Source organism: Choloepus didactylus, chromosome 14 (genome assembly GCF_015220235.1).
Source record: "Choloepus didactylus isolate mChoDid1 chromosome 14, mChoDid1.pri, whole genome shotgun sequence".
Classification (NCBI taxonomy): Eukaryota; Metazoa; Chordata; class Mammalia; order Pilosa; family Megalonychidae; genus Choloepus; species Choloepus didactylus.
Genome location: NC_051320.1, coordinates 4372706 through 4444794, shown reverse-complemented (window position 1 = coordinate 4444794; position 72089 = coordinate 4372706). Strand labels below are relative to the sequence as shown.

At 43.0% G+C, this 72089-nt stretch overlaps 1 non-coding gene across 1 annotated transcript; it reads right to left on the bottom strand.

Moving 5' to 3' along the window:
* Positions 1-43905: 43905 nt before the first annotated feature.
* On the bottom strand, positions 43906-44038 carry LOC119509722. The gene has a single exon (XR_005211779.1). It is a non-coding gene; the product is annotated as a small nucleolar RNA SNORA41 (small nucleolar RNA).
* Between the last annotated feature and the right edge of the window lie 28051 nt (positions 44039-72089).

The window sequence follows — 72089 nt, the reverse complement described above, 5'->3', positions numbered from 1 at the left end:
CCTATGTATTCTCCCATGTACACTCATGCCCTGCTGAGTATATTGAAATGAAATTGTCAACAAGGCAAGTCAGAAACTCACCAAGTGCTCCACTTCCATCTGAATGAGAATTCCAGGAGGTAAGCATTTAATTTAGTTCTCCCTCTCTTCTGCTCTAAACAGAGAGAATGATGCTTTTAAAATTCAAATCTTTAGGTGTCTCCCCTGCTAATATCATCATAATCATCATCATCATCACCACCACTGCCACCAAATGAAATAGAAATAAAATATTCAATGGTTTTCCATTCCTCTAATAATAAAAGCCAAAATTTTTAACAGGCCCTGAATGCAGCCCCTACCCATCTCTATGTCATTATAATGACCTGTTCTTCCCCTCCCGTCTATGTTTCAGCCACACTAGAGTAGGTTCCACCTGGTGGATATAGCACTGTCCTAAGGGACGCTGCAAGTCAGCCAGGTAATAACACTACTGTTCCAGTTTGGCAAGTCCTTCAAGGAACATAATACAATGTGCCTCCCTATAGGAGGGGCCTCAAAATAGTTAGGAAGGATTTCAGAATCCTAGTACCAGACAGGAGTTCAAGATAGGTGTCTAGAACCAGAAGAAAATAATACTTCTAGTTAGGAGAACCAAAACAGATGCCCAGTTATTAAGACAGCCCTCAACGTGAGAAATGGAGGGGACCGGTGCCAGGGCTTGCCCAGTCCATGAATGAATGGACCACCGTGGCAGACCAGTGGGCTTACAGGTGATAATGTCCTTCAGCCGTGGTCAGGATCAGCTGCAGAACAACTGGGGCTGGGTGTGGAAAGGGTGATGACCGTGGTTAATTAGGACACATCACAGGCATGTTAAAGAGTCCACAGCTTCCTCATTAGTGAGGGGACAGAATTTCCTTTTGAGACCCTATCTTGTTACTATTTAATCCTCTTCCTTTTTAGAGGAGATGGGCCCTAGAATTACACCTCCCTCCTCTCAATGTGATAGATGTGGATATGTCAGCCCCTATCCCCCTTCTAGAAGGATGTGTGGCCAGCCGCTATCCATTAGTTCCTGCAGGGCTGGTCTCAGAAGCAGAGAGCCATCTCACCTGAAATTCCACAACCTACAGCTGTCTGCATCAGGGGCTGAGCAAGCAGGGGTTGTAAAGGCCCAGCCATTGCAGCCAATGCAGGCCACTCTGACAGGAAACAGTCACCCAAAGCCTTTGTCTAACACTTATTCCTCCCTCTTCCTTTCACAGGTCCCTAAAAACATCTTGCACCACAAACACCATCTCAGCACCTGCTTCCAGAGAACTCAAACTGCAACACTCAATTTATGAATCACTCAAGTGGAGCCCAGGTGAAAAACACACCCAGATTTCCTCCCTTTCACAACCATTTTCTGCAAAGATGATCATCTCTTCATTTCATGTCACTTCTGAGTCTGTCAACACTGAGTCCGGAGAAATATTCTCCTCATTGTTCCTCTGCCTTCTAAGAAATGAAATTGTCAACAAGGCAAGTCAGAAACTCACCAAGTGCTCCACTTCCATCTGAATGAGAATTCCAGGAGCTAAGCATTTAAATTAATTCTCCCTCACTTCCATATCCCACTATTGAATGTACCCATTTAAACATTTTAATTAGAACAGCATCACTGTTCTCTTCTAAGATTTGGAGGGATCTGCAACATATGCCAATAACAATACCTCTTCTTTTCTTCTTGTTTTTTATATTTATGATCACTTTCGAATCTACTTCCAATCTCAAGCTAATGGCTTTCTATAGAATTGCAGATCCTCTTAACTTTAAAAGATTACTTTTCTAAATCCTCTGCAAAATCTTCTTTGACAATATATGTCCTTTCACTGTCCTATCTCAAATGATTACCTTTCCACTAGGTGTCACTGACACCAATGAGATCATATTCCTCTCCTTGGTTTTAAATTTGGGGTTTTTCAGTTATTATGCTTTATGCATTGGTATGTAGACAGCTGAAGCTACAAGTACTGTTTCCAAACCTTTTCTGCCTAAATTTCACAGGAGAAATGTTTAGCAGCTCATTCACTATTCTTCCTCTTGTGATGCCACAGATGTCCTCTGTAGAGTCTAATCTTGTAGCATCATCTGCTCATTTTCTCCCCTCCTCTTGATCAGGGATGCAAGACCTCCTACCAGGTCCTTATCGGTATCAGGTTGTCCATGGCCAGGAGCATACCACTTGGGTAGCAAAAGCCATCATCCAGAAAAACAAATCCTGTTCTTTGACACAGTCCATATTTATTTCCCAGGGTCATTCCCTCACAAAGCCACATCTTCCAAATGGGAGAAATGAGAAAACACCTCTGGTGTTCCCATTTTCTTATACAGAGTATCAAAATCTTTAAGTAAACATTCCAGGTCTTTGAATCAGACTACATATTTCTACTATATCATTAATTCAATCAACATATTGAAGGCCAACTGCATGTAAGGCATCAATCAGGTTAGGACAATTGACAGTAAGAACGATCATCTACCATCCTTACTTCTGGGACAATTGAATCAGAATCCCTGTGAATAGGGTCCAAGAATCCATAGTTAGTATCTAATTCTGATTATAATCAGGTTAGAGAATCACTTCTCCAGGTCAGTGGTTCTCAAAATTTATTTGGGTAGGATGCCCCTGAGAAGTTGGTGAAAGATATGGACACTAGCTCCAGAAACATGATGGTTCCACTCACGTACCAGATGTAACATAAGGTCTGGGGAGCCCTTGAGTCCACTGGATGCCAATTAGGAGGACATTCACAGTCCACTGGATGCCACCATAGGAGAAGACTTCTACTCACTGTGTCCAGAGATGCCACTGGACACCAGCTGAGATAAGGACTTCCACCTTCATCCAATCCATCCACACCACCCTGAAGAAGAAAGTGCACCACCATTGAGTCCGTTGGACACCACCCAGGTGAAGGATCTCCACACCTGAATCTCCTGGTTATGTCTCTGAATAAAGGTAGGAAGTGGCTTATTGGATCAGAGCACTCTAGCTTGCCATAGTGATACCTTCACAGAGTCTGCCCCCCTTTTAATTGAGATAAAATAAAAGAAATAAACAGATGAAGAATACAGTCCCTGAAACTCTTGCAGACTTTCTATCAAAGACTTTTCCATTACTTAGTCATTACATCTTTTTAAAATAGTTTTATTGAAATATATTCACTTACCATACAATCCATCCAAAATGTACAATCAATGGCTTTTCGTATGTTTACAGAGTTGCACATTCATCACCACAATCAATTTAGAACAATTTCCTGACTCCAAAAAGAAAAATCCCCTACCCCTTAGCAGTCATCTCTCAATCCCTCTATCCTTCCCTAGTCCTACATAACTATTAATCTATTTCTGTCTCTATATATTTACTTATATTTACATTTTCTATAAGTGGAATCATAAAATATGTAATACTTTGTGACTGGTTTCTTTCACTTAACATAATGGTTGTTTCTTAATGATTTTTTTTTAAATTAGGGAAGTTACAGGTTTATAGAGAAATAGTGTAAAAAATGTTGTTCCCATATACCACCCTATTGTTGACACTTTGCATTAGTGTGGTACCTTTGTCACAATTGATGAAAGAGTATTAAAATAGTCCATAGTTTACATTAAATATATTTTCCTATATATCACCCTATTATTAACACCTTGTATCAGCATTGTGTATTTGTTATAATTCATGAAAAAAATATTCTTATACTTGTACTATTAACCATGGTCCATTGTCCAAAACAGGGTTCACTGTGTTATACTGTCCCAGGTTTTATCTTCTTTAATTCTAGTAATGTACCCAACCTAAAATTTTTCCTTTCATTCACACACATAATTCAGTGCTGTTAATTACACTCACAATAATGTGCTACCATCACCACCATCTCTTTCCAAACTTTTATAATCAATCTAAATAGAAAGTCTGTACAAATTAAGCATCAGCTCCCCATTCAGTGTATTTTGGTTACTGTTTGCATGGAATATCTTTTTCCATCCTTTCACTTTCAACCTGTTTGTGTCTTTGGGTCTAACGTGAGCCTCTTGTAAAAAAAAAAGAAGAACCATATAATTGGATCATGCTTTTTTTTTTTAATAATAAAAATGCTTTATTAAAGAAAATCTGAGAAATAAATCAATTTTTCTCTTGCTTTCACTTCTTATAATTCTTTTCCAACCGACTGAAAATTTGAGGTCCTTTAACGAATCTTGACTTTTTCTACAAGGGCCAAGGCCAATTTTGGAAAGTCAGTCTGATTTAAAGAGTTCTGAGGAAGTCAGCCTTTATAGACTACAAAAATTGTTTCAAAACACAAATACAGACACACACAAACATACACATATGTACCCTAAGACAAGGCAGCAGCATGCTTTTGTTAGAGCTCTGAATTCTGGAACAAGACTGCTTGACTCTCCTAATACTTTTACTTATCAGCTGTGCAACACTGGAGGATGGACTTAAATTCTGTGTGCTTCTGATTCTTTTCTTTTTTTTTCTTTTTTTATTTTTTTTAATTTTGAAATAAATTCAAAGTTTTAGGAACAGTTGCAAAAACAATACTAACCCCATACAAAGAATTCCATCATACCCTGACCCCCTCCCCCGATAGCTCAATCCACCAACTTTAACAAGCTGTCACATCGCTATTTCTTTCCCTCCCTCCCTCCCTCCCTATCTATCACCCATCATCTATTGCTCTGTCTTCTGAACATATGAGAGCTAGCTGCACACATCCTTGAACATACACTATAATTCACGTATACACTTCCCATGAGCAAGAACATTCTTTTATGCAATCCCATTTAGCGCAGCTAAGAAGTACAACAGGTTCAACAATGATACAAAGCTTACATTCTATATTTCCTTTACCTTATGTCTCAACTGTGTCCCTTTGAGCCACCTGTCCTCTATCCTCTAATTCCATCCAAGTTCATCCTTCGCATTCAATCATCTATTTAGACTTTTTTTTTTTTTTTTTTTTTAGTTGTGGGAACATATACACAGCCTAAATCTTCCCATTCCACCCCCTCCCTAGTCTTCCATTAGTGGGATTAATCACCTTTAGAATGTTGTAATGCTCTTTCCTACCATCCATTACTAGAAATTTCCCTTCACCTCAAACAGAAACTCCACCCTCATTTCTTAACTCCCCATTGCACCTTCCCCCATTTCTCTTAACCTGAACTCTACAATTCATCTCTATGGTTACATTCTCTGATAGTTTCTTTGTGTTTGCTGTGGGGGTTAAAATTAACCTCTTATATCCATAACAATCTTGTTTCTCTTTGATACCACCTCCACTTCAATATGACACATAAACTATGTTCCTATACTCCTCCATTCCCCTACCTTTATATAGTTGTATAAAATTACATATTTTACATTGAGCTCAAAACCACTGATTTGTCATTAGAGTTTGTGTAATTTATATCATGTAGGAAGTAAATAGTGGAGTTACAGTTCAAAAATTATTGACTTCTATTTGTATTCCACTGTGGTTGGAGAATGTGCTTTGAGTATATTCAATTTTTTTTTTTTTTTAATTTCTTGAGGCTTGTTTTATGTCCCAGCTTATGGTCCCTTCTGGGGAAAGATCTGTGATCACTAGAGAAAAATGAGTGTCCTGGTGCTTTGGGATGTAAGGTACTATATATTTCTGTTAAAATTCTCTATATCTCTTTTTTCTTTCTGTTGTTTCTCTGTTGGTAGGGTTCCCTTTAGAATCTGAAGTAGGGCAGGTCTTTTATTGTCAAAGTCTCTCAGGATTTGTTTGTGAAAAATTTAAGCTCTCCCTCGAATTTGAAGGAGAGTTTTGCTGGATAAAGTATTCTTGGTTGGAAATTTTTCTCTCTCAGAATTTTAAATATGACATGCCACTGCCTCCTCGCCTCCATAGTGGCCACTGAGTAGTCACAGCTTAGTCTTATGTTGTTTCCTTGGTATGTGGTGAATTGCTTTTCTCTTGATGCTTTCAGAACTTGCTCCTTCTCTTCAGTATTTGATAGTCTGATCAGAATATGTCTTGGAGTGGGTTTATTTGGATTTATTCTACTTGGAGTTTGCTGGGTATTTATGCTTTGTGTATTTATATTGTGTAGAAGGTTTGGGAAGTTTTCCCCAACAATTTCTTTGAATACTCTTTCTAGACATTTACCCTTCTCTTCCCCTTCTGGGACAGCAATGAGTCTTAAGTGTGGACATTTTATTTTATCTATCATTTCCCTGAGATTCATTTCAATTTTTTTTATCTTTTTCTCCATTCTTTCTTTTGTTCTTTCATTTTCTGTTCTGTGGACTTCTAGGACACTGAGATGTTGTTCAGCTTCCTCTAGTCTTGTATTGTGAATATCCAGAGTCTTTTTAATTTGGCCAACAGTTTCTTTTATTTCCATAAGATCTTCTATTTTTTTTATTTACTCTTGCAATGTCTTCTTTATGCTCTTCTAGGGTCTTCTTTATGTAGCTTATATCCTGGGCCATGGTCTTCTTGATGTCTGTTAAATCCTTTGCCATTGTTTCGTTCCTCGATTGTGTTTCTTTGATTAATTCTGCAAGGAATTTCATTTCTTCTTATAACTTGATTTGTGTGTTTGGAGTTGGATTCTCCATATCGTCTGGTTTTATCATATGCATTGAGATTTTCTGTTGTTTTTGGCCTCTTGGCATTTGCTCTGCTTGACAGGGTTCTTTTAATTTGTAAGAAAAAAAAAAACCTATCCAATTTTTCAGAAACACTGTTTGGTGACATACACTTTCTCTAACTAACCAGCAGATGGCGTCTGAGTCACCTACACCTCTCAAGTCAGTTCTCCACCTTGTCCCCGCGTTATATGGGGAAACGATTCTTGCGGGGTCCAGCTGGAGAACTCAGCCTGGGTGTGTTGCTGGAGCCGTCCACCCTGAATGTGGGGCGCTTGTACGGGTGGCCAGGGAGGAAGGGCAGCCTCAATATTCAAATCCCCCCGGTTCCCGGAGATTCAAGGCCACCGCAAGAGTCCAAGCCTTCATTTCATTTCAGCCCCAGCCGCTCTCTCTCGATGACCCACAAACCACCAGACTTGACGTAGTGTTTCTGGGATCTCCGAGCAGGTCCCCCCACCCAGCCGTGATCCTCCAGGACCTCTGCCAAGGGAATGCTGTGCTACGTCATCAGTGTGCGCCGTCCCTCAAGGGAAGCCCCGGGCCGCCGGGCCGAGTCAGCTCACTTTCAGCCTTAGGCAAAAATGGCTGAACGGGGCATCTCCACACCCTCCTCCTCGCACAGTTCCTTCTTCCCAGCTCCAGGACAACTGGCAGGGCTCTGGGGCTGTGGGCATGGCCCCAGGCAGGAGTTTATCCAGCCCTCCCAGGAGCGAGCTGCTAGCCACGGGGATTCTTTCAGCTTCTGGCTCTCCGCTCCATTCCCCCGGCCCCAGGGATATCTGCAGCGGGCTATCTTCCAGGCCAGACGCCGAGAGGCCGGCCCAGCCCCCTCTTGCTGTGTTTTACTGTGTGTTTCCCACGATCGCACCTCCAGCCGATCGCACCTGCAGCCGCTCCTGGCTTTTCACCTTTTCTCTTTTTTTTTTTTTTTCTTTTATTAAAAGAGCCCGTTGGTCTCCAGACACCAAACCCTGGTTTCCCCGGATCGCCGCGCAGCTGCGGGACTTTCAGCCAGCTTACTTACTCATTTCAGAATGCAGACTCTTAGTTTCACCAAGTATACAGCCCCTGGGAACTAACAGATCTCATCCAGCTGGCACATCGCTGTAACCGGTATTCTGGGTCACTCTCTGGTCCTTATCTAGTGTTTTCCACGGAGGTGTTCCTTAGCCCTGTCTCACCTAGCCACCATCTTCTAGGTTCTCCTGGATCATGCTTTTTTATCCATTCTGTTAACCTGTGTCTTTTGATGGGGTAGTTTAATCCATTAACATTCAGTGTTATTACTGTAAATGCAATACTTACCTCAGCCATTTTGTCCTTTGTTTTTTATATGTCATATCCTTTTTTTGTCTCTCTTCTCCTTTAGTGCAAACTTCTTTTCTGTATCATTGACCTTTTTGATGTATCTGACTGAAAACTTTCTCATTTCTGTTTCTGTACATTTCTTAAACATTTTTTTTTGTGATTACCATGTGATATGTATTACACAACCTATATCTGTAACCTACTAATTTGAAAAGATGCCAGCTTAGCTTCAGTAGCCTACATGATCTCTGCCCCCATATCCCTCTGTTTCCCCACTTTACATTGTTTTTATCCCACTTTACCATTTCATATTTTGCACATCCATTATCAGGAAATATGCCTTTTTCTTGTTCAGTTGTATTCTAATTCTCATATGAATTAAAGAGTAGAGTTGTATATTGAGCATACAGTCCTATTGGGTTTTTAATTTACCCTTTTAGTTACCCCTAGTGCTGACCTTCATTTCTTCACACCACTCCAAGCCTCTCTCTCCTGTCTTTTCCTTTCAATCTGCAGAACTCCTTTAGTAAAAGAGCTGTAGAGCAGACCATTTGTTGATGTACTCTCTCTTTCTGTTTATCTGTGAATATTTTAAGCTCTCCTTCAGTTTTGAAGGGCAGGTTTCCTGGATAAAGAATTTTTGGGTGGCAGTTTGTCTCCATCATTGCCCTAAATATATCATACCACTGCCTTCTTGCCTCCATGGTTTCTGATGAGAAATCAGTACTTAGATTTATTGAAGATCCATTGTTATGTCATGAATTGCTTTTCTCTTGTTGCTTTCAGAATTCTTTCTTTGTCTTGTCATTAGACATCTTGATTAGCAAGTGTCTTGGAGTAGGTCTCCTAGGATTTATTCTGTTTGGAGTACATTGTGCTTCTTGGACATGTATATTTGCATTATTCATAAGAATTGGGAAATTCTTAGCTCTTATTTCCTCAAACACTTTTTGTCCCTTTTCCATTTTCTTCCCCTCATAATGTGTGTGCTTGTGCACTTCATGCTATCACTCAAATTCCTGAGACTCTTTTCAATTTTTTCTATTCTTTTCTCTCTTTGTTCTTTTGACTGTATGATTTTGATTGTCCTGTCTTCTAGTTGCTGATTCTTTCTTCTGCCTGTTTAGATCTGCTGTTGTATGCCTCTAGTGTATTTTTTCTCTCTATTATTGTGCCTTTCATCCCCATAATTTATGTTTTGTTTCTTTTTATACTTTCAAATTTTTCTTTATGTTCACATATTGTCTTCTTAATATCCTTTATATCATTATGCATATTTTCCTTCATCTTCTTGAGTTGATTTAGGAGATTTATTTGAACAACCTTTGATTAGTTATTCCATCTCCTGAGTCTCCTCTGAAGTTTTAATTTGTTCCCTTAACCGAGCCATATCTTACTGTTTCACAGTATGGCTTGTTATTTTTCATTGATGTTTAGGCAATTATTATCTTGATGAGTTAACTCTGAAGGGGTTTCACTAGGGGTTTATTGTTGATCAGCTTTATGTTACTTTGATGGTTGGTCTGACTTACTCTAGACCTTTAGAATAGCCCTTGTTTAACTGTTCAGATTTTCTCAGCTCATCTTCGTCTGATTCTTACCCAGAATATGTGATGCAGTTTTTAAGATTGCACTTTTTGTTCAGTTGTGTCACCTCCAGGAGAGAGCTTTCTTGCCTCTGTTCCTTCTCTGGGAATGTTGATCTGTTCTGTTTGCTTTTGTGCAGGCTCTCTTCCCAGCACCTATGATTTATTGAAATTCTCTCCCTCACTCAGTGCCCCATTTTTCTTACACTTTTCAGTTCTCAGTACCAACCTATCATAGAGAAAATCAGTTTAACGTCCCCCATTTTGTTTCCTGTGAGGCTTTTCTACCTCCAGTTTCTTCCCTGTTAGGGAATCCTACCCCAGGGAGCCAGATGGGGTTAATCAAGAAATGTGGGCATATCAGAAAAGTCTGTTTTGCTTTTAGGATGGGAAAAATGGAGCTTGCCAGCATTTCTACTGCACACACACACACACACACACACAATGGGGCCCTTTTGTGTGCAGCACTCCTCAGTGGCTTGTGCTCCACCCTGAGTCTCTGCAGACTTAGGTCCCTGTGCCTCAGTATGCATGGAGTTCTAATTCATGCTGGGAGTCACTCCACGGCCTCTGTCCACGTTGGGAGGGAACAGGCCGTGCTATCCCTGTGCAACCTCCAAGCTTCATCGAACTGATGGATGAGGAACAGAATGGGAAACACCTGGGAGGTCTGGGATGGAATTTTCCCACCTGATATTTTTCTGTTTCTTTCATTCAGCATCTCTGGATTCCTCCAGTCTCTACCATTCTCCAGAGTCCTAAGCAGGTGGGATTTGTCCTTTTATTTGCTAAACCTCTGGGGAGGCCTTTCCAGGGGATGTCTTACATCACCCCATTGATGGTGTCACTCCTCATTAAATCTAATATAAAGATACCTATGACATATTCCTCTTAGAATCGAGGGTGAAACTCTTCAATCAAGTTGATGCTAGCAAACTAGTCTACTTCTATTCATGAGATGATGGGAACTCAATAACTGACAGTATTTAATTTAATTTTTATCTATCTTCTCTCTCTCTCTTTTTCTGTTTGTGCCTACATTGCAGGCAGCTTCAAAGCTGAATTTAAGCCTAAAAACATGAAGTATCTCTGCATTATGATTACATCCTCCTTTCCTTGCTTGTTTTTTTTTAATTCATTATTTTAATGTTCCTATTGTATGTGTCTTTTAGTCTAGGCAGCTTCATATCTTTATTTTAAAATAAGCATTATATATATATATTTCCTTCCTTTTGCAAAGGATTAATCCACAGAAAGCAGGGCTAAAAAAGAACGAGAGAGCAGAAGAAAGAAACCATAGTCAGTGTTTACTTCCCCTCTCCATTCTCCCGTGTCCCACGCCTAGGGAAAGAAGGCAATGCCACAGACTGCCACGGGACATCCACTAGCCTGCCCTGGGAGGTAACAGCAATGAGGAAGCAAGTGTACCTGGAAAGCCCAGGGCTCTGCCTGGAGGTGGTGGCATGAAGAAAGGGATGACACAATGCCATCTTCACTGCCCCAGATGATGGAATGCTTAAAAAGACATCAGAAGATTTACAGACCACATTGCATTTTCAAACAGAAAATTCAGACCAGAGAATAAATTATCACCAAAGCATTTAGCATTATGAGGCAGACTGAGGTCACCCTTAAAACAGAACCTTTTTAAATGTTAAGAAAATACTGTATTAAAATACCAAAACCCTGAAAATACATAATATGACATTAAAAAAAAAAATTTAGTTCCTTTTTCCAAAGCCATGCAAATTGCAGAGCCAAAAAGAAAAACTAAAGAGCCTTTCATGATTTTTCTTTTACAGAATTCCTTAAATTGAAATCCATGAAATGTGAGTGCCACTTACTGTTGCTTTACCAACTTCTTAAAGCTAAGACTAAAACTCCCATTTTTACTTTCACTTCCCAGATTCTACTTCTACTTCCAGACTGAGAATTGATCTTGAATTAAGGGACGAGTCACTCCCAAGGGCTGCTAACCAGGGAGTGGCTCATCAAACACGACCATCAGTCACAGTGGTAACACCCTCGCCCTGTGCCCAGCACAGCTGAGCTTTGCGCTCAGAGCTCACCTCTGTCTCAGCAATTATGAAGCTGAGTACGGAGAGCTGGCGCAGTGTGCCCGGGATGCATGGCAAGCAGGTAGCTCTGATATCAGGAAAGGATCTGGTATCAGTCATTAAATGCATTTCAGTGCGAATGTTAGTCAATATTATTACCTGAGCCCCTAATGCAGGCATTGTTTCCTAATTATGCAATTACAGAGTGGTAACATTTGAGAGGGGTGTGGAGCTGAGCAATCACCCAGTACAATCGCTCCATTTTAAAGTGTAATCTGAGGTCTGGAAAAATGATGACGACCTGCTCAGGATCACACAGCTAAATTGAGCAGCGCTAATGCTAGAAGTCTCTGAAAATCATAAATTTCATAAAACATTATTAATTACTTTTTATAATTTTAAGGTTGACAATAAAATCTTTCCACTGACACTCAAAGCCCTAACAAGACCAAATCTAATTTCAAATTTCTCATAAATTGCAAAAGAACGAGGACTTGAAACTTGACTCATTGGGAAGGAATCCCTTTTTGAGGAATTTCAAGCCGCCGCAAGATTCCAAGTGACAAACCCCTTCTTACTGGGCCCATAGTCCCTCCTGTAGATGGCTGCCAGAATCACCCGTCCATCTGTGCCCTGGCTGCGAGCCAGCTCTTGCACCTCCCAGAGGCCCAATAACTCCCCTTGAGAGGGCAGAGCCAGGGCCACTGTGCAGGGAGAAGGCTGCCCCAGGCCTTCCGGAGCTGCCAGGGCCCCCACATGACCTTGGTGGAGAACACAAGCCCGGCAGGCCCACAAGAAGGAGCCCTCCTTCCATGCACCATGGGGTGTGCATGCACCAGCACTGGGAAGCCTGTGGGTCCCCGTGTCACCGAGCTAGAGACCCCAGAACCTTTCAGGGCCTCATAGAAGAAAGGAACTGGGAATCAGCACAGGCAGGGCCTTGGGAATATTCAACCACTCTTCTCTGCAATTGGGCTGCTTACTAACCATGCTGGAGCAATATTAGAGTTCATAAATTGCTTCTGGCCGTGATTTGACAGCCTTCCGATGGGAGAGGCCACCCATGTGGACAGTGTCATAATGGAGTAGCTATTCCAAAAAAAGGTGCTGACAGAGCCAGCTCTTGTCTGGTCATGAGGGCCTGCGGGTGGCCTTGCAACCCATCCCTGTACTGGTCAAGGGCCCAAACCCTGACCCCAGAGAGCCACCAGGGTCCCAAGATCCCACATCTCAGTTCAGGGGTGCCCACCTCAACTTTCCCACTCACTGGAGAAAAGCCCAGGTGCACCCCAGGTAATGGGGTATAAATTTCATCCTGAGCAGGATGTGGAAAAACCCATGTGCACTATGCAGGAGGTGAGCAGAGTCAAACACCCCCAAAAGCCAATGAGAAACTGTGGCATGGAAGTGCAACTTCTAAACATTAAGTTAAACATTTTAATAAATGACCACTAATTGCCTTCATTCCATCTTGGATGGAAGTCAAATTTTAAGGACTTTATAAGTAAAGTCCTTTGAAACAAAGAAAGGCATGCCAAGAATGAGGCATGCTGACGACCCTATTTAAAGTTCCCGACTGGCCCCTCCAGACTTCCTCTGTGCCCCACTTACTCCTCTCCCCCAGCACCTGGAAGGTGGGCCGTGCCCGGGCCAGGATGAGCCCAAGCCTCCCACTTCCCAGTGTCTCAGCCAGCCAGCACCCCCACACAGCCCCTGACCCTCCAACCCAGAGTTGGGGGCTTAACTAAGCTGGACTCTCTTAATTGCACTGTTCTGATCCCAAGCCTCTGAGACCAAGAGTGTGTCTCCAGTAGCCGGACAGAACTGCTCCTGGCCCTTGAGGCTGTGGCCCCGAGCTTGCCCCACGGGGAAGGGCTGTGCAGATACCTCGTGATCTGAGCCCTGTCCTCACGTTGCAAAGACATGTGGTCCCTTGGACACTAGAATGGGGAGCTTGAGCTGTGGAAGCTCTAAAAATCACCCCTGGAGCTCAGAAAAGCCAATTCAAAATAATCAGATTAAAAACACTTACGTAGATGTTTAAAGGTTTAAAAAGAACAACAACAACAACAAAAAGGACCAAGGGATGGTGATTTATGTAAATATAAGAATTCATTTATTCCATTCCAAATCCTTTTCAAGCAAAATGCCTTTTCAATATTTAGAGATGAATTAAATTGAGCCCTTTATGCCAAGGTACAAGAACAAGTTGTCCAAAATTAATCTAGAGAAATAAAACAGAAGCCACAGTTCCAGGACCTGTCATGCTCCATAGCCCTCCACCTTGCCCTGTGTCACACAGATTAGCAACGTGGGCCATGGAGAGTGAGAGCAGGCAGAGAGCAAGCATCCTTTGTGAGAAACAACCCAATTCTCTGTTCAAGAAATGTCACAAAGGTCACACTGGCTGGTTCTAGGGGTCAAAATATCACTGTGTCAAAGGTCCCAAACCACTTAGCCCCAGATAAACAATCTCAGCAGCTCTGGATGATAGATCATGTGAACTATTTAGACAAATGCAGGAGAATACAGCATAAAAGTTGCATTGAAAATTTTGCATGGCCCAAAAGGAACATATAAAAAAAAACGGAATATGGACTATAAGCTTTATTTCAATGTTAAATTTCTTGAACTTGATAACTGCCCTTAAAGTGGTTACATAAGTTGACATCTTTGTTCCAAGGAAATGAACACGGAAGTACTAAGTGCTCAGGAGCATGATGTATACAATCTGCATTCAAGTGTGCATAAAATGGGCATAGATAGATAGATAGACAGACAGATATGGATGCATGGATGGATGGATGGATGGTGAGTAGGTGGATGGATGGATGGATGGACGGATGGATGGGTGGATAGAGAGATAAATAGGTGGATAGAATGATACAGAAAATGTGGCAAACTGTTAAAACTTGGTGTATTTGGGTAGGCAGGAGAGGAGTATGTTGGAGTTCTCTGCATGGGTTCTCCTCAACTTCTACATCTACCCTTTAACTTCTGGTTGGACTCTTGACCAGCCCTGTGCTCTGGGACACAAGGCTGCTAAGCCACTTGGCCAGCCCCCATCACTTTGTGCTTTCCTCTCATTCTGCTCTTACTGCTTCTTTGTCTCTTTTCATCGTTGCTCATGTGATATCTCCACATGTCTCACTTTGCCTCCTATACTTGGCTCCGACACCCCTAGTGCTGTCTTTCCTCTTTCCAACCCACAGTCTCCCCTGGAGGAAACAAACTTAGCTCCCTAGAACGCTGCCCTCCATGCTAGCCAGCTTCCCTCCACTAGGGTCCCTAACTATTGCAAGGATCCCCAATTACGTTCCTAAGAGGTCATTTACACATGACACAGGTGCATATCCATGCTAAATGCAGTCATCTTGCTCAGAGAGCACCCTCCAACTATGGAACAGCATCACTTCTCAAAGTTTCACTCCTGCTGCTCCTCCCTTGTGGGATCAGTAGCGCAATCTGCAGTCATTCTTGGAAGGATTTTTAGGCACAGTTTTAGTAATTAACTTTGCTTTTATTCAAATTTGATTCTGCATCTATACAAAGAATTCCATGTTGCTCTAAATTCAAAACCTCCGTTTGGAACTGGAAGCAATGAATATATTAAGCTCAAGACGTATTTGTCCAAAGGGTGAATGAATGAATTCAACACCAAACATTTCTGGTGATGCCAGAGTCTTTCCACTTTGAGCCACAGTGCCAAGGCGACAGTAAGACAGGAGCCACGGTCTGTCCTGAGGCTACCGGTCATCCCCTGGGGCCTGTGCTGAAGATTAAACTGATTAAAATTAATCAAAATTAAATAAAACAACAATAATGAAATCATGGCACATCCATCCTTCGTACCAGGCATATTTCAAGTGACCACAGGTGGTCAGCACAGAGCATAGAATGTTTCTTTGCCCCAGAAACAAAGATGAAACCTCCCACATTGGAGAGGGAGACACGGTCTTGGGTTTTTGCGTTCTGCTTGCGCTGCGCCTGGAGGAGGGCTGCCTGCTGGGTGGTTCCCAGGTCCACCCCCCGCGCAGAGCATGTGCACCCTCCGGCAGGAAAGGCTCTACGTGGCGCAAGGTGTCGCCGCGAGGCGTTAACAGCTCCAGACGCACCTTTTCAATTAGCTGTGTCAGCCTGGGGATTAGCCGGTCTTTACTCCACGGATGGCGAGCGGGCAGAACTGATGGGCTTTTGTTTAGAATATTTATATGTCTGCCCTGAGAACTATGTAAGAATTTTTCAATTTGAGCCAAGAGGAAATTTAAACATTTTGGCCAAAAACGTGTAACCCTCTTCCTCATTTTCTTTAACTATAGGTAGAATTAAACCCAGAAATGGTCATGGCAGTCATATAAATATTTCTCCAGCATCGTTCTTTCAGAAACCTCAAGAATGTGTGCATACACTGTCCTCCTTATTCTCACAAGTTCCCTGAGCCCGTTTCTTCTGATGAGTTCATCCGGGTATTAGGGAAGAGGCAGTTTTGAGGCGTCCACCTCTTTCTTTTGCAGTGGACCAGGAGACTCTGGCCGTGCTTGGGAATCCCACCCACCCGCCCACCATGTGATCCGAAGTCGGGGCTGACTCATTGGCTCATCTTCCTCGTGGAAGCCGAGAACACGCCTTGAGCTTCATCTGTAGCCCTTCGAGGGGGCAGCGGGCATCCCCCTCCACAGCCCTGTGGACAGGCGAGGGCAGTCATTGGGCGATCTGGCCTCTGTGCAGAAGGAGGGCTGCTCAGGAGCCCAGGGTGGACCACGCCTGGCGGCTCCCACACCGTCCCCTGTCCTGGTTGGAAATCTGTTTTCTTGGCCCCTTCAGGAACCGTGGGCTCCTGCTCTAGGATGACAGGCCCAAGGACTGACCGCATGGCCCGCTGCTCCCACAAGCTGCCTCTTCCCTTGCAGCTCAGCAATCTCCAAGCAGATGAAGCAGGAGTGACCAGTGGACAAATGCTGCAGCTGGCTTTCAGCTCTGACCTTGGCCGAGGAACGAGGCACCCATTGGAGGTCCCCGCCTCGCTGGCCCCTGCCTCGGGAAACGGCCTTCAACCTGCGTCCAGTCTCCACTCAGACTCTGCCAAAGCCTCGAGATCCCCTTGCCACCCCCTCAGTTTACAGAGGGAGGCTAGAGGCCCGGAGCAGGGAAGCACCTGGAGCAGGACTACTCGGAGTCCATGGCAGACCCGGCTCTGAATACGAGGCACCCAGCAACCCGTCAAAGGTTCTTTCCAGAGCATCATGTCCTCCTCATGTGGCATGCAGAGTCCCAGGCCCTCTTCAGCCCTTCCTTCTGTGTGGGCTATACCCACATTCAGTGCCAGGATTAGGGACTGTTTCTCTGGCATCTCTGTGTGGGGTGCTCTGGGCATGGGCAACGGGGCAACTTTCAACACTGCAGTGCATTTGCTGTCCCGACTCACCACTTGAGAGGAGCACTCCCATCTTCAGGAAAACCAAGAATGCCTCCTGGTTCCCACGCATTCCCAAAGACTCCTGCTGCCAGAGGACACCCAGCCAACACCTATGGCATGCCAAGCATGACTCTAAATATGGATACCCCAAGTGTTTTTAGCCCCTCTTACTTGTGAATAAACTAGTGCTTAGACCGCGTGAGTCGTGGCCTGGGGCTGCACTACTGGGGAGTACTGGAGCTGGGATTCACACCCAAGTCCATCCACGTCCAAAGCTCTGCTGCGTGGCTGGTGATGTACACCCTGGAGAACATGAACGTGCTCTGAGTACCCACTGTGCTGCCCGGCGTGGGCTGAGTAAGCAAGGAAATAGCACAAGGCACAGGGCATCCTAGCTCCTAAAAGGGGAACGAGCAGCCACAGCTGCCTCCCACCCTGCAGGCAGCACACAGCCTGCAGCAGCCAAGCCCCAGAAGATCCCCAGTGGTTCACCCCATCCAGAAAAGTGAGTCAAGGACAGGCTGGGGCCGGTCCCTGGCCTCACTGGCTCCTGGGCGCTCACTGCGGCTTTGCACCTCTGAGCTCCTGCTCCCAGCTGGAACAGCCTTACCCACTGATGGATGTGGGCTACGGTGCCAGACCATCTAGGAGGTGAAAGCTCTGGAAACTTCACAGAAAAGCCAGTTCTTATAAAAGTTCCATTCTGTTTTTGTTAGTCCCAAGAGGGAGATGTGTCTACCCTGAATTGCTCTGGCTCTGCCCATTCTACAGAGCAGCAGAGCTTTTCCTGGACTCTAAACAGTGCCCAGCCCTCTAAGCTGGGGCTGGTCTAATTTTTATTAAAATTTAACCCAAAGTGTTCATGGGAACCAAGAGGGTGAATTGGCATAACCAAAATCAATCAAAGTCAAAGTCAAAATGAGGGATAGTGCCAAATCATTGTACTGAACTGTGGGACACAGAGAATGATATTTCTCGCAGTGCTGTGGGCACATGCCCAGCCCGAGGAGGTGCAGAGGAGGATGGGGGAGAGGAGGGTACAGAATGTGACGGGAGGAGAAGGTTCACAGAGACTCGAGTCCAAGCAAAGACCACCTGGTGGGCCAAAGGGGATGCCCCTGCATCTCATCTAACACGGTGGAGTAAAGGACAGTGGCCTTGTGGGGTGATGACGTGCAGGCAATGGCTGGTAATGGTGGTAGCACACCACTGTGAATGGATTTAACAGCATTGCACTGAATACTTGAAAGTGGTTTAAATGGGAAGTTTAGGTTGTATTTATGTCACTATAATAAAAAAATTGTTTTAGAAACCCATATAACCGGACAACACAAAGAACGGACCCTAATGCAAACTATGCATATATTTTAAATTACATAACAATATAATTATAATAATATGATTATAATAATAATGGCTCACCAATTGTAACAAAGTTACCATTGCTGCAAACTGTTAATAACAGGGAAAACTGTGTGTGTGTTGGGTGGCGGGTACATGGAAACTCTGTACTTCCTGTGTAAATATTCTGTAAATCTATAACTGCTTTAAAACATAAAGTATATGTGTGTGTGTGTGTGTGTGTGTATATATATATATATATATATATATATATATGAAGATGGCCCAGTAATCACTTAGAACCAGAACCTGAAGTATGTCCTTATTTTTAACCATATGGTACTTTTCATTCCTATTTTCTTCTGGAAAGACATGGAATGCATAGAATCCAACCAAATGTGACAAACTGGCTGCACAGTCGAGCAGACACTCAGCATCGCCACCGGTGGGCCAGTGCAGCCTCCCCCCACCACCAGCCTGGGGTCACGGCCCAGCACAGACCTGGGCACATCACCGGCACCTCTTCCCCCGTTGGTGAGGGGCTGGACACCGCTGTCCCAGGAAGAAGCCCTGACCCGTGGGGGTGCTGGTTTTGCCCCACAGTGGACAGCCGAGGGCAGGTGTTTAACGGCCCACCACCTCCCAGGTTTCACCCCTCTCGTCTCCCTCCCGGATGGCCCAGTGGCCTCCCCAGCAGGCACGTGCTGTCAGCCCTTGTCCCTCTGTCTAGTCTCAATGCCACCTTAACCCTTTTAAAGCAGATGCCAGAGCACGCTGCTCCTCTGCTCAAAAGCTCCAGCACCTTACAGCCAGAGCGCTCACCCTCACCCAGAGCCCACATCTGGGCCCTGACCCCTGACCCGGCCTTACCGCCCTCCTTGCTCACTTCCCTGCAAGGACAACAGCCTGCCCCCTCACATAAGCACACCCCTGCTGAGGACCTCCACGATGGGGGGCTGCAGCCTGGCCACTGCCCCCTGCTCCCTCTCTAACCCCCTCACATGCCTCAGGGGTCAGCTCCAACGCCGCCTGCTCACCGAGATCGTCCCTGACCCTCTGTTGGGAAATTTCAACCCATCCCCACCCTCCACTCCCTGACCTGACCCTCTGCCCTGCTTTGTCTTTCTTCTCTGCACTTACCATCTTAACTACAATTTACTTCTTTCATTTGTGTATTTTCCCACTAGAAGGTAAGCTCCACATGGGCTGTGATTTCTGTTTGTTTCTATACATATCCCCAGAGTAATGCAGCATCTGGCACACATTCCGTGCTCAGCAAACATTTACTGGATGAAAGAACTCTGGGTTGGGTCTGGGTGTCTGGTGAACAGTCCTGGGTTTTGATGCTGGAGCACCCCAACAGCTCCCCAGGACCCCCCCCCCCCCCCCCGCTGGATGCTGGAGAGCCCCAGGAGTCCTCGCGAAGTCGGGACCTCGACCAGGGGCTGGTGCCGTGAGGGTTCTTGACTCAGCTGCAGGAAGGAATTCAAGGACTAGAGAGTGTGTGCAGCCAAGAGTTCAATGTATAGTGGAAATATACACTCGAAGGGGGTGAGTGTGGGCGTTCTCCAAAGGAGGAGGAGCCCTCAAAGCTCGGGGTCCTTGCAGAATAAGGACTTGGAGGGGAAATTCCCCCTCTGGTTATGCTAATAAGGGGTTGATGAGCTGCCCTTCTCATTGGTTCCTTTCAGGTGCAGACCTGAGTGAGGGCCAGGTGCGCAAGGGCTGGGTGTGCATGCCAAAAAGAACTCCTTATTATGGGTCTTAGGGTCATTTCCCCCTCCCTCCTTCTCCATCTAACTGCCTCAGTGTTGCCCTTTCCTCTGTTGAACCTCCCCAGGTTATGAGCTGCACCCAGGCATCATGCCCGCTGCAGCAGCCGTGCTCCAAGGAGTGGCCCTGGCTCTCCCCTGACTTTGCACCTTTGTTTCCCCACCGCCCCACCCCTCACCCCCAGATTCTTAGCCACAGTTCAAATACTAACTGTAGACAAAACCTTTAAATCCTGCCATCCAACCAGTTCCTTGAAGCAGGAAGAGAACAATTGCAATCTGCCCAAATGTGACCACAGAAGAAAGAATGATGGCCAGCCAGGGCCTGCCATCTCTCGCTGGGCTCGCCAGCAGGCAAGCTTCAGTCTCACCTGGCCTATCCTCAGGGAGAAGACGGTGACCCCTCTCCCTTAGTCACAGGGCTTATTCAGGAGGAGAACAGCCACGGGGAGCTTGGAAATAGGAAATCTACATGCCTCAGTGGCCCAACCCTCAGGAGAGACTCCTTCAGTAACAAGCAGCCCTAAGCTTAGCTGTAGGATAAAAAGACATCCCTGGGTGTCCAAGCCTTCCTACTGCAGCATAAGTTTAATATATGGATTAATTTAGGTGCTGTCCCTTCCACACAAATGTGTCATCCTCCTGGGTATGAACTGCAGATGAGTTTGTTCATACACAGTGGAATAAATGTTAGAACTGCAACGCTGCAAAAAAAAAAAGAAAAAAGAAAAAAACAAAGCGGGGCCATAATCAAGAAATATATAACCATTACCAGAAAAATAAATATGAGCCCAGGCCCACACCAGCCACATGGCCACAGGGGTAAACAGCTCTTTTTCCTCTAGGCTCCTGCGTTTGCCCCAGTGAAACGTGTTCCCAAACTTTGGTCCTTCCGGGTGTTTCTCGGCAGTGAGGCTCCCCGTGCCGGCCACGTGCTCCCCGCAGTGTCCCCTCAGCTGGGAGTCTAAGCCTTCCACACACCCTGAGCCCGGGAGCCCCACCCAGAGGCCAGGAAACCAAACTCACAGCAGTGGGCACCGCAGCGGGCCTGCCTCCCTCGGGGTAAGGTCTCGCCTGCTGGGTTCCCCTGTCCCCGTGCACCCGGTGGTCTTCCCTAGGACGCCCAGTGCGGCCCGCGCAGGTGCGCACGGGAACCCACGCAGGAGGGTCTGATGTGCAGGCGCGCCCGGGGATGCCCACAGCCACCGCGCCCGCAGGCTGGGGGTGCCCCCCGACAGTGCTCGCCTTTGCACACCAGGTGCTCGGGCCGAGCCTCCTGTGCACCTCCGTTTTCAGATGGGCGAGGGATCGCTAGGTGTGCCCCGCCGCGCGCGCCTCCAGGCTTCTCACCTTCCTCGCTGCGCTGCTGCGATTCCTCCTACTGAAAATGGAACGGATTGGGAGCAGTGACATCTGGTGGTTCCACGTAGCATCTCAGTTTAATAAACATATAATAAACTTAAATATATAGGGAGTGAGAGAGGGAAGTGAGACGCACACTTCAGGGTAGCCAAGGCAAACTGGAAATGTCCACTCCGTGTGAAGAAAAAGACACTGGCAGGCCGTCTCTGCAAATTGCTTTGGCCTTTCGTTTTGGAGGGCCTGGTTGGTTTGGCGTTTTACTCCAACTCCTGGCTTGCCAAGACAGCCTAGCTGGAGACTGGGAACCTTCCGCTAAGACAGGTGGGTGTCGGCTCAGGAGCTGGTCCGAGGCGTCAGCCGCACCCTACAGGAATGGGCACGTGACAGGCAAGTTGCCGCTAACAATGCACTTGCAGGAGATGATCAGGGATCAGTCATCAAGTCTGGAGGGGCTCATTTTTCTCGAGTGACGAGCATTGCCGTCTGTGTTTCAGGACACTCCTCCGTGTCTTGACCTGCATTCCCCGATGCAGTTGCAGTGGCCAGGAATCAATGCTGAGTGGAAACGTGGAGATGGAAATGTGGCCTTCACACAGTGAAATTTCCTAAGAGATAAATCACTCGGGTGTGTCAGGAAGCTTGGATATATTCACCTTATCACCACATGGAGACGTCTTGATATTTCTCCACACAGATAAGAATATTCATCACATGCTTTACAGTTCAAACATACGAAAGTCAAGAAATGTAGAAAATTCATTTTTAGTACCAACTCACTGATACAGTTGATGCATACTCGGCCTATGAAAATCAGAGTAGAAGTCATACCACAAACCATAAAGCCCCTACATCCACACACAGCTGAGCTTCATCACAGAGAAGGCTTGTATTTGCATTCATGAACTGACCTTTTTATGCTTGAATATAAATGGTGTTCTGATGTCCTAAATATTCTTGATCTCGGGTTTGAGAGCTGTTGATTTTAAAGAAGGAAAGGAAAATTCACTGTGGAAAACATGACACATTTTCCCTAATTCCCCCATGATTTGCAGCACACTACATCCCAGCTACCTATAATTATTTTTTAAATCATTCTAAAAATTACTGCTGCTCAGTGAGTCTTAGTTACAAGCCTACCAGTGATGGGTACATCCAAATATTTCACAACAGAGTATTAATAATATGTCCCTATTAAAGGGAGAGAAAACCAGAATAACTCAGGAAAACCTGCCTGAATGACGACAGTGAGAGGTTTCTGTCTAAATCACCCACGTGCCATTCCCAGTGAGTAAAGAGAGCCAAGTTGAAATCAGATCTCAGGTCAGCTCTCCGCACTCCCGCTCGTCACCCCAAGAGTGAGAACAAGCTGGAAAAAGGCTCATCATCTAAGTGGATCGAGATTTGCAGACCCTTGCCCCTGTGGGAGCAGCAGGATCCCAGTCACCCAGAATAAAAACCATAGCAGTACAACCCAGACGGGAGAGCAGCACCCACAGCAATTCAGAAATACCTTTACTTAGCAAAGAGGATGTCTCCAGCAGTGGGCTTCCAGTCAGGTGGGATTACCTAGGCAGAGACCCCATAAGAGAGAGGGCTGCTTCAGGGCATGGAGACACACCCCACAGGCCGGCCACCTCCCTCTCACACATACCCACACACTCACATTTACAAACATTCCCATACACACACACTCACCTCCCAGCACTCAAACACATGCTCACACACTCGCTCACACACTCACACAGTCACACTCACACCCACTCATACTCGTATACAGCCACACATGCATACACAGTCACCCTCCCAGCACAAACACATGCTCACACTCATTGTCACACTCACACCCATTCACACACACTCATATCCTTATACAGCCACACACATACACACATGCACACACACCCACTTACACACACTCATACCCACATACAGCTACACACACATAAACATGCACACACATGCTCATACATACACACTCACCCTCCCAACACTCACACATGCTCACACACTCACTCACACACTCACACAGTCACACTCACACCCACTCATACTCGTATACGACCACACATACACACACACAATCACCTTCCCAGCACAAACACATGCTCACACTCATTGTCACACTCACACCCATTCACACACACTCATATCCTTGTACAGCCACACACATACACACATGCACACACACCCACTTACACACACTCATACTCACATACAGCTACACACACATAAACATGCACACATGCTCATACATACACACTCACCCTCCCAACACTCACACATACTCACACACTCGCTCACACTCACACACTCACACCCACTCATACTCGTATACGACCACACATACACACACACAGTCACCTTCCCAGCACAAACACATGCTCACACTCATTGTCACACTCACACCCATTCACACACACTCATATCCTTGTACAGCCACACACATACACACATGCACACACACCCACTTACACACACTCATACCCACATACAGCTACACACACATAAACATGCACACACATGCTCATACATACACACTCACCCTCCCAACACTCACACATACTCACACACTCGCTCACACACTCACAGTCACACTCACACCCACTCATACTCGTATACAGCCACACATGCATACACAGTCACCCTCCCAGCACAAACACATGCTCACACTCATTGTCACACTCACACCCATTCACACACACTCATATCCTTGTACAGCCACACACATGCACACACACCCACTTACACACACTCATACCCACATACAGCTACACACACATAAACATGCACACACATGCTCATACATACACACTCACCCTCCCAACACTCACACATACACACTCGCTCACACACTCACAGTCACACTCACACCCACTCATACTCGTATACAGCCACACATACATACACACAGTCACCTTCCCAGCACAAACACATGCTCACACTCATTGTCACACTCACACCCATTCACACACACTCATATCCTTGTACAGCCACACACATACACACATGCACACACACCCACTTACACACACTCATACCCACATACAGCTACACACACATAAACATGCACACACATGCTCATACATACACACTCACCCTCCCAACACTCACACGTGCTCACACACTCGCTCACACACTCACAGTCACACTCACACCCACTCATACTCGTATACAGCCACACATACATACACACAGTCACCTTCCCAGCACAAACACATGCTCACACTCATTGTCACACTCACACCCATTCACACACACTCATACCCTTATATAGCCACACACATACACATATGCACACACTCAACTCATGCTCACACATTTACACTCACACCCACTTGCACTTATACCCTTATACAGACACACACACATACATGCACATACTCAACTCATGCTCACACTCACATTCACACACACACACTCATACATACACACTCACCCTCCCAACATTCAAACACATGCTCCCACACTCACACCCACTTGCACACACCCATACCCACATACAGCCACACACACATAAACATACACACACTCGCATACACTCACACTCACACGCACACATACCACTTCCTGGGACATTGATTCAGGAATCCCTCAGAAGAAAGATTACCATGTAATGGTGATTCTGAGTGTCAATCCGTGCAGTACCCCAGGTTTTCCTGGAGGTCTTCCTTATACATCTGGGCCCCAGGCCCCATCTGGGCTAATGCAACCATCTCCCTATCACACACCTGTCTCACTGCAGGGATCTGACAGTCCCTCCGCTCCCCCCCCCCACACTTTTGGGTTGTTTGATTCCACTTCTGCTGTCCCTCTGCCTGCAATGCCCTTTCCCCTTCTCTCCACCAATGAAAACCAGACCCTCCTCGTTCAAGTCCTGGTTCTGAGAAGATGCTCAGACCAGTCTTCTCCCAGCCACACCCTCAGCGTTGCACCCTATGGCTGCACCACACCCTCTGACTCTTCCTCCTTCCCTCCAGAGGCTCTGCAGGAGGCATGGGCATTGCTCAGGGTCATCTGATGCCGGGTGGAGGGGGCAGGTTTCAGAGCAGACACAGGGAGCCCTTCCAACCCAGCTGACTCTTCCTCCTTCCAGTGGAGAAAGTCAGGCAGACCGAGCTGTTTCAGTGCACCCTCGCCCTGAAAGGTCACCTCTCTCACCTGGAAAGAAAAAGAAATGCTTCAGTCCCCCTGGGGCCCAACCTCTCAAAAATACCCTAGCCCTAGTGGAGGACTCCCTCAAAGACAAATTCAGTTTAATTCAATAAAATGCCAGCTCTGCAGAGCAGCATCAGCTCTGGGCCAGGCATTGGGTGGGCTGCAGCTGGATGCTCTCTGGGCTGCTCCCCACCATCACTGCCCCCCATGTCGGGCAGACAGGGTGAGCCCAGGACTGCTTCCTAAGCCGCCACCGCAGGGGAGTGGGGCACACACACATGCCACTGTGCCAAGGCCAGGGGTGACAATCAAATCACGTTCCCTATGAAAGACGGAGTCCAGCCATGATCTGCGCTCCTGGGGGTGCGTGTGGCTCCATTTGTATATGGGACCTTGGAAGATGGTATTATTAGTTAGGTGTGGCTTAATCCATGTGACTGGAGGCCTCACAAAGAGGAGAAAACTTGATGCATTCACAGACGACTGACAGGAGACGCAGAAGCCAGAAGCCAGCAGAAACCATAGGTCAGAGGAACACAGGAGGTGACCGAGGACCTCGCCAAGTGATGGGGGCTGAGATGTAGGCCAAGGAACCCCAAGGCCCGCGGCAAGCTAGAGCCAGGAAGCTATAGACTCCAGGAGAAAGCACGGCCTGTCGAGATGCTGGGGCTGGACTTCCAGCCTTCAGAAACAGGAGAGACATTCCTGTTGCTTAAGGCAATGAGGTTTTTGTCATAGCAGCCGTGGAAGACTAGGACAGCTGTTTCCCTGCAGGCCCTGTTCCAGGCACTGGGAATGCAGCAGGGTACTGAACAGAGCTCTCAGTCGGGGGCCTTATATTCCAGCTGGGGAGACAGACAACGAACCAGAGTATGGATAAAAGCAGAACTGATGGGCAGATGCGAGGATGCAAACCAAGGCAGGGGAGGGCTGGCTGTGCCTCAAGGGTATAGGGGCCTGAGCTCAGTGGTAACTGCCATTCCTGGCAGGGAGGACAATCATGCAGCACCTGAGATGGAAAATCTTGGCGGGTTAGTGAAACGGCAAAAGGCTTGAGTTCCCAAAATGGAAGGTGGGAGGATGGGGCACCAGCAGGGGTGCTCTGCCCACATCTCCTTATAAATGTTCAATGCCCACGGAGTCACCCTCCAGCTGCAGGCCTGTGGTCTCCTGGGACTTCTCATCCTTATCTGCCAAGTTGAGAGAAAGCAACGTCTTCTGTTATTAAAACTTCACAACAACAACAACTCTGTCAAGCACTTGTCCTTGAGGGTGCCAATCTGAAGCAGGCTGCTGCTGCGCACGATAGTAAACAGAAGCCACGTCGGCTCCCTTCTCCACCTGCCGGCCTGTGCGGTCCCGCTGCAGCCATCACAGAGGTTTACACGGCACTTTGGGATCCTTCTGGACTTGACGTGTTATGTAAATTTAAGTGCATTATCATCAATCTCAGCACAGATTTTTCTTCTTTTTAGGCGCCAGGTTAGTGCAATGAGGCAGCTGCTCTGAGACAGGGTAAGAAACTGTGAACACAGGAAAACCGCAGCCCAGAGCGACGGGAGTGACCTCCCCAGGCAGGCCCCAGCCGCCAGGGTCAGGCTGGCCACTCAGTCACAGCCGCAAGGGCCTTCCCTCCTGCCGCCCTACCCAGACCGGCCCCCTGAGGAGTCTCCCTGCTGGAAAGTCTGCCTGGGTCAGCCGGCGGCACTCAGGTCACTCTCTCAAACACCATCCCACTTTCCGGTTTTGTTTAAAACTCCAATAGGCTGTTGTTTCACTGTTGTGATTTTGTGGGGTTTTTTTTTTTTTAATTCTTCAAATCATTTGTAGCCTGGTATAATTTCTCCTCCCACCTGCCCACACTCTGTCTCAACTACTGTGTACCCCAAGGACACAGACACACAGACACACAAACACACAGATAAACACAGACACACAGACACACAAACACACACAGATACACAAACACACACAGACACATGCATAGACATGCACAGAGGCACATAGACACACATGCAAACACAGACACACATAGGCACACATGTACATGCACACACAGAGGCATAGGCACACACACACACAGAGACACACAGACATACACGCACATGCATGCAAAGATGCACAGATACACAGATAGACACACAAAGACACACAAGCACAAAGACACACGCAGACATACCAACAGACACAGACACACACAGAGATACAAACACACACACACAGGTGCAAAGAGACACATAGAAACACACACAGAGGCACAGAGAGACACACACAGATCAGACACAGACACACAAGCACATGCATGCACAGACACACAGAGACACAGGCACAATGCACAGAATCACACGGACACAAGTATGCTGACACAGAAATGTATGCACACACATACACATACGCACCAGACCCACAGGCATGCACAGAGACAGAAAGACACACACGGACACACACACAGATGCAGATGCACACATCATCACAGGGATCTCCTTGGGCACAACCCCATGCCCTGCGTCTTCTCCACGTAAATTCACCAGTCATCTTCTCTCAGACCTTTTAGGGTAGACTATGGTGATAAATTAATCTATGCTAGATGTTAGGAATTTTATTCACTATGCTTCCCAAACGACTTGAAAATATGTGCAAATGGAGACCTTGAACGCTTGAATTCAAAGGCTTAAGTAAAACAGGAATTTCTGGCCACAAAAGGGGGCATTTAGGGTGCAGCCGGGAAGGCCTGTGTGAGTCTGCCCCAGCGTGTGCCCCACAAAAATGAACCCACTTGGCTTCTCGGGAGGGGCCCGTGTGAAAACAAATCAAATGGGAACCCTGTGGGTCTTTGTCTCACCCCTAGGAGCTGCAGACCCGGGGAACGTGCACTCCGTGCCTTACAGTAATCCAGCTTTAGAGCGGAAAAAAGAAGACTTCTCTCAAGTGGAAAAACCTACCTGCGGCCTTAATGATTTAGTAGGTGTCAGTCTAACCTGAAATAATAAATACCGTCATGAGGTCACTGTCTCACTGCTCATTTTAGGGCCTCTGCACCTTTCTTCCAAAAACACCAGCTTATGACTAAGGACTCTGGAGCCGGCCTGGGTCCCGGGTGCGCGGGGCAGCCTCGCGACTCCCCCCGGGCGTCACCGGCGCCCACCGGCCCCCCGGCCAGGTAAGCGAACCGGGTCGGACTCCAAAGCGCCCAGTGGGCCACCAGACCTGCGCGGGGACGTGTGGAGCCACCTCGGGGCCGCCTGGCGCAGAGTCCGGGAGAAAAGGCTCCCTCTGCCTCTGACTGCGCAGCCTGACTCAAGTATTTCATTCTACTCTCACCTCGTGTGCACGAGTTCCACGGAAACCAGCTGGGGATAAAACACAAAAATCAATTTCCGCTTTCAAGGAAGCACAATGTCTGCAAAAATAAGGGGAGTGGGGAATGTCAGAAGTTACTGGGATAAAAGGTGGAGAAAGGCATCCCCTAGCTCACCAGCACTGAGCCGGAAGCGCGCGTGCCGGGCAGGAGCTCGCTGTGCGCACCCAGGGGGAACCGCCGCGGAGCAGCCTCTGTAGGCGCTTGGTGGCCTTTGCCCCGTCTCACCATACCAGTCAGTCAGGGGTCTCCGAGATGATTTTCAGTCCCTCTGCACAGTGACCCCAGCCTTCCTGGATGCCCCTCCATGTCTGAGCTGCTCTGACCTTTTGGGTGCTTTTTATTAATGTATATATATATATCAGCCCCCCCCCCCCTTGACCTCCCAATAATTCACTTTTATTTCTGCCCATGGCTGTGCAGCCGAGGGGTCATGCCACCACGTTGCTCTACCTTCTGGTCACTCTGACCCCTCCTTGCATCCCTGGGTTTCTAAAGTTCCTTGACCAGCCTCTCTCCCAGGGATCCCCCAGCCTCTCTGCCTCATCCAGCGGTTCTCTTGCACAAATTAAATAATAATAAACAATATGCAACCAGCTTCTGAACTGCCTCCCTAATTGCATGTGCCCTAGAGAGCTTTCCAGTGTGTATTTGCAGTTAAATAAATAGGGAATTTAAAGTACTCCCTTAAAAATTGGGCATTAAGTCCTTGTTTAGAAAAATAACCCTTTAATCATAACATAGTTTCTATGGGAAAATTAAATTTGACTTACATCACTTCATCCTGCAAAACCCCTTCCAGAGCGTAGCCCACCTTAAAGACTATTTTGAAACACAGCCTCAGCCTTATCTTCTCCAAAGTTGTGTGTGTGTGTGTGTGAGTGACAGAGACAGAGAGAGAGCAGGGTCTATGTGCTTTTCATCACTACTATTGTTCTTCTACCTTCTCTCATGCCATTAAGTTCTTGAAGGTGTTTCTGAACAAGGTAGCTGATATTATAAGTTGAAAAACTTTGTTTTAATTACAGCTATGATGAGATGATGAAACACACAAAGAAACCAGTTTTCCAATCCATCTAGTTACATAAACAACTAGATTTGAATTCTGATTGAAGAATGTGACTGTACAGTCTATAAACTTCAGCTGATGATAGACACCATTTAAGTTTTTTTCATTATCACTGCCCTTATCATCAATAACATTCAATTTAGTGTTTCTCCATGTGGTAATTCTTGTAATAGGGAATTTTGAATTGTTAGATTTTTTTCCCTTTATTTTAATGAAATGTAGATTTTGTGCTTCCACCCAGAAGCAATCTGATTGAAAGGAACTTTATTTTATACACAAACAGGTGGTTCTGAGTTTGTCAAACACGTATGCTGAAACTTGTTACCATCAGGCAGACGGTTAGCTCTGGACTTTCCCACATGCACATAGGGTTATGATGGGTAAAAGCACAAACACAAAGATGCCAAAGCAAATTGTGCAAGACAAATATATGCACTGTGAATATATATGCATAAGTATGTTTATTTATGTCAGGTGACTTCCAAGCTAGAACTTCATTTATTAGTAGCATGCATGGTGTAAAGGAAAGAAAAAATCTGGAATTCCAACCACAAACCTTTTATTCTTTCCAGGACTTTTCCTTTCACAAGATCCAATGTTAGTAATTTTAGAATCGTTCTTTACTTGGAAAATATTTCTTTCAACTGCTTCTGGGTTGGTACTCTCTCTAACTTTTCCCTTCCTGGTAGGTACCCTTGGAAAATGTAATATTTTCACTTTTGTTGTCCTGAAGCCCGAGCAAATGCTGCTACTGCTTCACGTCCTACATCATCCCCTATGTCTTAATCAAAAGCATGGTAACTGGATTTCACCTCTGAGATGCTCTGGCATGTGTACGACATGGAAAGCTGGCCTGTATCTAATTAATTAGCATGGGCTCCCTCTGCTGGTTAATAAAGATGGCAGGAACCCACAAAAGAAGACCATAGAAGGAATCCTTAACCAGGAATTTTTTTTTAAATTCAGTTTTATTGAGATGTATTCACATACCATACAATCATCCATGGTGTACAATCAACTGTTCACAGTACCATCATATAGCTGTTCATTCATCACCCCAATCTATTTCTGAACATTTTCCTTATACCAGAAAGAATCAGAATAAGAATAAAAAATAAAAATAAAAAAGAACACCCATATTGTTCCCCCATCCCACCCTATTTTTCATTTCATTTTTGTCCCCATTTATCTACTCATCCATCCATACACTGGATAAAGGGAATGCGAGCCACAAGGTTTTCACAATCACACTGTCACCCCTTGTAAGATACATTGTTATACAGTTGTCTTCAAGAGTCCAGGCTACTGGGTTGGAGTTTGGTAGTTTCAGGTATTTACTTCTAGCTATTCCAATACATTAAAACCTAAAAAGTGTTTTCTATATAGTGTGTAAGAATGTCCATGACCACTCGACTCCATTTGAAATCTCTCAGCCACTGAAGCTTTACTTTGTTTCATTTCGCATCCCCTTTTTGGTCAAGAAGATATTCTCTGCAGGGGTATTCGCCTACCCCACCTCCATGGTTGCTAACATGACCACAGACATAGGGGACTGGTGGTTTGATGGGTTGAGCACTCTACCATAAGTTTTACCCTTGGGAAGACGGTTGCTGCAAAGGAGAGGCTAGGCCTCCCTGTATTTGTGCCTAAGAGTCTCCTCCCGAATGCCTCTCTGTTGCTCAGATGTGGCCCTCTCTCTCTGGCTAAGCCAACTTGAAAGGTGAAATCACTGCCCTCCCCCCTACGTGGGATCAGACACCCAGGGGAGTGAATCTCCCTGGCAACGTGGAATATGACTCCCGGGGAGGAATGTAGACCCGGCATCGTGGGATGGAGAACATCTTCTTGACCAAAAGGGGGATGTGAAAGGAAATGAAATAAGCTTCAGTGGCAGAGAGATTCCAAAACGAGCCGAGAGGTCACTCTGGTGGGCACTCTTACGTACAATTTAGACAACCTTTTTTAGGTTCTAAAGAATTGGGGTAGCTGGTGGTGGATACCTGAAACTATTAAACTACAACCCAGAACCCATGAATCTCGAAGACAGTTGTATAAAAATGTAGCTTATGAGGGGTGACAGTGGGATTGGGAATGCCATAAGGACCAAACTCCACTTTGTCTAGTTTATGGATGGATGTGTAGAAAAGTAGGGGAAGGAAACAAACAGACAAAGGTACCCAGTGTTCTTTTTTACTTCAATTGCTCTTTTTCACTCTAATTATTATTCTTGTTATTTTTGTGTGTGTGCTAATGAAGGTGTCAGGGATTGATTTAGGTGATGAATGTACAACTATGTAATGGTACTGTAAACAATCGAAAGTACAATTTGTTTTGTATGACTGCGTGGTATGTGAATATATCTCAATAAAATGAAGATTAAAAAAAAAAAAAAAAAAAAAAAAAAAAGAAGATATTCTCAATCCCATGATGCCAGGTCCAGATTCATCCCCGGGAGTCATATCCTGCATTCCAGGGAGATTTACACCCCTGGGAGTCAGATCCCACGTAAGGGGGAGAGCAGTGAGTTCACCTGCCAAGGTGGCTTACTTAGAGAGAGAGAGGGCCACATCTGAGCAACAGAGAGGTACAGGGGGAGACCCTTAGGCACAATTATAAGCATGTTTAGCCTCTTCTTTGTAGTAACAAGCTTCATAGGGGCCAGCCCCAAGACAGAGGGATCCGCATGTCAAGCCGTTAGTCCCCAGTGTTTGTGAGAACATCAGCAACAATCCAGGTGAGGAAGTCCAACACCTCTGCATTCTCCCCCAACTCTTCCGGGGGGCCCTGAATATATATTTTTATTCTCCACCCAAACTACTTTAGGATGTGTTGCTATTTCATTCTAATCTATACAGACCTACCATAGCTCACTTCCTATTCCAAGTACCATGTAACTGTGCTGTTTGAACAAATTGATTGTAGAAGTTACACTGTTTAGAAAATATAGATCCTGAACCAAATAAACATTTCTTCCCTTGGTCTCACATGGAAGTTGAAGTTTTAACACAGTCAGTTTCAACCTTTACCCTTTGGCCTGATTTGCCTTAGTCTTAACCAGATATGCTTCATTCATATCTCTGATTGAAGTCTGGGCTGTTTTTCAACTTTTTTTTTGTTTTTAACAGTTGCTGTATGCGTTAATACTGACATTCATATCTGCTGAGCTCTAGCTCTGAGTTGTTTCAGGTGTCGCACAGATACCCAATGTTCCAGACACCAACCAGTTAACCAGGAATTTTTTAATGAAAATCAACCAATGTCAAAATTGCCCAGAGTCAAGACCTGTTAAGAGTCTGGGATTTGCCTCCTACCCACCTTTCAAGCTAATTACTTCGCCTGTTTCTGTTTCCTGGAAGCCAGCAGAATACACGACTCTCCGGTTCAGAGACAAAGGACTTGACTCAGCCCACAAGCCCCGTGAGTGTCAGCATGTGTGTATCTCAGGTCCCATGGCCCTGAACCCTGTAGGTCCTGTCAGATCTCAGGAACATGGAGCTTGGGGAACCCACCATTTTTACAGCAAGCGGCACATGTGCTCACTCTTGTCTCACAAGTGACCTGACTCAGCCCCTCAACATTGCACCCTACAAGTGCAACCCTGAGAACTGGCCCAGCTAAAGATCTGTTGGGAACTTGCATTCCGAGAATATCCAACAAGACTTGTAGGAGTGCAGGAAACCCAGATGATTATTATTGCTTATAATTTAATGTTTCAATTTCATTAAAGTCACTGAAGAATTTCATTCTTTTATGCTTGGGATAGATTATTTTTTTAACTTTTCAACATACTGTTGGTTAAAATTCTTTTATTTCTCTATAAAACTAAAAAAATTTCCCCACCTTTTATCAAATAATGCTTGGTCCATTTTTTTTAATCATAGATGAAGTTAAATGAAGACTAACCATTTGGAAAAGCTTGAGAATTTAAAAAATAAAATAAAATTACCATGAGGTGACATTTCCTTGCTTATACATGAATACTTTCCAAGATCTCTTTAGAAATATTCAGGGCTGTGGAATTTTAAATGAGACAGAGTAATACAGAATGGCAGAAATCCACAGATAAGACCTTAAACCTATAACATTGCAGAATTTAAAGCCTTAGCATTAGACAGAAACCAGTTATAATATTTTGACCCCTGACTTTAAAGTTCTTATTTTAGCATTAGCCAAAAGTCTTGTACTACCACAGTGTAGCAGCTTTAAATCAAGAAGTGGTCAAGTTTCCACCAGTGGTATGAAAATTTCTACCTCACATTTAAAGAACACTTGAGTGTCTTCAGTGTTTTCACACACTTTGTCTCAGTTGTACCTAACTCTAATCTTAAAGTTTGGATAAAAAGGACATTCATACCTCCTGTTTATAATCAAGGAAACTAAGAGGCAAAGAGGTCAAGAAATGTGTCTTAGATCATGCAGCCCATTGCTAAAAAGCTGGGGTTATACTTATCTTTCCAAGCTATTTCCATTACATCATACATCTCTTTAGCCTCTGGAACTCACCCGCTGTGTCGGCTAGGATGCTTTAGACTCCTGTAACAGAAACCCTTCTCAAACTTACTTAAGCTACAAGGAATTTACAGGATTTCCTAACTGAAAAGTCCAGGGTCTGGCTTCAAGTAAGTCGGATGAGGGCACCAAGCGTTTCTCTGATACTTTGAGTGTCTGCTTTGTCCTCAGGCGACTTACCTCATTGTGATAAAATGCCTGCCGCAACTCCATGTCTCACACCCACACACCAATCATTCAGTTCCAAAGGGAGGTGCTCCCCCAACCATCAGAGACTGCTGTTGATCATCCTTCTAATGGGACAAAGATAAACCAATCATTTTGGTCAGGCGGATGTTGTAGATGCTGTGTCCACTACACTGATATTTTGCCACGTATACACCACACAACACTCTCTCTGCAATGTACTTTATATTGATAAATTGTTAAGCCTTGATTACCTCTGAGACCAGGTACAAAATGTGATACTTAATATGAATGGTCAAATTTATTTTCCACAACCTTACAACAACCTTGCATGGTAGTTGCTATTATTCTATACCTTTAATAGTTGAGGCAAATAGGAGCTCTGGATTCAGCATATGGCTGAGTCCAGAGTCCACGCTCTTTCCACAACACTGAACCACTTCCCACAGGAAAGGGAAAAACAAGAGTTCCCTGGCTACATAAATTTGGAAAGCACAGCACACCATGTTTCCCTCTTGGAGTGTCACAATGCACGTCAGCATAAATATTGTGAGATATTCTATGGTCTAGAAATCATTGAACCCAGCCATTTCCCAAACTCACTTTGACACAGAGCTTTGCTGGTTGTGACACCTGCAGAGAACACTCTGGAGCACACATTCACAGAACTCCCATTTCTCTGTCTTTAGGGATCCACTTTGCCATATGCCTCTACAAGTTTCAGGTCAGCACACTCCTTTCCCTTGGAGAATTTGCTTTTGTCTTGTAGCTTTGTGATGGCAAGGTCAGCTGTGGACCTTGCAGTGATGCTGTCTCCGTGCTTACCTTGTCCCTGCATTTCAGTGTGATTTCGGTCCATGGAAGGTCTGCACTGAGCAGGGGGCTTGCCTCCTTTTTCTGGAATCTGGTCTGCTTCTAGTACTTCTCTGAGAGAGTTTGGACAGCAAAGGAAATGAGAGTTGGGAAGATAAAAATAGAGCAGTACTAGCACTTCTGTTCCTACTTTGTTAAAAATTTCTACAGCAATGCTTGCTTGGCATTCAGTGGGTTAGAGAACTGTGTGGCTCCGTAGACATTTCTTGGGTGGGGAGAAGAGAGGCACTATTGACAACTGAGCAGCTGGTGCTCTGGCCTGGAGAGCATCTACACTACTGTATTAGTCAGTGTTCTCTAGGGAAACAGAACCGACAGGAGACATCTGTAAATGGTATGAGATTTTTATGAGAATTGTCTCATGTGACTGTGGGGATGGGCAAGCCCAAATTCCACAAGGCAGGCCACAAGCTGGGAGCTCTGATGGTTTTCAATGAATTCCCTGGGAGAAGCTGGCTAAATTAGAGATGAAAATTCTCTCTTCGGACTGCTGAAATCATCCCTTCTCCCTTTAAAGCCTTCAAATGATTGAGACTTCTTTCATTGTTGAAGGTGAACTCCGCAGTTGATTGTAGATGTCATCAGCCATAGATGCAATCAACTTGCTGGGTGATTTAAGTCCAAGAGATAGCCTCACAGTAACCATCAGGCCAGGGCTTGCTTGACCAAACAACCAGACACCATCACCTGGCCAAGTTGGCCCACGAACTTCATCATCACAGTCACCAAATGAAATAATTCCATTTCCGGGAGCACTCATGCTTCACCCTGCAATGCCTTCTCCCTCTTTGTTCCTGACTTGATGTCTGGAGAATCTGACAAAAGCAAAATCTGTCTTTGTTTCCTCATGTTTTGTGAATGTGTCTTGCCTACAGATTCAAGCATCAGGCATTTGTGGCCCTTCTGGGTCATTTGGTGCTGTGGTATGATCCTCAGGCCCCTTGTTTTTCAAAGCACACAACTGGGAAAAGGTCATTTTCATCTGAATTAAGAGAGGTGTGCAAGAGTTCCCCCCTCCACAGCCTATTTAGGGATGAGAGCAGGGAAGTGCCACACAGCAGCTCTCCTCACAGGGTGCACCGTGGGCTCAGGAGACACAAGGAGTCTTTTCCTTCCCCTCCTAATGGCAGCTGCACAGTCATCTTCAAGGTTCACTTTTACATTCGTGAGCACTGTCTATGTTCTCAGCATGTTGCTAAATTTGACAATTAGCATTTCACCCATGTTCTCCAGGAGATGTATTTGAAATCTTAGTGTTTTTCTATCCATTGAGTGCTGGAAGAAAGTCTTGGCATAATTGCTCATCAGCAACTTGCCGTCATTGACCAGGATGATCTCCATCTCACTGTGAGGCAGGGATGTACTGAAGGATTTGGCTTTCCATGAGTCATTGTCCTGGGATTTCTTATTCTAGGGAAAATCTGTTCTTTCCAGGGTGTGTCATATTGCACTGGTAGACCCCAACAGGAAGCAAGGTCTGGGAGCACTTGTGCATGTTCACTGCTCTTCTTCCTCGACTTCTTAACCAGCAGAGCATAAGTAATGCTCTCCATGCCTGCAAAGTCCTCATCACTCTTCCCGCAGCCACTCCCAGCACAACACAAAGCATCACCCTGAGGTCCCCGGACAGGCTTCAGGGAGAAGGAGTTTGAGGACAGGAGCTCAGCACCTCTTCTTTATCATCTCAGGACCAGCACAGAGTTGGGACTCTGAACATTCGCCAGCTGCCACCAGGCTGTGATCTGTTGGCCTGGATGTCATGCTAAAGATAAACCCATGGTTTGCTCCTTTTCCCTAGAGTCACCAATAGAGTTTGTGTCCTCCTATTTCTCTAAGTATCAGAACTCTGGAGTTGGTGATGTTTGCAAAGCAAAGGTTGTGGCCCAGGAGGCTCATCTACAGTGACCGGAAGCCTGATGGCAAATTATTCACTTCAAATGACATAGCTATCCTCTTCCTCCCCGATCACCTTTTCCTCAGAGGGTCTGCTCTGTTCTCTGGGGTCTGTGGGCCTGGCTAATACCAAGAATTAGCTCCTTGAACCCCATCTTTGTCCACCAGTTTCACCATGATAAGACTACCCAGAGATCAAAAAGACACAAACCCAGGATCCTTGTGAGTCCAAACAGCTCCTGGTTTGCCCCTCAGAAGGCAGCAGTGTTCATCAATGCTCGCTGCAGCACATGGAAGAGGGTAGGTGGGGAAATGGAGCAATTGAGAATGTGAGTAACTTGCATCTCTTTCAGAAGCATGCACAAGTTACTTCCTGCTCTATCAAATTTCTCTAAAATTCTTTCTATGGTTTGGTGTTGATATTTGCTAGATTTCTTTATTGCTACGTAGAATTTCTCTTTGTGATGGCCAAATCTTCCTGAGTTTTCCTTTCAATCTAGTTTAGAACAGCTGAGAGAACGGGTTCTAGAACAAGAATGCCTGTCTTTGTATCATCCTGGTTCTGCCATTTTTGAATGGCATGATTTGGAAAAAAGTTATTTGGCCCCTCTGAAACTCAGTCTCCTCACTTACAAACTGGGAATAAAAGTAATCCTGTCTCACAGAATTGTTGGAGTAAATGAGTCAACACAGATGAGGAAGATTGCAAAACTGGCCACAAATCTCCATCCCTCCCTGTATCTGCATCCCCTTTGCAATGTGATTTTGCAGCTCCTCCCACTAAAAGGTAATCTGTTTCCCTATTCTTTGAATCTGAACTGGCCATGTAGCTTTTTGACTAATAGAATGTGGTAGAATTAAAAGCACGCCATTTCTGAGCCCAGGCTTCTACAGGCTGTGCACTCCTCATTCCTTCTTGGGACTGGCTTCAGCACTTGTTGAAGCTAGTCTGCTGAATGGTAGGGACAAGTGTTCCAGTTACCCCATGACCCAAGTGATTATCTGGTCAACTGCTAGACATCTGAGTGAAGCTGTCTTAGACCAGCCAGTTTTGGTCAACCCATCAGCTGACCTCAGATGCATGAACAAACCCAGCCAAGAAGAGCCAAGCCAGCCCCAGTTGAACCAGAAATTTGTGAACAATAATAAATGGTTGTTGGTTTAAACCACTAAGCTTGGGAACAGATTGTTAACTGGCAAACAAATGCTACCTGATATCACAAGTAAAGCCCTAAACAAGTAAAGCACATGTTAAGTGCTCAATAAACACTAGCAATTGTTACTATCCATGACAGCAATTAAAAAGGAAGGATTCTAATCTAACATACAAATATGAAATCTATAAAAGCACAATGGCCTTATCTTCCCATGTTTTATTGTTATGAAGAGGAAACCATATTATTTTTAAAAATAGACAACTACACAAATGTTTTCAATTCATTAATCATTAATGGATTCAACTGTGGCAGATCTCTTAAGCCATCTCACTTCATATGGGAAATGTAGTGGTTGAAAAGGGACACATGGAGGAGAGAGAGTTTGTGTGGTGGTTTGAAGCTGGTATGTACCCCAGAAAAGGCCATGTTCTTTTAATCCATTCCTGTGGATATGGACTTATTGTGGGTGGGACCTTTAGATTAGGTTGTTTCAATTGAGATGTGACCCACCTCATTTGAGATGGGTCTTGATCCTTTAAAAGAGACAAAATTTAGAGAGAAGGCCAGAGACCTCAGAGAAGCCCCAGAGAGGCTGAGGGATGAAATTAAGAGAAGCTCATAGAGAAAGGTCCTGGAGAAGCTAAGACAGGACCCACAGAAGCTCAGAGAGGAAGCTTCTGGAACCAGAAGCTGAAAGCAAAAGAACCAATAAGCAAAGGACCAGTGGACACCAGCCCTGTGCCTTCCCATGTGACAGAGGGGTCCCGGATGCCAGCAGCCTGTCTTCAGAGTCCAGGTATCATCCTGTTGATGCCTTGAGCTGGACACTTTCATGGCCTAAGAACAGTAAATTGTAAGTTCACAACTCCCCATTGTAAAAGCCAACCCAATTCTGGCATATTGCATTCTGGCAGCTTTAGCAAACCAAAACAGTTGGTAAGCAAACAGTTTAATTATTTTTCATTATGGAAGAACATAGGATTGGAGGTGAATTGTACCAGCAGAACTTTCACAGAGATTTCTGAAATAGGGTACGGGGCCACTTTCTTGATATTTTTTTCCTTTAGGTTTAAAATGCCTACATAGGAAGATGATTAACATGAGAAGATAAAATGGAAAGGGAGGGAAGGAGGACAAACAAAAAGCAGAAAGAGAAAGGTGAGAATATAGAAAAACAAGAAACCTTCGGGGGCAAAAATTGCTTTTGTAGGTAGGACTACCACCCCCTGAACTCCAGGTCAGTAATTTGGGATAGCTTATTTTCTAACACATCTCCACAAGAAGAGGTCATAAGCATCCGGCACACTCATGATCACTGAAGCCTGGAATTCTGTGCCAAACAAAGTGTCCAGTGGCAAAGCCACAGTAGAACATGGTTATCGAGGTCTCCCGGCTTCTCCTACGTATGTTCACTTCTTACCTGTCAAAGCAGTAATGTTCTCTTTGGCTTAGTAGTCCCTGTTTCTCTAAGAATATATATTGTGATTATCTTTTTTTCCCATCTGATGTTGACACACAACTAACAGTTCAAAAAAATTAACACTCCCATCTTGGTTGATTCATTTGTCCAGAAAAGCACCTTCACAGGTGTCTCACACCACTCCTGTGCAGGAAAACTTAAGCACATAAGTGTGTTATTTTGCTAATAAGAAAGCATTAAGGAACGGTAAGGTATGTTTGTTTTTCCTTTTCCTTTTTCATCTTTAATGGTTATATATATGTATGCCGGTATCTGACATTCTGAGAAATTCAATGTCTCAGGAAATAAAAATTCTGTGAAGAAGATACAAAGAACACAGAGGGAAAGGGGGAAAGGGAGGAGAATTTCATAACCATATAAAAAAGAAAAAAAAATGGGGAGAAGAGCTTTTATTTAGCTTAAAGTTATCTTGTTCTATTTCAAAGGGTACCTTCTTTTAGTGAAATTTCAAAAACAAGCACGCGGCTTTGATCACCTACTGATGCTGTTCATGATCTGCTAGCCTTTGATCAGGCTCTCTTTTGGTATTTTTCTTTCCATACAGAAAAGAACACCTGTTACTGCATCCTCATCTGGCTACTTCCTCAGCCTCCTTTCATCCAAGTTCATTGCTGTTCCTTAGAATTCTGAAGCCCCAGCTGCCGAGCAGCACACGGCATCACTTTACCTGGGACAGGAGCTGTTTCCTGTTGCGTGGTCAATTGCTTCCTGATGCTCCTGATGTGTAAGTCTTTTTTGGCTACTCCAGCACATTGGGCCAACCTCACAGAGTCATATTTTAACAATTAAATCTCACCCCTTTTAAAGAGTTAGGATAATGACTCAAAATCTTTTGTGTTTTGCATGCCATTTGGTGCTTCAGTTGTTTAAATTATGCCACATTCACTTCTATGCATGGGTGCACACATGCAAACCACACACATGTAAATGGACACACCTTGGTATTTGGTATGAGAAGGTGCAATGGAAGATGACTAGGCACTACCTTAAAGCATTATAGCCCTTCACCAGCTCTGTGGCTTTACATAAAATTACTTAACCTTTCTACATCTCAGTTTCTGCATTTTAGAATGGGAGATATAGTACTTGGATATGGGTTGTTATGATGCTTAATGAAACAATACATGTAATATGCTTAACACAGACCTGACTTGGTGTAAGTTCTGAATAAATACTAGTTTATATTTTCTCACATGGCTCTGAAGCCAGTTTAGTGGATTTTTCATTATAATTCTTCTTATGTACAAAAAGCATCAAAACTTGCTTAGTATTTTTAAATTTTGCCTCTAAACCTCTAAAGACAAAATCAGCTCAGTGACATGGTTGGAATTCACCTTTTTTAAGAGACACTTCACAAGGATTGCAAAGGGGGAAGTGGTAGGTGATGAAAGGTCTTAGGTAAGTCAGAGCCTTTTATGAGATAATATCCTATTTTATGTTTTATTGCATTTTTAAAATTTGATTTTTTGCCAACCTTAACACATCATGAAATTTTGCATGAAAATGTGGATTTCTGCCTTCTGTTAAAAAATGAAAGACTTGGCAACACTGTACCTCCTTTTCTGGTGGGCAAAGAGTCAGGGCTCATAAGCAATGGTCATTTTGAATGGGCCATGTGTTCACAATTCCCTATCGCTTCCCCTCTTCCCATTATCTTACATTCTGTTCTCTTCTTTCATTCATCTTACCTGATAGGCCCCATAGGTATTAGAGTTTATGATCACTCCTGTGGAAAATGGGAAGGCAGCTAAGGACTTCAAGCAGGGGTGTGGCATAATAGAATGTAATTTGGGGGACCTAATTCAAACATCTATGTAGAAGACTGGAAGAGACAGACTGTGACACAGTCTCAATTAGAGAGTTGCTGCAAATAGTCTAGGTGAGAAATTAAGGGCACACAGAGAGAATAAATGGATGGAGGGCTTTTGCTAATGCAGAATTGACCAATAGACGGATGGGGAGAGGAGGATGAAGATGCTCCTACTGATGGAGGTGACCCTTCTTCTGTAAGCGTGGTGGGGCAAGGTTGATTAATGTGCCAGAATTTCCAGTCTCCCTCCTCACTTCAAGCCCATGCAATAAAGAGAACTTTCTCTTTGCCAATTTTTTCTTCTCACCTTACCTACCCTATACTTTTTAGGAAGAGTTGTGTCTTGCCCAGACCAATTCTAGGGGTTTTGAGATGTAGATTCAGAGAGCTACATTGGAGGGAAACTAATAAATAAACTTGGGAAGCCAAACTTACCAATACAGAGTAAGGCACAAAGAGAGTGGGGGAAGCAGAGAGGTACGAAACAGCCTCACAATTTGAGGGTGAGGGGAATTTTGAGGGTTTGTGATGGAGAGCCTCTGAGGAAGTTGGAAAGTCTGAGGAAAGAGAATAAGTGGTTTCAAGAAGAGTTGCTCTGGATTACAGATAGCATACCCTCTCCTATATGCATTGACATTCACAAATAAGACAAATTTCTTCAGTTACTTTTGGTAGTGTTGCTGGACTGAGCTTCTTTGAACATGACTCCCTGCGTTCCCCAGGCCATGAAGAGCTGTAGTGTGTATTTGTATTACACAAGCTCACATTATCAGCGGACTAGGGGACAGAGAATATGTCAGTCCCACTTGTCAACACTGTTAGAATTCTTTGTTTTTAATTAGGGAGGCTGTGGGTTTACAGAATAATCATGCAGAAAATAGAGAGTTCCCTTATACCACCCTATTATTAACAACTAGCATTAGTGTGGTGGCATACTTGTTAAAATTAATGAAAGCACATTTTTATAATTGTACTATTAACTGTAGTCCATGGTTTAACTTAGGGTTCACTGTGTTGAACAGTTCCATGGATTTTTAAAAACCTCTATTCTAGTAACAACCTAAAATTTCCCTTAGTTTCGATTCAGTACTGTTAATTATGTTCACAATGTTAGGCTACCATCACCACCATCCATTGCCAAAAATTTCCATTATCCCAAATAGAAACTCTGTACACTTTAAGCCTTAATTCCCTTTTTCCTGCACCCACTCTGTCCCCTGGTAACCGATATTCTAGATTGTGACTCTCTGAGTTTGTCTATTCTGATTACTTCATATCGGTGAGATCATACAATATTTGTCCTTTTGTGTCTGGCTTATTTCACTCATCATGATAACTTTGAGGCTCAACCATGTTGTCATATGTATCAGAACTTCATTCCTTTTTAATGTTGAATAATATTCCATTGTATGTATATGTCTAAATTTTGCCAAATGCCTTTTCTGCATCAATTGAGATGATCATGTGGTTTCCTCCTTTCATTCTGTTAATGTGGTGAATTATATTAATTGATTTTCTTATATTGATCCCTTACATTCCTGGGAGAAATCCCACTTGATATGTGTATAATTTTTTTAATGTGCCATTGGATTTGGTTTGCTAATATTTTATTGAGGATTTTGGCATCTATGTTCATAAGAGCTCTTTATCTGTAGTTTTCTTTTATCACGGTGTCTTAATCTGGCTTTGGATGAGGGTGATGTTGGCTTCATAGAATGACCTAGGGGTACACCCTCCTCTTCAATGTTCTGTAAGAATTTAGCAGGATTAGTATTAATTCTTGGTATGTTTGGTAAAATTCCCCTGCAAATCCATCTGGTCCTGGGTTTTTCTTTTGGGGGAGGTTTTTGATTACTGATTCAGTCTCTTTATTAGTTACTGGTTTGTTAAGATCTTCTGTATCTTTTCTTCCTTTTGTTTGTCATACATATGCCCACTTTCTGTTTTGCTAAGAAAAAGATGTTTAATTGTGTGACAGTTTCTTTCCCACAGAGGAATGTCACAACTGCTACCATAAGAACAGCTACAGAGCACTAATTGTGGTGTTCTATTTCTTTTTGAGTCAGTGTAGGTAGTTTGCATGTTTCTAGGTATTTGCTCATTTTATCTAGGTTATCTAATTTGCTGGCATACAGTTGTTCATAATATTCTTTTATAGTCCTTTTTATTTCAGCAGGGTCAGTAGTAATGATCCCTCTTTTCATTTCTGATTTAGTTATTTGTGTCCTCTCTTTCTTTTTCTGTCAGTCTAGCTAAAGTGTCTGTCAATTTATTGATCTTTTCAAAGAACCAGCTTTTGGTTTTGTTGATTCTCTCTATTGTTTTTTATTCTCTATTTCACTTATCTGTGCTCCAATCTTTGTTATTTCCTTCCTTCTGCTTACTTTAGACTTAGTTTGCTCTATTTTTTCTAGTTCTTCCAGTTTTGAGGTTATGTCTCTGATTTGAAATCTTTCCTCGTTTTCTAATGTTAGCATTTAAGACTATAAATTTCCTCCTCAGCACTGCCTTTGCTATATCCCAAACAGCATGTTGAAATGTTGTATTTTCATTTTCACTCACCTTAAGATATTTCCTAATTTCCCTTATGCTTTCTTCTTTAACCCATTGGTGTTTAAGAGTCTGTTGCTTAATTTCCACGTATTTGTGAATTTTCCATTTCTCCTTTTGTTATTGATTTCTAGCTTCATTCCATTTTGGTAGAAGAAGACACATGATATGATTTCAAAATTTTTAATTTATTGAGGCTTGTGACCAATGATATGATCTATTCTGGAGAATGATCCCTGTGCTCTTGAGAAGAATGTGTATTCTATTGCTGTTGGCTAAAGTGCTCTATATATGTCTATTAGGTTTAGTTGGTTTAGAGTATCATTCAAGTCTTCTATTTCCTTACTAATCTTCTATTTACATATTCTATCTATTATTGAAAGTGGTGTATTAAACTCTCCTACTATTAACATAGAGCTATTTCTCCCTTCAAATATGCCAATATTTGCTTCATATATTTTAGGGCTTTGCTGTTAGGTGTCTACCTATTTGTAATTGTTTCATCTTCTTGTGGAATTGACCCCTTTACCAGTATATAATGACAGTCTTTGTCTTTTATGACTGTTTTTGACTGAATGTCTCTTTTATCTGATATTAGTATACCTATCCCTGATCTCTTTTGGTTACTACCTGTGTGGCATATATTTCTTCATCCTTTCACTTTCTACCTACTTATGTCTTTGTCTCTTGTAAACAGCATGTAGTTGGGCCATGATTTGCTAATCCATCCTGCCAATCTCTGCCTTTTGACAGCAGAGTTTAATCCATTAACATTTAAAGTAACTAATAATGCAGGACTTTCTTTTACTGTTTTGCTATTTTGTCTTTGTAAGTCTTATAATTTTTGTGCCTCAATACTTCCATTAATGCCTGCTTTATATTTATTAGATTTTTTTGTATTGCACCATTTTGAGTCCCTTCTCATTTCTTTCTGGATATACATTTTTATATTTCCCTTGTGGTTACCATGGGGTTAATATTTAACATCCTAAATCTGTTACAATCATATTTGATTTGATACCAACTGCTTTAGTTTCCTAGGCAGCTTAAGAAAATACCATGAGATGGGTCAGTTTAAACAATGGGAATTTATTCATTTAGGATTTTGAGGCTGGGAAAATGTCCAAATCAAGGCATCATCAAGGTGATGCTTTCTCCCCAAGGACTGTGGCGTTCTGAGGCTAGCTGCTGGGGATCCTTGGTCCTTAACTTGTCACATATCAAGGCACACGGTCTCCTTCTTCTCTTCCGGGTTCTGTTTTAGCTTCTTGCTTCTTGTGCTTTCTCTCTCTATCTGAATTTCATTCTCTTATAAAGGATTCGAGTAATACATTAAAACCCATCCTGATTGCAATGGGACACACCTTAAGTGAAATAACCTCATCAAAAGGTCCTGCTCGCAATGGGTTCACAGCCACAGCAATGGATTAGAATTAAGAACATGTTTTTCTGGGGTACCTACAGCTTCAAACTACCACACCAATTTATCTTGAACATATGTTCACTGTTCCTAAACCCTTCTGCCCCACACCTTTACTTGTACTTGTTACAAATTATATCTTTGTACATTGTATGTCCCAAACCATAGATTTATCATTACTTTTATGCATTTGCATTTAGCATCTCCTTTGCCAAAGGTCTTTATTACTTCATGCTGCTTTGATCCATTGTCTAGTGTCCTTCTCTTTCAGTTTGAAGAACTCTCTTTATCATTGTTCATAGGGCAGGTCAAGGGGTGATGCACTCCCTCAGCTTTTGTTTATCTGGGAATGTCTTAATCTCCCCCTCATTTTTGAAAGACAGCCTAGCAGATATAAAATTCTTGGTTGGCGGTTGCTTTCTCTTAGCAGTTTAAGTATTTCAACCCACTGCCTTCTTCCCTCCATGGTTTCTGATGAGAAATTGGCTGTTAATTTAGTTGGGACTCCTTTGTACACAGCACATTGCTTTTCTCTTGCAGCTTTCAGAACTCTCTCCTCATCCTTTGCATATGACAGGCAGTTTGTCTACTATATGTCTGGGCATAGATCTTCAAATTTATCCTGCTTTGGATTTGTTAGGTATCTTAGATGTGCATATTCATGTCTTCTGCTAAGTTTGGGAAGGTTTCTGTCATAATTTCTTTGAATATACCATCTGCCCCTTTCCCTCTTTCTTCTCCTTCTGGGATTCCCATAGTGTGCATATTGGTATTTTTGATGGTGTCCCACAGGTCTCTGAAGCTATTTTTGCCTTTTAAAATTTTTTTTCTGCTCCTGAGCCTGACTTATTTCATTTGTCTCATCATCAAGTTCACTGATTCTTTCTTCTGCCAGCACCAACTGGCTGTTGAAACCCTCTAGGGAATTTTTCATTTCAGTTACTGTGATCTTCAACTCCAGTAGCTCTGTTTGGCTCCTTTTTAAAATTTCTATCTCTTTACTGAGAGTATCATTTTATTGATTTTTTGTTTTCCTGATATCTTTTACTTCTATTTTCCTTAATTTTCATGGGCACATTAAGGATCATTTTTTAAAAGTCATAGTCTTATGTGTCCTCAGTCTGTTCTTGTTTATATTTTCTGGATTTTTATCCTCTTCCTTTGGATAGGCCATCATTTCTTGTTTCTTTGTTTTTCTTGTACTCTTTTATTGCATACTGGACATTTTAATATTTAAAAATTTTAACTGTGGGATTTATTCCCTGTAATGTCTTTTTCTTGAGTTTGTATACAGATGGTGAAAAGACAAAAATTTTCTTGAATGTCAGGAGCTAACAAAACCAAGCAAATAGAAACAAATTTAATGTCCTGGAAGATTGGTTTTGCATTGGCTGGTGTTCCCCTCAGAGTACAGCCCTCCTACCAGGAAGGTCAGTCCAAGGCAAATGAAAAATACAGGGTCCTGTCTTTTCTGGGCCTGTGTCTTGCCCTGCACTTGTACTTCCTAGTGTTCTCGGGAGTTCCCTGCCTTCAAGAGTTTGAATTCCTCCTCTCCTTCTCAGGAAACAGACCATTTCCCTCTCCCAGTTGTTCCACTGCAGGAATTAAAGCAGTCAGGCCTGGCCCCAGGCCACCCACCTCAACTGCTTAACCCAGTTTTCATTGTCCCAAACCACTTTTGCCTGGAAGTCAAATTCTTGGTGGAGGTGCATGCCAGAAAGTAGTTTCTCAGTTCAGTGTTTCCCAGTGGAAATAAGGCCAGGGACCCTCAAAGGGGGAACAGGCCAGCTCCATACCACCCGGGGGAGAGGATGGTGGAGGGGAGAGGAGGGGCACCAGGAACCTCTTCCATGGTTCCCCAAAGCTGCACTTCCTTGACTTGGCACCTGCTGAGCAAATGCAGCCCTTCAGCAATCCTCCACAGCTCTGAGGAATCATACTTCTTTCACTTTCCTTCACTACTTTTGCCCAGGGCTGGTTGAAACAATGGCTGCCCTCAGAGCTGGGCCCCAGTGATCCAAAGTAGCTAATCAAAAGCAGTGACCAGTGATTGAACTGCATCCCTTCTCCTCTCTCCCATCTCTTGGGGAACTAGGTTTTCATGTCCCTTTCTGGCACCAGCAAATTACTCCAGGGGCCTGACACCACCGCTGCCTGCCATGAGAGTGGGGCGTGGGCAGCAGTAACTGCCATGGAGAGAGCAATTCACTGGTATTTACCACAATCGACCAGCCTCTTCCTCCCAGTGTTCCCTGGCTGTGGCACATTGATATGCTGGACTCCTGAGTTTCAAAATAGTTGACTAAGACGTTCTGCCTAACAGTTGTTCCGGTGGAGGGACTGATTTCTGGAGCTCCCTACTCCACCATCTTCTCCCAATTCTCTCCGGCAGGACTCCTTAATTCTTCTCTGAGGTCTCCTCAAAATTTGGCAGAATTTAGGGTGGCAGCTATTTCTCATTATTCCCAAGGTCTGTATTCACCCAGGATAAACAGGTTTCCTAAGTGAAAAGACTGAGTAAGCTCCTGAGACAGCTGCTCCCACCCTCCCACCCACTCCAGGCTGAGCTGGGGACACAGTGCATCGTGCCAGATGCCTTCCCTCACGTGACCTCTCAGGGCCTCTGCCTGGTGTCTCTGCAGCCTGTGCATGACTGAACCCTCAACAGAGCCCACGAGTCAAGGTTTCCAGCACAGTATGAATGAGCAGACAAGAGTCACACTTCAGTAGGGTGGCAGAAAATGTAGATTGTCAACTGAATACTCATTCTTTCTTTTCTTTTGTCAACATAATCCTTACTTTGTTTTCGGCAGTAACATAACATGTCCAGTTAAAAACACACCTCTGCAGACTCTTTTGGAGTCTGTGGTCTTGGGACATGGCTTACAAACACAAACGACCGTTTGGTTAAACCATTGAGGTTGGGTTTCTCTATTACATGGCTGAACACAATTCCAACTGATAATAGGCAAAGGGGCCACCTATCTCTGTATAAGCAACTCAGCCTAAATCAGATGACTATATTAGACAGGAAGGTGCTAAAATATGACGTAAAACACTTTCTAAAGTGCCGCCATAAACAATGACACACATATTAGAAGTTGGGTATGGAGCTAGCATATAGATTTTGCTTGCTAGTAGCATAATTGTCTTCTCAGACAAAGCTAGAACGTCCCATACTAATTCAAGATCATTTTCAAAGTGCAGGTCATCTTGGCAAAGTAGACCTAGAATTCTACATCTAAAGAAATATCTTTACTCATCTGAAGCCCAGCCCAATTTCAAGGTCCAAAATGAAATAGATTCTAACTGTCTTGATTTTCCAGTACTACTATGATAAATACCACAAACTGGCTGGTTTAAATAACAGGACTATATTGTCTCATGGTTTTGGAGGCCGGAAATCCAATGTGAAGGTATTAGCAGGGCTTGCTTTCTCCAGTGTCTGTAGTGTTCCAGCAGGCCTCCAGCACACGGTGGACTCCCCTGTGTCTGCTTCTGTTTTCCACAGAGTTCTGGCTTCTACTTCTGCTGCTCAGTCACTGTGCCTGTGCCTAGATTTCTTCTCTTTATAAGGCCTCCAGTCATATGGATTAAGGCCCACCTGACTCAATTTGACCTCATCTAAATAGGGTCTTCAAAGATCCTATTTATAAATGGGTCCTCACCTACAGGACCAGGGGACATGACTTAATATGACTTTTGTGGGGGAGCTGACTCAGTCCCCAACACTAACCTTCCTATGGGTTTAGGCACTTGGCACATGTATCTCTCATGGCCAATTCCCACAATGAATATTGTTGGGGGAGGGGGGCACCTGCTCTGGGCCAGACACGGGCTAGATAGGCCCTGGCATATCACAGTATCCTGTAGTTCCAGAAAACCAATTCCATGTCAGAAATAAATCGAGATAGATTAGACTGGGGCCTTCATGATATTTATTTGCCAAGTGTAAATTTTTTGATTGGTGAAATATAATAGTGGATAATGTGGTAGGAATCAACTACATTTTTAGAGCAGTTTGTAATTTGAAGCAAAGTATTCTGAATCAGATGGATTGGTGACTTCTAAAATAATCTACATTTCTACAGCTATTTTAATCAGTTCTTAGTCTTCCTTTTATGAGTTAGGAACTCCTATATGTGTCTAGATTTCATATCCAAAAATACTTTCCATTTCTACCCCTAGTTAGAAAAAACATTCAAATGGAAAACTTGGGTTTAAAAAAACATTAATCACTAGTTACAAAAGACGTCAATAGATGGCCTAGTCTTCACACCGCTTCTCCATTTTGCAGGAAAGCTGGCAACACGTCATCACCAGTGGGCAATTACTAATCATTTGCCTCTGTATACTTTACAACAGTATTTATCACTATAGTGATTCTCTGAAAACTGAGCTGCCTAAGTCATTGAGGACTCATTTTTCCTTTTAGCAAGCTAAAATTAACTGTTCATTATGAAGTGTTAGAGGAAAACTACTAATGTGTTTTGTCCAGAAACAGTCAGTTAAATGCATCATTGCCTTATGATGTGAACTATGAAGTCTCTGTGTTCAAAACTCAGACTCTGCCCCTCCCCAGGAGACTCAATGATCTGAGCTCCTCACTCCAGATAGACAGAAGTTTGCAGAAGCATATATTTATGTTCCCTTTAAAGTGATTGCTGATAAGCAATTTTATTCTTGTCTACCTTGACTCTCCTTAGAAGATGAAATGTAAGGGTCCCAGCAAACAAATTAATGTAAAAAAAGTTTGTGGAAAGTAAGTGACACCTAAGTCAAAAGAATGTTGACACCCAAGGAACTGTGAGCAACAAAAAAAGAATTCAAAGTCCTCTCTGGAGGTGGATATTGTTGGAACATGATGATGGGTTTACATACAAAGTCCCAGGCTTTCTGCTCTCTACTGCTGTTGACGTGATTTGGCAAGGAGGTGGAAAACTTAATGACAGGTCTTCTGCTTCTGGGAAGAAGAAGTAGGTGTACTTTTCCTTGTTCCTTCCAACTGAAAATGCTGGGCACTATATATTTAAAAATAACAATAAATAAGAAGACTCTGGAAGGTGGAGAAAAGAAGGCAGACCACATAAGGGCAGCAGGACCCCCAAAACAGCATGACTGTGAGTCCCTGAATTTTCTTTTGGCCCCACTTATCCCCTACATGGAGCTGAAGAAGCTAGCAGCTTGGAAATGCCAATGGACACAAACAAAGCCCCAAGAAAGGCTTGGGCAAAGCAGCATGATAGGGCAGTCTAGCAAGGCAAAAAAAATGCTTTCAGAAAATAACCACTCTACTGTAGCCAGACACCACAGAAAGAAACCGTAGCCCCTCCCCTACCTTCTCCAGCAAAGGCCAAGTGCGGTGCCAGGACTCCCATCCTCTCTGAGCTGTCACCCCACCCCCTGCTCCACCAAAGTTGCGTCAGAAGAGACCAAGTGGGGAACTGGCACTTTTCTTCCTTTGAGGGTGGTTGCAAGCACTAACCCACCCATGTACTGTGGAGCGTGGATTCCAGTCCCACATGGCAGTAATGGATGCTGTCAGGAGGACGAGTGGAGGGTCCAACTGTCTAAGGAGAAGCACCAAGGCACGCCTCCCCCTCACAGCCAGGGAAGTATGGCTGTGTAGACGGAGCCAGAACTCCCAATTCCCTGCTCATGGCAACAAGGAGCCTCTACCTTCGTTGTTAATGGAGACTTAGTGGGAAACCTGGACTTCTACCCCCATCTGGTATTAATGGGGTGGCAGCCCATCCCCCTCCAGAGTCGTATCAGGGGAAGAAAAATACAACAAGAGGCTTAAATAAAAATCAGAGTCTCAAAACATATTATTCAAAATGTGTTCAGGTTTCAATGTAAAACTATCCATCATATTAAGAAACAGGAGGATTTCAAACTGTAATGAAAAAATAAAAATAATAAATGCCAACACTGAACTGATACAGCTGCTATCTTTATATGATAAAGATTTTAAAGCAGTTGTCTTTAAAATCTTGACAAATACCAAACAATAGGTTGGCTTACATAATGGGAATTTACTGTCTCACAGTTTCGGGAGCTAGAAGCCTTGCTTCCTCCCAGGGTCAGTGGCTTCCTAGGGATGACTTGCCACAATCCTTGGGGTCCCTTGGCATCACATGGTGACATCCTCTCCTTTCTCCCTGCTCTTCTGGTGTCTGCTAGCTTCTGGCTTCTTGCTCCTCCTTTATAATGCTTTCATTAATCCAGATTAAAGCCCACCCTGGTTCACTTCAGCACACCTTATATAAATATAACATCTTCAAAAGGTCCTATTTACAATGGGTTCACACCCACAGGAATGAAGATTAAGATTAAGAAGATGTCTAAATTGGGGTACCTAATTCAATCTACCACAGCAGCCAAATAAATATACCTCAACAAGTAAAACAAATACACTTGAAACAAATGGAAAAAATAGTCTCATCAAAAAATAGAAAGTCTCAGAAAAAAAAATGGAAGATGTAAAAAAGAGCCAAATGGGTATTTTATTACTAAAAAATATGAACACCAAAATTAAAACCTGTATGGATGGTCTCAAGAGCAGAATAGAGAGGACAGAGGAAAGAATCAGTGAACCAGAAGATAGAACAGTAGAAATTACTGAATGTGAATAGCAGAGAGAAAATAGACTGACAGAAATTAACAAAGCCATATTTGCCTGTGGGACTTTAAAAAATAGCTAACATTTGTGTCATCAGAGTCCCAGAAGGAAAGGAGAAAGAGGGTAGAATCAAATAGCATTTGAATAAATAATAGCTGAAAGGTTTCCAACTTTGGCAAAAACATTAGCCTACAGATTCAAGAAGCTAAGTGAACCCCAAACATGATAAACTCAAAGAAACAGAGACCAAGCACATTATAATTAAGCTTCTGAAAACTAAAGACTAAGAAAAAGTCTTGAAAGCATCCAGAGAAAAATGACTCTTTACTCATAGGGGGAAAACTGAATGATGGTACATTTCTCATGAGAAAGGATGGAGGCCAAAAGAAATGATACAGCATTTTTCAAGTGCTAAAAAAAGCAAGAAAACAACAACAAACAGTCAAACCAGTATTCTAATTCCAGTGAAAATGCTCTTCAGAAATGAAAAGGAAATCAAACAATTCTCAGATGAAGGGAAACAAAGGGAATCTGTTGCTGGCAGACCTTCTCTAAAAGAATGCCTAAAGGAAGTTCTCTACACAAAAAGGAAATGATAAAAGAAGGAATCTTGGTATATCAGGAAGGCAGAAAGAACATGACAGACAAAAATATGAATAAAGACAATAAATAGACTTTCCTCCTCTTCTTGAGTCTTCTAAATCATGTAGGACAGTTAAAACAAAGATTATAATAGTCTGATGTGGTTCTATATGTATACAGAGGAAATATTTAGGACAATTGTATTATAAAAGAGGAGAGTAAAAAGATATAATTGGAGATAAGTTTTCTACATGTCACTCCAATTGATAAAACGATGACACCAGCACACTGTGGTAAGGTATATAATACAGAACACAGAGCAACCACTAAAAAGCTATATGAAAAGATACACTCAGAAACATTATAGATAGATCAAAATGAATTTCTAAAACATGTTCAAGTAACCCACAGGGAAGAAGAGAAAAGAAAACAGAGAAACCAAAAGCAAAGAGAACAAACAGAAATTTAAAAAATAAAATGACAGACATAAGCTCTAACTTAATATACCCTGACATATCACATTAAATGCAAATGGTCTAAATACATCAATAAAAGACAGAGATGGACAGAGTGTATTAAAAAAAACATGACCTAACATATGTTGTTTACAATAAACTCATTTCAAACATAACACTTCAAAGTAAAAGAATGGAAAAAGATATATCATGCAAACAATAATCAAAAGAAAGTAGGAGTCACTGTACTTTATATCAGATGGAATAAACTTCAGAGTAAAGAAAATTACCAGAGAGAGACCTTATATAATGATAATGATAAAACACATTAGAATCCCAATGTGTATGCACCGAACAATAGAGCTGCAACATAGGGGAAGCAAAAACCAATAGAACTGAAAGGAGAAAATAGGGGAAGCAAAAACCGATAGAACTGAAAGGAGAAATAAACTACAATAATTATAGCTGGAAACTTCAATACCAATCTCTAAACAATTGTTATTATAAATAAGTAAAAAGAAAAGAAAATCAGCAAGGATAAAGAAGAAATCAAAAACAACATCAACCAGCAGGATCTAAATGACATTTACAGAATGTCACACCACCCTGTAACGGCAGAATACACATTTTCTTCCTAGAGCCCAGAAAATACAACAAGCTAATACACATCCTGGGCCATAAAAATATGTCAACAAATTTAAAAGAATTGAAATCATATTATTCTCTGACCAAAGTGGAAGCAAACTAGAACTTAATAACAGAAAAATAACAGGGGAAAAAAAAAAAAAAAAAAAAACACTTGGAAACTAAACAAAAACCTCCAAAAAAATCCATGGATCAAGAGGAAGCCTCAAGGGAAATAAAAAAATACATTGAACTCAATGAAAATGAAAATAAAACACATCAAATTGCAGGACCCAGCTAAAGAAGTGCTGGAAGAAAAATTTATAGTGCTTAGAAAATAGGAAACTTAAATCATTGATTCAGGCTCCAACCTCAATAATATAAGAAAGGAGCACAAAATAAACTGAAAGAGAGAGAAGGAAGGAAATAATAAAAATCAGAACAGAAATCTGTGCAATTGAAAACAGAAAAACAATAGAGAATATCAATGAAGCAAAGCTGGTTCTTTGAAAAGGTCAATGAAACCAAAAAACCTTTAGAAAAGCTGACAAATTAAAATGGAAAGAAGATACAAAACACTAATATCAGGAATGAAACGGGATATTACTAAAGACAATGCAGATATCAAAAGAATAGTAATAAAAAATAGAAAAAATAAAGAAACAAAAAAGAATAATAATGGAATATTATGAATAATTCTACAGACATAAATTTGCCAAATGGAGCAATTCATCAAAAAAAAACAGACTACCACAACAACCTAATATGAAATAGTTAATTTGAATTGCCCTATAACTATCAAAGGAAATTAAATTCATAATTAACAAACTCCAGAAAAAAAAATCTTCAGGCCCAGATGGTGTCACTGAAGAATTCTAACAAACATTTAAAGAATTAAGACCAATTCTACACAATATTTTCCAAAAAATATAGGAGAGGAAGGAACACTTCCCAATTCAAAACTAAACAAACACAAAATGGAAAAAGAAAGCTACAAACCAGTATCACTCATAAATATAAAGGTAAAAAAAATCCTTAACATAATATTAGCAAATAGAATAGACAATTTATAAAAAGAGTTACTCATGAGGAATAAATGGATTTTAATTAGAGGATGCAAGGCTGATTCAATATTTTAAAAATAAATCAATGTAAACCACCATATTAACAAGCCAAGAAATAAATCACATGATCATATTAATGAAGAAAAAGCATTTGACCAAAAAAAAAAAAAAAAAAAAAAAACCTTTCAGAAAAATAGGAACCCTAGGGAACCTCCTCTACTTAATAAAAAATGGCTACAAAAACCTCTAGCTACATTATACTTAATGGCAAACAACTAACACTTTTTTCCTAAGATTGGTAGGAAGGCAAAGATGCTTACTCTAACATTCTTATTCAATAAAAGTACTGGAAGTTCTAGCTAGCTACACACTGGGAGAAAATATCTGCAAACCACATATTTGACAAAGGACTACAATCCAGAATATATGAAGAACTTGCAGAACTCAACAGCAAAAAAAAATAAAAAACCACTAGAAAATAAGCAAAAGATATGAAGAGACATTTCACTGAAATGAATATATAGATGGCAAATTAGCATATGAAAAATGTTCAATACACTTATCCATTAGGGAAATGCAAGATAAAACTAAATGAGATATCACCACACATCTATCAAAAAGACTAAAATAAAAAATGTTGGCACCACCAAATGCTGAAAAGAATGCAGAAAAACTGGACCACTCATACATTACTGAGGGGAATATACAATGGTACAGCCATTCTGCAAAACAGTTTAATAGTTTCTTTAAAAACTAAACATGCAACTACCATATGAGCCAGTCATTGCATCCTTGGAAATTTATTCCAGAGAAGTGAAGACTTATATCTACACAAAAGCTGTCAATAAATTATACAGCTTTATTCATCATGGCCTAAAACTGGAAACAATGCAAATGCCATTCATTAGGTGAATGGTTAAACCGACTATGGTACATCCATGCCATGGAATACTACTCAGCAGAATATGGATACATGCAACAAACTGGATGAATCTCAGAGAATTAGTCTAAGTGCAAAAGCCCAATCTCAGGAGGTTACATACTAGATGATTCCATTCATATAACATTCCTGAAATGTTAAAATTACGGAAATGGAGATCACATTAGAGGTTGCACATTTCAGGTGAGTGCATGGGGAAGGTGGTGGGTGTGGCTATAAAAGGGTAAATGGAGGGGTCCCTGTGGTGATGGAAATGTTCTGCATCTTGACCGTATCAGTGTCAATATCCTGGTTGTGATGTTGTACTACTGGTTTGTAAGACTTACCACTGGAGGAAACTGGGTATGGTGGTTTGAAGCTGTATGTACCCCAGAAAAACATGATCTTAAATTTAGTCCATTCCTATGGATGTGAACCCATTGTAAGTAGGTCCTTTTGATGAGGTTACTTCAGTTAAGGTGTAGCCCAGCCCAATCTGGATGGGTCTTGGGTCTGTTGTTGGAGTCCTTTATAAGTGGAGTGAAATTCAGATATATAGAGAGAAAACCATGGACACAATAAGCTGAAAGCAATGAGACACAGAAGACAAGGGAGAGACCAGGGGGTTCCGCCCTGTGCCTTGCCACATCATGAGCTAAGGGCCAAGGGTTGCCAGCCCCAGAACACCACAGTCTTGGGGAGAGAGCATCATCTTGATGATGCCTTGCTTTGAACATTTTTCTGACCTCAAAACCATAAGCTAATAAATTCCCATTGTTTAATCCAACCCATTTCACAGTACTTGCTGAAGCAGCCTAAGAAACTAAACACTGGGTTAAGGGTACCCAGGACCTCTCCATATTTTTCTCTTATAATAGCATGTGAACCTACGTCTATCTTTTTTTAAAGTTTAATTTTTAAAATAATGACAATTCATTGATGTCCAAAGCCCTATCGTAATTTTCTTTACATAGTACTTTTTGTCATTTTACTGCTTCCGTCTATTCTGTCCTGCAGCTGCCAAGTGTTCACCCTTCATGATTATTCTGCAAAGCTTCCGGACATATTACTTACCTCGGCCCTCAGTACCATGCTCTGTCCTCTTGGTAGTATAGTGGACCCCTTGGTTTAGAGATCATATTAAGTCTGACCAACAGGAGCCTGAGTCTGGAAATGCATATGCTGTTCATCTTTTGAAATCATGGACAGGACATTAGCCTCTTTGGTCTTCATTTCTCTGCTTACAAATGGACCTGGATGTCACTGTCGCATCAAGCACCCAATTCTACAGAACCAATATTTTTCAGCATTACAAAGAAACAGTTTTGTTCAATGCCTCCTTCTTACAGAGTCATTAGGCAAAGTAGTTAATTCTGCATCATTTCCCTTTCTCTTTTGTCAAAGTGTTCCCTGCCTCCAGATAGAGCTCCTCAGGCATATGCCATGGCTGGTTCCAACATCCTGATTGTGCCTGTCTCCAAATGACAGAGGCTGATGTAGATGGCCTTCAATGAGCAATGAAGCTGAAGACATAAGAATAAAAACAATTGCAAAATTGCAACAACACAGTAATGGCTATCACGCACGGAGTATTTTTATGTGAAAAGCTATGTTATAAGAGATTGATAGCATTTAATCTTTTAAAACACCTCAATTCAGTAAGTGGATAGCATTTAATCTTTTAAAACACCTCAGTTCAGTAAGTGCTAAAATTCCCATTTAAAAATCTGGATATAAAGACCCTCCTGGCAGACGGGCCGTGCATGCCACATGCAATGCAAAGAAAGCCTCTCCAGGCAACCAGGCCATTCTCCATATCGGGCTCCGAAGCATGGAGGCTGACTTAGTGCCCACTACTGCGGTTGAACCGAGCCCAGAGCTCTGCTCGAGTAGCACGGAGCCCACTCCGGGGGCCGTCCTGCTCCTCCCCACTCTGCACGCTTCCTCGCCAACCAGGTCCCACAGCACCCACAACTAACTACATGCACTCCTTCTTTGACTTCAAGTCTTCACATCAGGGAGAGACGCTGTATTACATTTTATTTCTTCCCATGACCCACAACAAAAAAGGACTCACTGTCAACAGTCCAAGTCATTCGTCATCCCCCACTATGGAAGATGTTAACCGTCCTGCTTACTGTTGTGTCCTTTTTACAACCACTCTTCTCTGAACGTCACATTAATGGAGATGAAGAGGGTTGAAACTCTCCGGGCCGTGGAGCATCGCCCCCGGGCTAGCGTGGCTCTCGCGGGAGAGCAGACGGCCCCTCTGGAGAGGTCTGTGCGTCCTGCGTTGCCCGGCAGCGAGGCTGGAAGTGGCAGCGGCACGCATGCGCAAAACACAAACAACAAAGCAATGGCACTGGTTCCATCACAAAGCACACATGGCCTCCCCGTACATGCACAATCTGGAAACTGCCGAAGTTCGAGGCGGGCTTGCTTTATGGCTCCATAGAGCCAAATATGACATTTAAATGATCCATACCATTAATATCGTATCACTCTGTCAATCTGGAATGCGTTTTAATCAAAAGGCCCCCTTGAAATGGTCTGCTTTGTTGTATTTTCTTGTTGGCCCGTTTTATCGACATCTGTTATGTTTAGACAATATGAACTAAAACTGAGGAATTCTGTTTGTACTCAGCGACTTTTGTTGAGAGTGCAACATCCCAAGATTGGCAGTGTTTATACAAATCAGTGTGGCTGACACGGCCATCATAAACAAAGCCAGAAAATGTAACAAACACATTGTTCACGCAGGAAATGTTTGTTTTGAGAGTTGGCTTTGGTCGCCGCAGATGGATGAAGAGCTGCTGATCTCGCGGGTGGGCAGCGTGGCCGGAGGGCGGATCCCTGGGGCTGCCTGCAAGCGGCCACCGCAGGATGAGCCCAAGGCCTTTGGCGCCCACCCTCGGGGACTGCACTCACCCTCGGGGAACTGCACGCCACCGTGGGCACTAAAAGGGACAAGGCTCCGCACGGCCACTCTGCCCTGGGCCCCGAAGTTGGGGAAGGCAGGGAACGCATCACACATGTGCGCACGATGCACACGCAGAGCGACGTCCGTGCAGCGCTGTTGATGTGACCAGAAGGCTAGAAACGACCTGCACGCTCACCAGTAGGATCCAGTTTGACTAAGTCTGGGCAACAGCATGAAAGACCGTGAGGTAGACTTTCATGTGCTGATAGTCTCCCAGCTTAATGTGAAGTGAATAAGCTAGGAGTGCATAAAACATAATCCCCTTTTTGTTTATTTAAAAGAAGGTAGGTATTTGCTTGTTATGGCTTAGGATATTATTTTCAGAAGGATCTCAAGCAACTGGTAATAGCAGTTGCTTCAGGGGAGGGATACTGGGAAACTACAGGTTTACAATTGTACGGAAGCTAGCTTTTTTGTTTTTCTGCTGTTTTATACAGTTAGAATCTTTTAAACCATGTGTATGCATTAATTAAATATTTTTTTAATTTAAAAATTAAGGAAAGACCCACCAGGATGGCTGTAATAAAAAAGGCAGACAATAACAAGGATTGGCAAGGATGTGAACACATTGGAATCCTTATGCATTGCTTGTGGAAATGTAAAATGGTTCAGCTGCTGTGGGAAAGAGTTTGACAGTTCCTCAAAATATTAAATATAGAATTACCATATGACCCAGTAATTCCACTTCTAGGGATATACCCAAGAAAATATGTCCATTCCAAAGCTTATATATGAATGTTCATAGCAGCACTATTCACAAAACAACCTAAATGTCCATCAACTGTTAAATGGATAAACAAAATATAATGTATCTATACAATGGAATATTATTCACCCATAAAAAGGAATGAAGTACTGATACATGTTATAACATGGATGAATCTTGAAAACATTATAGTAAGTGAAAGAAACTAGTCACAAACGACTACATATTATATGATTTCATTAATACAAAAAGTTTATAATGGCCAAATCCAAAGAGACAGAAAATAGATTAGTAGTTGCCTAGGGTTGGAATGGGGGAGGCTGGGGAAAAATGGGGAGTGGTTACTAAAGGGTATGAAGTTTCTTTTGGGAGTGATGAAAATGTCCTAAAATTGTGGCGACAGTTCCATAGCTCTATGTGTATATTGATTGAATTGTACACTTTAAATAGGTAAATTGTATGGTATGTGACATATCTAATAAAGCTTTTATTTTTTAAGCATGTTTTAAAAAATCTTAAAATTTTGAAGCAAAAAAAACAAAGAACTCAAAGAGGGGCTTCTCTTTTGTCTACCTAAAAGCATAACCACTATGTACCCTTCTGTATTGTGCTATACTCTACTGTGCTTACTATACTGTCCTTATAATACAAATCTGTGCCATGCCATACTATACTATACCACACTACACTGTGCTACTCTATAGGACTCAACTCTATTCTACTCTACCCTATACTGAGTTATATTTTGCTGCAAAGTACTATACAATACTATAATACACTATATAGTGCTATGCTATGCTGTGCTATACTACATACACCCCAGTATTGTACAGTATACAATTGTATTCTATACTGTGCTATGCCGTACTATACAATGCTGTGCTGAACTATACTATACCATACCATACCATGCCGTGGTAGAGACTAAGCTGAAATGTAGCACATTGCTTTAACTTATTCAGTCAGTAAGCATTTGCTCACCCACTTTATCCTTTGCCCTCTGCCGGCACTTAGAGTGGTGGCTTCTCCGTCTGGGAGACCATGGTCCAGCCTGCTAACTGGCCTCATCCTGTTGGATTGTCTGCACACTGCCACAGTGCAAAATCGGGCAGGTCAACAATCCGGAGCCAAGACTTTGGCCCAGACTTGCACGGCAGCAGATTCCCCCACCCCCAGAGTGTCTTTGCATGAGTCTCTGCCCTCCTGACTCTTCCTCCAGCTGGGCAGAAGGTGAGAGTGCAGATACCACCCCCTCACAAAGGACATTTGTCTGCTTTAAAGAGTGGGTCTAGCATCCAGGTGAAAGGGGTCCCACGAGAGCAGGAAATTCCAGGTCTGTGGGGCATGGGCTGTAAGTTGGGAGGTCCAAATTTGACAAATGACCCCTTAAACCTCTCAGCCCCTCCAATTCCTTACCCAAAGAATAAAGGAGACGGATTGAATGGCTTCCAAGGCTCATCCTACCCTCTGAGTCCCTAGTGGGCCCCAAACATCCTTTCACAATCCCTTCAAAAGACCAGTGCTGTTCTCTTCTCCTCTCCAGTCACCCATGGGTGGTGCACTGATAAATAAGTAAAAGGCCACAATTAGCCCCACAAGCTCCACAGCCATTGGTCTGCAACCCTCTCCTCTGTGGGAAAGCCAGCAAGCAAAGTGGGGACCCAGCGCGTGACAATGAGCAAGGCTGTGCCCCACTCAAGAGCAGCAGTCCAGCAGGTGGCCCTGCACAGGGTGACCCTCTGAAGGAGGTTTGATTTTTAAGTGTTTTCCCCAGTCAGTGTGTGACTGCTCCCGCCACTGACTGCACACAGCCCCCATCTGAGCTTCTTTACTGAGCAGCCACGTGACATCCATACAATGGGTTAATGAGCTGTAACGTTATGGGGGCTTCACTCTAAATGAATTTTTATTCTAACAAAGGAGTGAACCAGAAGAACGATACCCAAGGAATAAAGTCTAATGGCAAAATTTCAGTTATCTAGTATTTGATTGGAGGACACAGTGGAAGTAGTCCTAAAATGCCTGCTCCTCTGAAACCTTCAGAGCTTTGTGCGAGTGAACTTCAGACCCCAAAGTATCCCAGGGAATCCTGACTCTCAATTTACTAAGCATCTCTCCAGTGCCATTGGCCAGCCTGTGGGTGTGTGATACCTCCTTACACGGGCATTTCCATGTTGTTGCATCCCGCCACCTTGTAACCATCCATGGTTGCATGTCCTCCTTGGGAGCCGGGCTCTGTCTCCCTAACTTTGCGTCTTTTCTCTAGAGTCCCTTGTGCTGATGGACACAGATGCCAATGAGCATTTGATCTGCAGAGGAATGGATGGATGAATGGATGTTGCGAAGAAGTCCAGGCATGGGAAAGGACTCAGGGCAGCTCAAGCAACAGATAAAGAGCAGTCACAGCACTGGTTTTTCCAATTCAGTATGCTTAAAGATAGTCAAGATTCCGTTACTACAGCAGTGTAAAGGCTGCAGAGCATATTGCAGATCAGTAAACACTGCTCTGGCCTAGAGGGTTAAGACGTTGTCAGGTTGACACATGCTTGTGACATTTAGAGTAAGAAGCGCACACACCACTGCCTGCCATCTTTGTCAGCCTCCCCAGGGGTCCACCCCTTTGTTGTTCTCTTGTTTCCCTCATGAGTGAAGTCCCTGCCTTCAGCCCAGAAGTCTGGGCTCAGCACCAAAGAGGAGAGCCGTTTCATAGATAGTAGAATGGAGGAGGTGATAGATAGGGGGATGAAGTCACTTTAGGTTCTTCAAAGGCAAGCTATCCCTCCCAGTGCAAAGTCAAGGAACAGAGCAGGGCCCATTCTAATAAGGCACGTTGGATCAGTGACTCAGTTTCTATGGCAGAAAGATGGTGGGTAAAGACACTTAAGTGCCTCTAGTGGTGTTTCCAATGGTAATGGGGAAAATGTCACAAGTACAAGTGATGTCAGAGAGATTCCTGAGATGTTATAACCCCACTTTGTAAAGTATCTGCCAAGGTCAATGGCAAGTAATTCCCAGTGGCTGATATTCCTGTAGACATCCTGCACAGAAAAGCAGTCCCTGTTCCCCAAAAGAGATCCCCATTTACATACAGAACTATTATGTCAGCTCTGCTCTCTTCCTACTCTTCCTGAGGAGAGACAAGAGCTTTTTTCTGGAGTTTCAAAAGGAAGCCTTACTGAAATTCAGATGTTCTCTTCCACAGTGCAGAAAGTGGGAGGAAGAAAGCAGGTGAGCTGGTTATATTGGGTCACGACAAAAAGTCAGATGATCACCTTGCTATTGCCTTGTCCAACAGAAGGAAACAAGTAACTCTGGAAAACACTCTCTGCTTCATAAGAAATAATGCCTCCTTCCCAGAGTTTTCGATTGTTATCAGCAAATTGTGGCTACAAACTGTTCCTAGCATCCAGTGGAAGAATGTGATGGTGGCCATATTTCTGGAATAAAGGATCTTTCTTCCAAGAAAACACAATCTTTTTGGAGCAAGGAGGCACAACAGGAATAAAGAAGACTCATTGTATTTAAAGTAACAATTGTTCTGCCATTTATGTGAACTTTCCTATTTATGTGAACTTTTCTATTTTTTATATTTTCTATTTTTTTATTTTTTATTTTTTATTTTTTTCCTAAAAAAATAGCAAAATAGTATCTTATTACTGAAGTTGAAGGCACAAAAGGAAGCACAATAGTGTCCCCACTCTTTTACCAATGAGCTTTGTAAGAGTGTCAATCAAATGATCAAATATTTATTTAGAATCCAGTATTCAAGGTGCAGAGCTAAGCGTTTATCACAGTCAATAAGTTATCATCATCAAATGTATTACTATCAACAAAATGTGGACCAAGAAGGATATCTTTACCAAACTTTCCTGAAAACAAGAACCAAGTCCATTGATTTAATTGAGGTGAAATTCATAAAACATAAAATTATATGTCAACCACCAATTTTTATTTTGTCCCTATGTAATTACCTATTCTGGGTAATTCATATACAATAATCATACAAATGTACCCTTTTGTGTCTGGTTTATTTCATTAAGCATAATATTTTAGAAGTTCATCCACACCGTACTGTGAATCAGTACTCCATTCCTTTTTAGTGGCTGAATAATATTCCTTTATGTGGCTATTCTATACCTAACCCTAAACCTAACCCCAACCCTAACCCTAACCCTAACCCACATTTTGTTTATCCTTTCATCTATTGATGGACATTTAGGTTTTTTCCACCTTCCTTTTAGCTATTATGAATACCGCTGCTATGAACATTGGTGTACAAGTATTTGTTTGAGTCCCTGTTTTCAATTCTTTGGGGTATATACCCAGGAGTGGAATTGTAGAATTCTGTGTTTAATGTTTTAAGGAGCCACCAAACTTTTCCACAGCAGCTGAACCATTTTTTGTTCCCTCTTAGAAATGCATGAGATTTCTAATTCCTCCACACCTTTACCAACACTTGTTATTTTCTGTTTTATTTCTTTACTATAGCTATCCTAGTTGGGGTGAAATGGTATCTCATTGTGCTTTTTATTTGCACTTCCCTAATGAATAATGACTTCGAGCTTCTTATCATGTGCTTGATGGCATTTATGTATCTTCTTTGGAGAAATGTCTATTCAAGTCCTTTATCCATTTTTCAATTAGGTTGTTTGTCTTTTTGTTGTTGACTTGTAAGATTCCTTTATATATTTTATATATATAAGATATTAAACTCTTAGATATATATATATATACATATGTCTATTAAACTCTTATCAAAGATATGATTTGCAACTATTTACTCCCACTCTGGAAGCTGTCTACTCCTTTTTTTGATAATGTCCTTTGACACACAAAAGTTTTAAATTTTGATGGGTCCAGTTTCTTTATTTTTTCTTTTGTTGCTTATGCTTTTGGTGTCATATCTAAGAATCCCACTGCCAAATTCAAGTCATGAAGATATGTCCTACATCTATGTTTTCTTCTAAGGGTTTTATGATTTTAAATCTTATGTCTTTGAACCATTTTGAGTTAATTTTTGCTTATGGTGTGAGGCAGAGATTGGCTTGTGGGTTGCTGGTAGGCCACCACCCGGACACTACAGACTTCAGAGAAAACATGATTCTGCTGACACCATTATTTTGGATTTCAGGCCTCCAACACTGTGGGACCATAAATTCCCATTGTTTAAGGAATTTAAACCTTAATCAGGCAGTGGTATTTGTTATAGCAGCCCTGGCAAACTAAGACAGACTCCATGGTTAAATTCATTCCTAGATATTTTATTCTTTGGATGCTACTGTAAATGGAATTGCTTTCTTTCCTTTTCAGATTTTCCATTTCTGGTATACAAAAACACAACTGATATTTGTGTACCTTTCAACTTTGCTGAATTAATTCACTAACTCTAGCCATATTTTTGTGGATTCTTTGCAGTTTTCTGTATATTAGAACCAAGTCCATTTTTAATGCTCACACTACTTCTTGGCCCCTGAGCATCTTTTGAGTCCTTCCTTTTCCAGGATACTGGTAATGCTGATGACTAAGGATACAACAGGGCATGAGACCGATGTACTCACATTGGGATTGCTGTACTTGCAGGAGACCCAGCACCTGTGGGTAGGTGGGTGAACGGATAGATGGTTGGGTCCTCTAAAGCTGCAAGAAAGAAAACAGTGTTTGTGGGGAGGTCTTATGACTATTAATGGGGCTAATGGCAAGAAACTAAGACCCTGATGCTGGAATAGGAAATGTAGGAAACTTGCTCCCTATTTTCTTAGGCAAGATAATTCTAAATGGTATTAACCGAAGGACACAAAGAAAACCTAGTGTTAGCACAATAAAAAAAGTATGCAAACAATACCCATGTCAAAGATATGTACCCAAAAAGAATAACTGATTTCATAATTTCACCTTCAGTGTTTGGTGAAGCTATGAGGACACACACACACTAAACATATTGTATTAGTGCTCTCCAGAGAAGCAGAACTGACAGGATTGATAGATGATAGATAGATAGATAGATAGATAGATAGATAGATAGGTAGATAGATGATAGATAGATAGATAGATACTAAGGGATTTATTATAAGAATTGATCAAGCAACCATGTGTATTGGCAAGTCTGGATTCTGTATGGCAGGCCACAGGTTAGAAACTTAATGAAGGCAAAGTTGAATTCCCCAGAAGTAGCTGATGTAGAGATAAAAATTCTTCTAACAGCTGAAATCCTCCATTCTCACTTTAAGACCTCCTTCTAAATGCATGAGGAGCCTCCTCTCATTGCTGAAAGCAATGTCCCTTGATTGTAGATGCAACCAGCCGTAGATGCAGTCAACTGACTGATGACTTAATTGTACAAAATATCTTCACTGTAACAATCAGGCCAGTGCTTGCCTGACCAAACAATTAGACACCATAACCTAGCCAAGTTGACACATGAAATTAACCTTCACTTATATATATATATATATATATATGACATCCAAAAAATAAAATATCTAGGAATAAATTTAACCAAGAAGGTGAAAAACTACACTTCAAACTGCAAAACATTGCTGAAATATGTAAAATATTATATATGTATAAATTATTCCATTCCTCACTGATGCATTTCTAAACTACTTATGAGGAAAAATAGGCAAGTCCAACTTGGCACACAAGTTGGCAAGATCTTTGAAAATCAAATTTCCCAAGTATGTGCTGTCACTGTTCTGGAGGATATGTAGTTTCATGTCATGGTTTTGTTATGTATATGTCAGTGATAATATCATATAGTGTTAGTAATATCAACAGAGCAAAATAAAACAACATACAACAGAAGTCTTACTCATTTCTGTAGCCCCTCTATCTGGCCCTGAAGAAAGTCCTCAATAAATAATGATATCATTAGCTTCAAATGATCAAATGGTGACTTCTGTGACTTTACCTTCTTAAAGTTAAATGACAAAATTCCTTTATACCTTAATGTGAGTGAATTTTTCAAATTCATTCTTAGGAAAGCAGATTTATTGAAAGGGGGGTGTATTAGACTTGTAGATATTGATTGGGAAGTAGGATTTTTAGAAAGGAAAAGATATAGGAAAGGGAAGCTAGAGGCCCAAGAATCTCCTCATTTCCTTCATAGTTGGCCATAAGGCCAGTCCTGAAACTTTGAATAGTCTCTATCTGCGATGGGGTTATGGATATCATCCATTTTTTCATCACCTCCACCCATCCTCTGACCTTCCCTCTCACTTTAGCTGTTCTAATGCTTTGAAGTATCAAGCAGCAGGGAGAGATTTAAACTCTTGGGGCTGAAATTTGCAGATTGAACTATCATCTTTTAGAAATGATGCAATATAAGGCAGATAAAGGGAATCATTGAAGTTTTACTTCACAAGAGGTTTTGTGACACTGAAGTATTTAGAAACCACTAGGACTCATGGTAGGCCTCATAAGTCTAACTTATGCAGCCCATTTTATTTCAGGATGAGGAAATAGACACTTGTGTTGCTAAGAAGTTCAGAGCTCTCAACCAAATTCAGGGCAATTCTGAGATGCTGGCTCAGACTCGCCATAGAATTTTATTTCCTTGATTCCATAAAAATTCCCTAGTCTGAAAACAACATAGAAAGAACCTTTAACAAATTAGTCCTTTTCTTCAGATCCAACTGAGCAAAAGTCTCCATAAAAGGACATCTAACTGAGCACAGAGGCTTACAGCTGGAAGTGAGCTCAGGGATCGTCTGCTTCAACCTGCTCATTTTATAAAAGAGGGGACAAACCCAACCAGTTAAGATAATCATCCCTGTCACAGACCTACTGAACCCAAGTGGGTGTCTTCCACCTGACACATTGCCTCTTGGTGACCACGAAATACCATAGAACCTATGCAACGTATCCTACTGCTAGGAAACCATAGAAATGAGACCAAGGTCACTGCTTTGCAAAGTCACAGACAGATGAGTATGAAGGGTGATTGTGGCCCAAAGAATCTATTATCACAAAACTTTTCAGAGGCTGGGAACTCATGTTTTCTAAGTAAGAAGATCAAACTTGGTGCTGCTCTTTCAGTATTAACCACAGTTCCAAAACATGAAATACTCAACTGATTAAAATCTTGGGAATTTCTAACAAGTCTATGCCTTCAGTGGTGAGGAGTTCAGATATCCAAATGCTAGGCAGGGAAGCATGGCAATCAGACCAAGCTGGAAAGACCAACTCCTGGGACCGTGATCAGAACAGACAGCAGGGTACACAGTCTGAAATATCTCACCAGCCCACCAGAAAGAATCCCAGATCTTCTCATAAGGGCACCAGAATCTATTTGCCTCCCTGAGGGTTGATCCAGAGGGAAAGCAAAGCTCCTCTATCTGGATCGTCTGCCCCAAAACCCCAGGCTGCAGGTCTGAGAGAATGAAGCACAGCCTGGAAGGTTCCAGAACATATCCTGCAAATGGATCATCCATGCCCAAACTCCAAGCTGGAGGTCTGAGAGACAAAGCACAGCCTGGAAGGTTCCAGAACATATCCTGCATCTGGATCATCCACCCCTGAAACTCCAGGCTGGGGGTCTGAGAGAACACAGCGCAGCCTGGAAGGTTCCAGAAGACACCTGCTCTGGCTGTGGAACACAGCATTCCTCCCACAGGGCACAGCAGCCAGCTGAGAGAAGGCAGCACTGGTTAAGCACAGGCTGAGGAGTGTGAGCCATCATCGTTACTGGACCATGTGCAATCCTATATAAATCAAACACCCAATCCAACAGCAAAGACCCTAGAAGCACCCACTTATGCAGAAAGGAGGAAATACTGACCCTCTGTGTCCAAGAAATATCACTTCTAGTATCTGTGCATGTGATGGGATCCCTGGGGCTCTCCTACTTAGAGGAAAGTATTCAAATATGTACACAAAAGGTCAGGGACAAGGATATTCATAGCAGCAATATTTTTATTGCAATGAATCAGAAAATTCTAAATATTAGTCAATAGACAAATGTATAAATTAACTATGGTATAATCCAGCTGCTAAACAGAGACATGGAAAGAGAAAATGTCAAAACCAATGTTTAAAATATGTACAGTATGATACTGTGTGGGCTTTTACATCTGTATGTTTTTACATGAACATATGTGTGTATACAGATACAAAAAATAGTCCACAAGCCATACCACACTGAGAGTTTACTTGTAAGAAAAAAACAGGATTGAAAAAGGTGATCAAGAATCTGTTGCTTTGCTTGCTATCTATCATCTATCTATCCATCCATCCATCATCTATCAATCTATCCATCATCTATCATCTATCTGTCTGTCTGCCTGTCTGTCTCTAGCTAGGTAGCTACTGGAATGTATTACCAGTGTAATTGAAAATAAGTTTAAAAGAATAAAATGAAAATAACAACAGAACTGAAGGCTGGAACTGCAGTTTGGGGTACCAGAGGCTCCCCTGAAGTTGGGCAAAGATATCTCACCATGTCAGTATCACCATGCTAGTATACATGAGAGGAAAGCTGTGCTCAGGGGAACTGGCCACTAGCTACACCATTCCCTTCATCCCCCTTGCCAGCTTGTCCCCATTCTGTCTTCTGGGTTTTCTGATCTTTGTTTCATTCTGCCGGGTTCCTGGAACTCTTCGCTCTGCTCTGACCACCCCTGTGGGCCTGTCTTTCCAGCTTGGCTCTGTACTCTCTGGGATCCCAAAGAAGTGCTTGTCCTCAAGCCCCAGACACTCACACCTTGCCAAGGAGACCACCATTCATTTCCTACCCTGGCCTCGTAGAACCCTCCAGACCAATTGAGTGGAAGTGCTTTCTACTGGCCCCTCAGTAGGAGGCAATTTGGACAGCACAAAACGGCTCTTGCCTCAGCCTCCTTTCTGAGTCAGGAAGAGAATGGAGGATGATGGTTATTGAACTCAGAATGCAGGGTGGCAAGGGCTGAAGCAAAAAGCTTTATCGTTTTATCTCCATTTTATCTCCCTTTCATCACACCCATCCCAGGCGTATATGTAATCCTCCAGACACGTATGTAACCTTCACCCGCATGCAGAAGGCAATCCACAAACGAAATTAGTTATGCCCAAACTCACCTTGTCTGTTCACTGCTTCTCTTTCCAACTATCTCCTGCCTTCCTTCCCTGACTTGAGATTTCATGTGATACTAAGCCTTGCACAATTTGTATGCCCAGGGTCAAGAATCAGTTATTAAAAGGTTTGCTCCAAATCCAACAAATGTTGGCAAGTTCATTCCAAGGAAAGAGCACTGAACATCCCCCCATGGGCACACCCACTGTTGGGTGTGTATTGTGCACAGTGTACAACACAACCAGGCAGCCCGGGCCGAGCCCCCAAGGGGAGGATCATGAGCTGGTCAAACCAGCTAGACTTGGCTCTGCAGCCTGGCAGCCCTGGCATCTTTCCTGCTCACTCTCTCTACAAGGTTGGGGGGCTTCCAGAGCAAGGCAACATAGCCTGGGAAAGGGTGGGCAAAATCGTAAGTGAAACCCTGCTCTTTTTTTCATTTGCCTTGGGCAGTGAGTCTGTAGATGGAGAGCTTTTGTTTTAAAGGGTGTTTTCCATGGTGTCTTGTTATCATATCCTTAGTGGTGTGCAGTGGGGTTCCCGGAGCCCTCCTACAGCCAGTCTTTGAGGACCCAGAGGATTACAATCTCAAACACTCACACTCTAACATGTGCCCACACACTCAAACATATTCTCTCACACACTCACACTCTCATACATGCCTATACACCCACACACTCACACACACTCTCACACATACTTACACACACACATACACTCACTGAGCTGTCCAAGTAGCATGGGGCCAGTCTACCAACTCCTCCTGGGCTGTGACAAGATTAAAGGACAATTGGGGGAAAGCATTCAGAAACTTTTATAGCAATTTGATAGAATAATTTGATAACTGTTGAATCTAAAAATTAACTATTGAACTTGTAGTTTGTAGATCTGTGTTTTTTATTTCTCTTTTAGTGACTTATTTATTTATTCAGTGATTTATTTTACCATAATTTATAAAAATATAGCTCTGCCATACATTGGAAGTTGAAAAAAAATTTAAACTGGTCCTTCATCTGTGATGGTTTGAGGAGCACTATCTTCTGTCCTCCTAAATTATAGTCTGCAGGTGATTTTTTGGGACCTGGGACAGGCACAATAAAAAGGAACCCCCCTTTCTGCCCGCTCCTTTGACCCCAGTCCTCAGTCAGGGTGGCAGGGAGGGGCTCTGTCTACAGTCACTTTCAGAAGACTTGGCATGGTTCTCCTTATAGACATGTGTTTCGATTCAGGGTGCCCGAGCCAGGTCTCTTCCAAGGAAGGAGAAGTTGCCCTGCACTCCAGCTCCCATTAACCACGAGTCCCACCGTCTGGGGTTGGAGCTTGGATTTGGCAGCTGGTAATTGACCAGCCCAGCTACAGCGCCAGCCAGCAGGAAGTCACTTAGAACAGATTTGAAAAGTGTGAGAAAAATCTGGCAAGTCAGAAAGGCGGGCAACACGGGGAGGGAAGGAAATGGTCAACCTGCAGCTGATAAAACCCCAGACTTGTAAAACTCGGTGTCACTGAGAGAAAACGAGCAGGCTAGGCTGTCTCTCTGCTGGTTTCCAGCATGGCCGTGGAGGCAGGCCCAGGGCTTTGATGCTGCTGCTTCCTTCCCCATCACATCATCAGGCTGGGGAAGCAACCAGAGGCGTCTGGCACTACCCACCAGGCCAAGCAGGAATCGCTGCAACTGTGAGTTCAGAAGCTGGAGTTGCTCGCTATTCACTTCCGGAGGGATAAGACCTTAAGGCACTGATTTCATCTCAGGACAGCCCTCCTATGTGGTCCCCACACCCCCACAATTAAAATAACGCAGTGTAAGCACAAAGGCATTTGCACATGAAGGATGATGGCAAGGATCCACAGCATTTTTTTTTTTTTCCTCAAAAAGTACACTAGCTTGGGAAAGTAAAAAGTCCACATGTTGGGAGACTGACTAGGGTAGAAGAGGGTGGGGGGAATCGTCAAAAATACTAGTCTGTTTTTCAAACTTAAGCGCATTCACTAAGGACTGAAGCCATCCCCGGAGCATGACACGGTGCCATGTACATCATTTAAATCCCACTACACTGCTCAAGGATGTTCCAAAGCCATCCAGCAGAGCAGGAAGAAGAGACTAGAAGAGTTCTGCTCTAGGCTTGATGGTTTCA